Genomic DNA, 72,089 nt, shown 5'->3' with positions numbered 1-72,089 from the left:
TCAAAAAGAGAAATATGAACGTTAGTTTTCACTGAAATTATCAAATAAAGTCAACATCTCAGTCTTTACTGAGCTGTGTGGGGTTTGTTCAACTTTTAAAAGATGTTTGAATGGTGATATACACAGTGATAGATGTTAAGGACTAACGTTTATAATAAATACATCTGTATTGATTTTAAGATCTTTAGTTCATACAATCATACGTATTGGGATCATTTGTATTAATGTGGACCGGAGGGAGAGAGGGACGAGCATAAGTTTCACTTTCCTTTTTTATTTCAATTCCAACTTTGGTCATGAAGAATATGTTTCTCTGTTGTCCACGTTCATAAAGCAAAGCAGCAGCTTCAGAGCACGGTGCAGAGTCTCTAGATGAGTTTACAGTAGTCCCTCGTTCTTATTAAACATCCATGTTGTAGTCCGCTGTATAGAAAACTGTGGTTTCCATAGTTTCCCCACAGCAGCAGACGCACATTCAGGACGTCCGCTGGCGCATCATAAACACGTCGGATAGTGAAAGTGCATTCGGATTCTCTAAAGTACCGCAGTCTCTTCTCCTAAGTCCTTTTGAATTCTCCTATCCACTATCCCTTAACCCCGTGACGGTTCACTCAGAGGTCAAGGAATAGACGATAGGGTTAGAACTTAGGAGCTGATTTTTAAACTATCCGACTGCAGCCCTGGGCTTAGTTGCTTTGCACTTGTCTGCCACATGCCCAAACCAAAAGGCATTTAAAGCACCGCAGAGGTTTAGGGATGAATTCTCTTACTGGAAAGCTCATGCAAACGATCATTATCTTCTATTGAATTGTTTCTTCAAACTGAAGAAGAACAGACAAACTATCCACTATCTTACCCTGATACCTAGTAGGAAGACACTTAACTACAGACACTTTCCCCCCTTTAATTTCTTTCTTGAGCTCTTCTATGCCGATTTCTATGGGAACTCCACTGATAACTCCAAGTATTTTCCGATTTGCACCAGGAACATGGCATTTAATTCGAACTTCATTCAGGGTCTTCATTTTCAGTAACTTTTCCTGTTGTTTTGCATTCATCAATTCAATCAACATCCATCCTTTGCTCAGAAATCTTGCTTGCTTTATCGATCCAATTTCTTTGTGAATTGCTTTAGTCAGGGCCACTGGATGTAGCTTACCTGCGGATTGCTCACCAAACTCCACAATCACTTTCCACTCTTCATTCTCAATCTTTTTATTTACTCTCTTCAACTCATTCTGTGAATCAGACTCACTAAGACTGTCACTTGACATGTCTATCTTCTTTCTTGAATTATTTTTCCTTACTTCATTCCATCCTCCTTCTCCTTCAGATGCACTTTCCATACCCTCCTCTCCAGGACTCAAAGACGCCATTCCACCAGCTGCTCTCAATCTCGCTCTCACGTCCAAGCACTCGAATCCTGGTCCTGGTGAAGGTCCCTGTTTTTTGCACTTTTTAAATGAAGTTGTTGAGCAGAGACCCCCTATCCTGGTGGTGAGTTGCTGGGAGACTGGAGTAGATAAGCTGTGTCCTGATTAGATGATGAGGGACAGCTGAGTCGGACGGCCAGGTGAGAGCAATCAGGTTGCTGCCTGCAAGGGAAACCACACCCTCTCCACACACAGGGGAAGAAACAGGAACAGAGTTTGGACCGTGACATGCTCAGGCCCGGTTCTACGGGGGTGCATAAGGGTGCACTGCACCCTCAGTTGAGTCGTTATGCACCCTAATTTGAAAAATGAAAGGTGAAAGAAAGAAAAAAAGTGAAAAAAAATACATAAAAAAAGTGAAAGATATTACATAATAATAATAATAATAATAATAATAATAATAATAATAAAAATAATAGTAGTAATAATAATAATAATAATAATAATAATAATAAGAAGAATTTAGTTGAAATAAAATAAATTGTAATTGTGGTTAAATTACATTGTCTGCATTTATTTGGTCAATTTTAACGGTAAGTAACATTATTTTGTCAGGTGTGCGTGACCTGTGCCGCTGCGCGTTCGTCATCTGCAAGGTGCTTACACAGCAGTCAGTGATGGAACTCAGAAAATGGTTAAAACAACCAGCCCTTATCGCCAGCAGTAACACTACATCTACTGCAGGTAATAACAGTTCAGATCATGGGGACATTACGTTACCCGCGGCCACTGTCGTGGACACTAACGCCCAACTCGCTGGCTTTGCCCGCCTCGCCCACGGAGGCGGAGCAGCCGCAGCCGTCTACGTTGCCCCAAACACCGCCACCCCACAGCGGCCGGCAAGTGCCAGAGGACCTCGGCAAAACAGAGCCTGCCCAGGTATATTTAAAAAAGTACCCAACTCGCCTGTACAGTGGGGTGAGGCGCTCATTTTGCAGGTAATGGTTTCAAAACAGAGATTGGCTGGAATATTCATGTAAAAAAGATGCCATCTTCTGCTATGCATGTAGACATTTCGGTTCAAGTAAGTCAGATGCCTTCACCACAACTGGCTACAACAACTGGCGCCATGCTCTTATAGGCTACGTGATAAGGGACTGGGAAGGCATGAATCAAGCAAAGAGCACATAGATCCATCTCTTCATGTTGCTCTCAAAGTGCACGAGATTGATGCTTTTAACTTCAACATTTAAAAAAATTCTTCCCGGGGGAGCATGCCCCCGGACCGACCTAGAGGAGGTGAGGACCCTCCTAAAAGAGGTGAGGACCCCCCTAGAGGGTGTTAGGTCCACTCCCCACTTATAAAAATAGCACTTTACCACTGCACCCTCTCTAATCTCAGATGCACCCTGAGTCATTTTGTTCTGGAACCGGGCCTGATGCTCACCCTCCTTCAAATTTGAAAGACAAGTAATTATATCATGTATCAAAATTCAAAAGATTCAAAGGAACAGTTCAGCGCCCCACGACTTTACTGCAACAGTTACAAACTTGACTTTACATCAGAAAGAACAAACATTAAATAACTGACTAACTGCATCAGTTAGGGTTAAAAAAACGTGTATTCAGCTAAAACATATACATCGCTGCAGTAAGTTATTATCCAGTGGAAAGTCCTTACCTACAGGCCTAGTTAAATCAAAGTGGTTACTTTTTTTTGGCTGGGCAGTGTAGTTTTACACACCGTCTTCTTTGACTTTCTCAGGACTTAAAACTGTTTTTTGGGGGCAGACCCCTACAAAGAAAAAAATATATACACACATACAAGGTCATCATCTTAACAGTTTGTTATGCTCATCGAGTCATCCGTGAGCAGAGCATCAAGTTGACATGTCTCTTACAGCTGAATCCCATAATAATTTATAAAAAACGTTTTAAAACAAAAAGTAAAATATAGTTGCACATATCTGACTTAGTGACCAATTTATTTTAATACCCTCACACTCACGCAATTGTTTAATACTCAACATAATTCTACAAAGTAATCAGCTAACACAGAGACAATGGTCTTCCATAGTATTCAGTACGCACAAGAGCAGACAACAAACTAGATAATGCAATTCCTGAAGAAATTGCTAGTGGGAATGCTTTATGCTGAAAATCTGACGCTAAACTGCTATGCTGAAATGTAATGTGTAAGAAGAAAGTGAAGAATTTAGATTTAAATGATAAATGAACACAGGGGGCTTGAATGATGTGTGATGAGAGAAGAAAAGAAAGTAAAAAGGCTTGGAAAAGCAGCAGAATATTTGAACTGCAAACTTTTGAACTAACTTGATGGTGAATGATCTGTCGCCATGCCAACGTCATTTGATGATATCCCATAATACGCTTAGATGCGTTGATGGCTGCATCGTTACCAAACCTGTGAAGTTTTGGGGCGTTTGGAGCATTTGAACTGAAGTTGTGAGAAAACCGTGTTTCATGGTGAGCATTGTGTTGCCATGGCAACGGCATTTGAATAAATCTCAAAACTGTCCCGTATATGTCTTCACTGCTGGACTGTTAGCACACATGTGAAGTTTGAGCACTTTTTGAACATTTTCATAGGAGTTAGAGCGACATCATGTTTTATGGCGAGGGATGCGTTTCCATGGAAACGGCGTATGGTGGGATCTCAGATTTGTCGTAGAGCTGTTGAGGCATGGACCGGTGATATATAAGTGAAGATTGGGGGACATACTTTTTCATGACAAACGTAGGAAAACATCTCGAAAGTGATAAAAACTGTCTCCATTAAACTCCATTGCAAGTTCAGCCTCACCTTTCCCCACCAAAGTAGCCGCACACCTTTAGATAATCTAATCAAAAAGGCCACATTATTAACCCGAAAGTACACAAAAAGTACAATTCAGATGCTCACGTTCCTTGACATGCATCACGCTTTGAAATTTCACCGATATCTGTTACGGTTCTTCAACAAAACGTTCACATGTAACAGGTTTATCTCTCATTCAGAACAATGAAAATGAGTAGTATTAATGATGTTCCTTTCGTCAAAAAAGTGAGAGGTGGTGTGACAGGTCACACCTCTCCTTACTTATGCAAATGAGCTAAGTCCCGCCTCCCATGTCCCGCCTCCCATTCTTTGATGTTAGATTGGCGTGAAAGCCCCCCGGCGTGATTCTTTTGTTGTATCAATTAAGATAGTTAAGGTATTTGACCCCTGACCCCAAGAGTGGAGTAATTGCCCCGCAATTAGATTAGCCCCAGGCACCCCCTTTGTGTATAGGTATTTTATTGTATCAATTAAGATAGTTAAGGTATTTGACCCCTGACCCCGAGAGTGGAGTAATTGCCCCGCAATTAGATTAGCCCCAGGCACCCCTTTGTGTATAGGTCTTTTGTTGTATTGATTAAGGTATCTGACCCCTGACCCCGAGAGTGGAGTAATTGCCCCGCAATTAGATTAGCCCCAGGCTGTATAGGTCTTTTGATGTATTGAATAAGATAGTCTCTTTGACCCCTGCCCCTCAGAGCCCTTTGTTGTCTAATCTAATTAGCCTTTGATGCCTTCCCTTTGATGTGTAATTTCACACTGATGAAAACCTCTGTATAAATGACTAGGCTACGACCATATAGAGATATGCTCAAAACTAAATTTAAAAAAGACAGACAATTCAGCTTACCAAGTCAACCGTCTGAAGCGCCAGTCAAGAAACGAATGCAGCATCGGGGGATGGGTTCAGAGTATAGCCTCTTTCTGGTCATGTGTGTTGGAGGAGGGGCTCTGTAAGGAAGTCTGAAGGAAGGGGGATATACCCCCCCCCCAGTTTGTGTACTTTCAAATTATAACTCACTCGAGATGGTTTCTCCAAAATGACAGGTTTTGCATACATAAAAAGTGTATCTTACAGTTCCTTTAGTTGTAGGAGTGTGAACTAATGTATAATTACTTTTATTAACTATAGGTTTGCATCCATTAAAGTGTATCTTACAGTTCCTTTGTGAGTGAATTACACACAAATCTGCAGAGTGTCACTAATATATATATATATATTCTTTATTTAACAGGTAAAAAAACTCATTGAGATTAAAATCTCTTTTCCAAGAGTGACCTGGCCAAGAAGGGCAGCATGTACAAAGTTACAACATATAAAACACAGACATGAAAGGCAGACAAATACAGCTGTAAAACACAAATAAAATGGCACATTAGCCAGTCAATATGCGAAGTAAAACAAACTATTAAAATCATTCAAAAACTGGCAACATTTAAAACGATTTCAGGATATACGAGCACTCACATCGACCAAAACTAAAAAAGTGTTACGCAGTGACTGACATTCTGTTGGGAGTTCACACCCGAGCTGCTGTAGGGAGTTGAGTATGTTATGGCTCTCGGGGGTGGTGGGTTAAGAGACAGATTCTTAGTTTTTTGGACTGCCTCAGGGGGTTAACGAAATCTACTAAAACAAAGTACTTCATTATCTACTTTGTTCAGCTTTTATACACAAAAGTGCAGGGAAGGTAGGCAGATTTAGAACACTATATGTGCGATAGTGTTAGTGTTCCCTGCCCTTAATGGCAGCATTAGGAAGAGTTTTTATTTATTTTTGATACTTTTTCGTTAAAGTATGTTTTATTTTAATTTTACTTGATATAGTGTGTCCTTCCTTTTATTATTCTCTGCTTGGAGAAATGTTGTATATACATATCAATAAAATGCATTGTAAGAAAAACTGTTGTACTCATTACCTCATTGGGCTGTAACAGGAAACATGTCTGAGAAACGTGTTATGCATAGGGTGTATTATGGCGCATTTCCACTGCAGCGGGTAGCCCCGTTTAAGCGTCCTGGACCGTCCTCAAGCGGCCAGGCCAGTTTTTGGTTGCATTTCCATATAGCCTAGTACCGGCTAGCGGGTACTTTTTCTCTCTTTTTCCGGCCCCATAAAATCGTGGTTCTATCAGACCAGGCCAGGGCTGTGACGTCAACACTCGACTGCTGATTGGTCAGAGAGAATCGTCACAAGATCGCGCGCGAGATCATCCCTCGCGTCACATATATATCAAGAAGCAAGCTTGCAGCATTTTGTAAACGGAGGAGCTACAAAAATGGCAACGTCGAAGAAAAGCACACCGTGGTCGACCGAGGAGGTGACGACGTTCCTACATCTCATTGGGGATGATAAAATCCAGCGGGAGCTCGACGGAACAACGCGAAATGTGAAAGTGTTCCAGGATGTCTCTGCACAGATGTCCGAGCGCGGATTTTCGAGGACTTTCCTGCGATGTAGGGAAAACGGAACGGCTTTACTGGAGTCCCTGCAAGGTACGCTCACTTCTAACAAAGAAGTCTATTTTATCCTTACATTAATGTTCGACAACCCGTGCTTTTATGGAGCCCCAAAGAGCTACATAGCTAGCTAAGGCAGATAGCCTAGGCAGATAGCCTTAGCTAGAGCTATTGTTTGCTAACACCATATGTGCCATTGTTTACGTTCAGTTTTTCTTTTCTATAGTTGTTGTTGCTATTTAGTATTGTGCTGCAGTAGTTTGTGGAATTAACAAGTCATTTTGCTGTTCTAGATGATTACATTGGGACTCGTGAGGAGGAACATTCCCGAACAACGCGTGATGGCAGTGTTCCGTCCACTTCGTCATCGAATCCAGAACGGACCCCAGCCGAAGAATCGACACCAACTCAACCACCAACACCGAGTGCCATCACGACACCGCAGCGCGTGGTTCTAGGTAAGAAATACAAATGGCAAAACGACTGGAATTGTGTTTTTGTTTTTTTAAACCGTGGATCATCCATCGTCAGTAATTAAAATAAGCTATATCACTGTGTGGAAATGCTCTGTTACAAGTAAAGTCTTAGCTAGTAAGCAGCTAGTACAGTTGTGTGTGACATCCTATCATATACATATATTTATATTCATTATCAACAGGCTGGACATAATGTAATTCACTTTCACAATCATTGTAAACATCTAGGGCCAGAACTTTCTTTAGTTCACCTTACTGTTGTTCTGTTTATACATGTTATTCTTATATCCTTGTGTGACCTGTACCTGTCCTGTGTGTTTTCCTTATTGCTAATTATTATCTTGTTGTCACCCAGGCAAGAGGAAACGAGGAGGAGAGGATCGGGCCCAGCAGGAACGGCACCATGACTGGGCAGCCGACATGGCCCGTCTCCTCCCTGATACTTCAAAAAACCTTAATAGTTATTGTACATATTATATATTTTTTATCTAGTTAATTTTTAAATGCAACATTTGTACTTCCTTGTTTATTTATTTTCTTTAAAATGTTCATTTTATATTTACAATTCCATGTATATTTATGCTGGCTGCAATACAGTTTTACATTTTTTATTTGTATTGTTTAATGGCATGCCTTTTTGATACAACATTTGTATTTTTATACTGCCATCAATAAAGTACTTCTTTGACTTATCTTATCTCTTGTTGATAATGAATGGCACCCAACATAAAAAAATCATAAACATACATGAATTTATAAAGCAATAACAAACACCATCAGTTAGGAAAAAGCCCCTTACTTTTAAGAGATTTAAAGCAAGAAATTGGGTTTGCTAGCTTGAGGTCCTCCTCTAAAACATTATTACATGTTTATTTTGTCATGTATAGATAGATAGAATACATGATAAATACATAATACATGTAGAAATTGCTCAATTGTAATACCCTCGTTCTACTAGACTCAAACACATTCCTTATATATTTCAAAGACGAGAGAACAAAATAAACCAATAACCCATTCAAGCAAGCTTTTAACATGTCTAGAAGAAAGATTGAGGTTATATTTAATATATTATTTTATGTTGTGGATACTTTAGTCTCCATCCATGTTTACAATTGTCCACACTATTTTACACTTGCATTTATGAATATAGTTTTGCTGTGTTTTACACTTTAGTATTTATGTTTATAGTTAGCTTTGATATTTGCTTAATTGATTAGAAAGATTTTCTTTTCATGATCTGATATTTCCTCAAATGTTATTATGGGGCAGTACTTACTGGTGCTTGAATTTCAAATATTCAATTCAGATAATATGTGTTTAAAACATTTTACAAACACATGTATATTGAAAAAAAAAAGGATTTATTTATGTTCAATACAATGACTACAATACAATGCTTGCTGTGATCACTTTCCTTCTTGCTGTGATAACAAGCCACACACCAAGAAACAAGTAAACGATCGCTTCCACATCCTCCATTGTTGTGTGTGTTTTGTGAGTTGTGTCGCATTGAAGATGACGCCACTGCAGTTTTACCCAGCGTCGCTCCGACCAAAAAGCTGATCGCCCCGCCTACACTGCGTTGCTACCCCAGGTCCTAAACTGTAATGGAAATGCGCCACGGCCTCGGCCGGCCAGCGAGGCAGCCCGAGGCCTGAGCGAGGACGCTTAGGGACGCTTAAACGGGGCTACCCCGTTGCAGTGGAAATGCGCCATTACACTCCATCTAATCCAGGGAGTTTAGGAGGTGTGGATAAACTCCATAGAGCTATACAGAATGAAATGGGTAAACAAGTAAATGTAGAGAAAGTCAGAGAATATTTATCGGAGCAGGATGCATTTACTTTGCATAAGCCGGCACGGGTGCATTTTGTAAGAAACAGAGTTTTTGTACTCAGACCGCTACAACAATTTCAAGCAGATCTCTGCGATATGCAGTCGCTGTCCGAATATAATGATGGTTTTAATTATTTGTTAACAGTCGTAGACGTATTTTCGAAAAAAGCCTATGCTCAAGCATTAAAAAAGAAGTCGGGTATTGAGGTTACCAAGGCCTTTGATACAATTTTAACACACAGCGAGATTCCTAAAAAGATACAAACAGACGCGGGGAAAGAGTTCTTTAATAAAGTTTTTCAAAACTTGTTGAAGAAAAGAGGTATTGCACATTATGCAACAGCCAGTGACATGAAGGCATGTGTGGTAGAGAGATTTAACCGTACGCTGAAAACTAAAATGTGGAGGTATTTTACAGCTAAAAACACTCATAGATATATAGACGTCTTACCTGAACTAATTGAAAGTTACAATAATAGTGATCACCGAAGTATTAAAATGACGCCAATGCAGGTGACAAAGGAAAATGCGGCTCAAGTGTTTCGGAACCTGTATACCCCCTCTAGCCAACCTAAAAAAGCTGCTGCCAAAATGAGCTTTAAGGAGGGCGAACTTGTAAGGATATCCAAATTGAGAGGGGTATTTGATAAAAAATATGAGCAGAGTTATACTGACGAACTATCTACGGTGTCTGAAGGCTTACCTCGGCAGCCACCTGTTTACAAGCTCAAAGATTATGATGGAGAAGAGATCAAGGGGACTTTTTATGAGAAAGAGTTACAAAAAGTGGCAGATAGCCAATGACAAGGCTTTTCAAGTTGAGAACATTTTAAAAAGGCGTGTGGTGAGAGGGAAAAAACAAATGTTTGTATCTTGGCATAATTGGCCCGAAAAATTCAACAGCTGGGTTGATGCAGACGAAATCAAAAGATGTATAAAAGCAAATAGAATCAACGCTCAGTCCTTCATTACAGCCATGGCAAAATTATTTCAGGTGACTCTGGCTTTATTAGGAAAACAAACATATAATAAAAATGGGTTAGGGGTTAAATGTAATCATCGTGGAATTAATAGTCTAACTAAATACTTTTATCTGAATACATTTGTTCTTTTTAAGAGCACTTTTTGAAATTATTTATTAATTATTTCAGTGGAACAATTTTTTTGTTAACATCAACGCTTTCTTCTCTTTTTCTTGTGTTACTAAGATACTTTTAGACACGCTTTGGTGTATGCAACACTTGTTCAGATAAACAAGGTTTTTTCTTTTCTGATAAACTTACATATTTTAGTTATTTTATGTTACCAAGATACTTTGAGATACACCCTGATGTACGCAACACTTAACAAAGGGTATAATATGAAGTAGTTGGTAAGGAATGGGTTTTTCTTTAAGGGTGCAAAACTTTAGAACAGGGTAAAATATTCATTAATTTGTATTGAATTGAGTTTTCTTTTTTTGATTTTCAACATACTATATGACTTTTCCATATTTCTGACATACTATACTTTTTTGACTTTTTTCTGTAGAATCTTGACAAAACTATTACTTGTTCTTAAATGATGACCTATTGCTGGAGATGAGATGAAAAAGCTACAATGCTTAAAGAACTTTTTTCTAAAAACTCTCAATTCTATAATTGACTACCACCATTCAACGCAATAAGCCCCACCCTCCACTCAGCAAATCATCTAAAACGAAGGACCTCGCTAAGACGACCGTTGTAAACTAGCCATGGAGCAGAGAAAAGCCAAGACTCCCCCCGCGAGTTGCAGCCAGGAACAGACTACTGGACTACCATCATCACCACCAAGGGGGAAACCCGAATCTTGCAATACTACTGCTGCTGATTTTGCTCCTTGGGCCAAAACGTCTCTGTTTATGGACACAGTGAAAGCGGTGTTGGTTGATATTGTGGAGAGGGTGATACATCGGTACAGAGAAGAAATATGCAACGGGTGCCGAGTCAGTCACCCCGGCCAGAGGCAACACGATTTTCTGAATGACATGTCCGATTTTTACTTCAGAAACAATTACAACGCGTTAATGAAAAGACTCTGGCTCACCGACTTCATTACTGAGATCGACCAGACTCTTAATAATAAAGAAATTTTCACGGATGATTGGAGGATCCAAGGCGCTTCGGAGGCTTTTCTTCACAATCTCAAAAATTGCAGACGCCTCAAGGAGAGACTTGAAAAGATCCATGCCGAGTTGGATGGAGAAGAAGAAGACTAACAACCAGCAGTTGGATGGAGAAGCCAGGGACTTGTTCGATACATTCACTTTTTTCTTTAAGTAAAATAAAAATGGGAAACTACTATGCAAAACACTCTGTATATATTGATTATAATGTAGTCATTACCCTTTTAATAAGTGTGGTGATGGGGACGATTGAAAACAGAATGAGTAGTGACCCCTGTGTAAAACGAATGGCCGAAGGTTGTAAACTGGAAGACATTTTGGATATTGTTCGTTCTGGCAGTACTATTCCGGGTCATTGGGAAACGATTGTAAACGAAACATTTAAAGTGGTCCTGGAATCTTCATTTTCCGAAACATTCTGTAACATTATCTCAGAAATGAAACAAACATCAAAAGTGTATCATGTGCTCTCATGGTATGCTCTGTTTGTAGATGTAATGCATCTTTGCGTCGAAAACAGGATACACGTGAATATTTTGACTGAAGTGAACAAACTCCATCACGATATCTCCAGTAATATGGGGAATTCTAAGCTGGAGACTGTCCTGTGGATGCTACAATCAGTATAACTATTGATTTTGTGTGTGAAAAAAATTAAAAAAGTGTTTTTTTTACATCTACAAATTGTTGTCATCATTATAGCAAGGGGAGCGTGTCTGATACATGTGTATTACAGTCCTTCTTGTTGTGTTTTTCAGTGTTTTCTGTGTGTTTGTACACACAAAGCACACTTCATTATCTACTTTTCAGCTTTTAAATACAAAAGTGTATCTTTCGGTAACCTTCTTGAGAGAATTAAGCATAAATCTGTCAAAGATTCTTAATGAAATCTACTGACACAAAGTACTTCATTATCTACTTTTCAGCTTTTTATACATAAAGTGTATCTTTCAGTAACTTTACCAGAGAATTTAAGCATAAATCTGTCAAATGTTCAAAACAGCCTTGTTTCACTGAAATACCCTCAAAAGGACAAACTGCCATTAAGAGTCAGGATCCTAACGAAATCTCCTCAAACAGAGTATTTTCTACAGGTGAAGCCTCCCACTCAACGCAATATGTCCCACTCACTCAGCAAATCATATAAAACTAAGGACGACCGTTAAAAACTAGCCATGGATCTGAGAAAAACCAAGTCTGATGTAGCCTGCCCTTATTATCACCAGGAAAATGGATATGGGCTTAATGACTGGATGTTACAAAGTAGGGGAGAGGATGTCCCTGAAGAAGAGCTCTCCTCTATATCATATCCATGTAAGGTCTTTAGGACAAAAGAGGACCATGATAACATGACATATGAATAATATCTTTCTTTAAAAGATGGTATCTATAACCTTTATAGAAACAGTATATCTCATACCACTTGCCAAGATCGCAAACGACAATTAGCAGAAAAGAATAGAAAGAGTAAAGAAAAACGAAGAAAAAGAAAAAGCAACATGAAAAGGAGAAGAAAAATTAAAAGCAAACGCAGAATGCGAATGAAAAGAAAAGGGACCATAGGACGGAAAACTAAAAAGACAAAAAGAAGGAAGGTGAAAAGAAAAATGAAAGTGTGAAATTGCACATCAAAGGGGCAGGCATCAAAGGCTAATTAGATTAGACAACAAAGGGCTCTGAGGGGGAGGGGTCAAAGAGACTATCTTATTCAATACATCAAAAATACCTATACAACAGAGGGGGTGCCTGGGGCTAATCTAATTGCGGGGCAATTACTCCACTCTCGGGGTCAGGGGTCAGATACCTTAATCAATACAACAAAAGACCTATACACAAAGGGGTGCCTGGGGCTAATCTAATAGGCTACATGCACAGTCACTTCCTCATTCTACTCAGAGCGGCCGATTCATTTCCTGTTGATGAAAAATGACGACCTTCTACACCCGCTGCCTACAAGAGCTTCCGAAATTAAAAATATCGGATGTTCATCGGATTTGCCGGACGACTAAAGCCCCAGCCAGTAAACTCGATATAGGCTTCAAATTATATGCTGCGTCATATATACACAACTATGAAGGTAAGAAGGTAACAGGTACTAACCAGCTAGCTTATGCTCCGGGTTATGCTAACGTTAGCTGTCAAAAGCTAGGTAACGCCAGAGCCCTATAGTATAACTACTATTATTATTATTATTATTATTATTATTATTATTATACTATTACTATAGTAGACTACTATAGGGCTCTGGGTAACGCTATGTACTGTTTCTGGTGTTAATTCTTTAAAACATTAGCCATGTTGCTAACAAATACTATCGTTTAATAGCCTTATAGCCTAGCCAAGGTTGTCTTGTTGTTAGCCACACTACATAATGGTATCGGCTTTTGTAAAGCAATGTTGCCATAGATGTTTTGACGTGAGTATAGATCTAACGCTGTTGCTCTGTTTTTTTTCATTCAGTGTCCAATAAAGACAGGCTGACAGGGCAGGTCAGCGTGAGAGCCTTGTGCTACAGGTCAATGAGGAAGAGCGAGACAGCACACAGTTTGAGTGTAGGCAGGCAACATTGCCACTGTGTTCCCCCCTGTTTATTGAGTTTCAGTTCAGTTAAACATTAGTTTACCTTAAGGGAATCTCAACAGTGTCCTACTGCTTTATCACAGCTGATTGGTCAGATATTATTACATTGATTATGGATGTGTAAGTATGGGGGTTCAAATATATAGTCAAAACTGCTTTAATACAATTTTCAAGGCATCTTAGTTTCCAAAGAAAGTTCATTGTGGTATTGTAGGGTAAAAGGGTAACACTAAGCATTCAGGAATACATGCTTCTTCTAGGATAATGGGTCAGTAAAAATAACCAATAATTCTACTCATAACCTCCTGGCTCATTTACCACAAGTGAGGTTACTAATCACTAGTATTTCTTCTCTCTTTTTTAGATAACGCTTCGTGATTCATCACCAGTGGTGCTCACGCACAACCAGTGCTCCTGTGTTGCAGGAACTGTTTTGTGCAATCACACAGTAGCATTGCTGTTCCAAACAGCACATTACACTGAACTGAACATGTCAGTTGTGCCACCTGTGCATAGCTGTACTGAATCGGAACAGCAATGGCACAAGCCGCGAACAATGGTAATTTCAATGAGGTTCAAATACTTGTAATCTTTCACAGAGTTTTTGTTTTAAAGTGACTCAACGAACAGTACTTGTCTTTTCCTTAAGGGTGTGAAGCCAGGGCCCATCAACTCCATGGTCTTCACCAAGCCTGTACCAAATAGGATGGTGCAGACTGGAGTAAGGTCAGTTTAGCTGGAAAATTGTGTTTCCTGTGTTTTTTAAATTCATAATTCTGGTGCTGTATTCCTAACCTTTATTGTCACATTAATGTGCTATATTGTCTTTGCCATTCTTTGTAGGAGTGGATTCTACAGAGGCATGGTGGGGCCATTACCAGATCCCTGCCTGTTCAGAGTTACGGAGGCATACTCAGCGTTCAGCATTGAAGACAGACCGCTTGTGACCACAATGAACATGAGACCTGACAAGCCCCTTGTGGAAAGTGCCTTCGGGATTGTGCAGGAGGGCAGTGTTCTGTCCTATCAGATGCCTGCTTTGACGTCTCGGTACACCACACTTCACACTGACACACCACCAACACCGCACTTGCCCATAGAGGGGTATGTGATCTTGCCATGTGATTTACCGCTGGTGTGCTCAGAAGAGGAGCAACTGCATATTAACAGCTTATCTGTTGATTTAGAAATGTCTCACAAAATTGAGGAGGCTACCCGTGAGCAAAGCTCTAACTCAGAGTGGCATCTGCTCCGCAAACCCAGGGTTACTGCCTCTAGGTTGAGAGAGATTTGTCACGTCAGAGGTGAGAGCTCTGCTAACTCTCTTGCAGAGCGAATACTCAAAGGTACAAGGCAGACTGCAGAAATGAGGAGAGGTGCAGAGATGGAGCCCACAGTAGCAGCTGAATACAGTAGACTGGCAAACGTGAACTACTCCCCTTGTGGCCTTGTCATTCACCCCTCTACGCCCTGGCTTGGTGCCTCCCCTGATGGAGTTGTATTTGACCCAACAGAATATCCCCAATTTGGCCTTGTTGAATTCAAATGTCCCAATGTCCCAAATTATGTCGACTGCAAATATGTGCAGATGGAATGTGGCTCCCCTAAGCTCAAGAAAAGCCATGCCTATTACTGGCAAGTACAGGGTCAACTTCTTGTGTCTGGGATGCAGTGGTGTGACTTTGTAGTGTGGGCACAGGAGGACTACCTGGTGCAAAGAATATACACAGATCCAGAAGTGCAAAGAGCAATCAGAGAAAAGGTAGACTTTTTTTTTTTTTACACATACATGCCGAAGTACCTGTCATTACAAAAGTAGTGGGCACTGCAGCCATTGATAACTCTGTGAGCAGTTAGCTGCTAGACCCTGGCTCAGCCGCCATTGTTTTTAGGAGGCAATCCCTCAATCATGTGTTTTGAATGACAACAAAATGTGATTTTAATATTTTGTTTTTGATATATATTGTTTATATTGTATATTGTTTATATTGTTTGTTTGTTCACATTTCATATATGTAAATAAATATACAATTGTATTTAAAAAGACAATAAAGTGAAGTGATTTCTTTGTAATGAATAGTAAATCATTGCATTTGTAAGAAATCATCAACGCATTGTAATTTACTATTTACCATTTATTCAAACAAAACACTAGCATGTGTCAGGCAACACGGTGTGCTCACCCAGCTTAATCACAGCTACCTGCACAGGTGTCATCATCTTGTCTTATTTCACCCATTTCTTGACCAGTGCTTTGTTCTGATAGTTTGACAGCATACATGCTACTGCAAACAGTTGGTTGATGTTGTAGGCATGGGTCAGGAGGATGACGCCATCAAAAAGTTTGTTCTCTTTTATCCTCCTGATGACACGCTCCACATGAACCCTCAGTCTGGCAATGGCCTGTGTCTCCCTCACCTGATAGTCTGGCATTTGCTTCTGCTTCGACAGAAAAGGTGGGCAGTACACTTTGCATTTGCAGCAATCGCTGATCAGGAAGCCCTTATCTACCATCACTGCCATGTTTTCAGTCAACAACGCAGCTATTCCAGACTGTTTGAAAATCTCCTTGTCGCTGACAGAACCACCATACTGACTGGAAACAAATGTCACTGCGCCATGTGGGGCTATGCCAACCAGGGCTTTCATGGTGCAGTGAGATTTGTATGTAGAATACATTTCACTTTGGAGGAGGAGTGAGGATGGTGTTTGACACCTCAGCTCTGTGCAATCCAGGATCACCTGTGTGTCTGGGAAATCTTTGAATGCCTCTGGGAGGTGGGCTTGAACTTCTGCAGGTGTAAGCCAGATGCACTGTGACCCCAATAAAGTTGTAAGAAAACTTGTCCATGTTGCAATGATGCGGCTCACAGTGGACTGGTGTATGTTGAAGCGGTTTGCAAGGTCCCTTTCTTTCAAACCCACTGACAGGAAGCAGAGAAAAAGGAAGAACTCGTCAATTGGCTGAAGCAGCTGTCTCTGGAAGATAAAAACAAAAAAAGGGTACTATATTAATGTCATGAGAGTAGCACACCATGGGAAAAACATTAAGTTGTTTTAGTTCTCTGATGTATTCAAAAATGATTGAGTACTATAGCCTTTTAGCCTACACAAAAGCAATGAAATGTCAGAGAAACATTTTCCCTTCAGTTTGTGTTTAGAGTGTGTGTTAAAAGAAACGTAGCCTACCGTTGATGGACGTGCGTGTGTAACCACTTCTTCATTCCTCTTGGCAGCTGATATCGCTCTTGTGACACGAACCATTTTATAAATGGAAGGCTCAATCAAAAACCAGAAAGCCATCAGGTGGTTATAGCTCGGGAACCTGTACACAAAAGACACATGTCAGTCATTAATTGACTCGTTAACTGTACCACATGGGCTAATGCTTTCCTCTTGTTTGCTATAATACATTACAATTCAAATAGACTGATTAAGAAGGCACTTGTTGCAGGTATAGTAATATACAGCAGTAACATGTAACAACTACATTAAAGCAGCAGTAATAATCTAAAACATAAAGGGAACATTTTACACAGAATGACTACTTTTACTCTTCATTCTTAAGTGTGCAACTGGGAGAAACGCAGTGGATATTGACATGTACTTTTACTTTGGTAAGGTTTTGAAGATTTCCACTTGTAGTAAAGTATTATCAGTATGTTGTTAGTATTAGTATGTTTTACTCCACCACATTTAGTTAACCTTCATAGTTTCTAGTTACTTATAAAAGCACATGATTTATGATTCTACATGTTCAGTTCAGGAGTATTTTCAAACCATAGTATTTGTACTTATACTTCAGTTAAGTTGAGTAGCCTACTTATTCCAACACTGCATGCATATAGTCAGCAGTCAAACGGCAGGTAAACAGGATTCTTTATAAGCTAACCCATCTCAAAAACTTGGATAGAATTTAGCCAAAACATTACCTGGTATAGAATCGGATGTTGTCGTCGGAGCCAGCAAACCGCTGTAAGCTAAACTCTCGCTGGACTCTTAACTCCTGCAGTTCCTTCTGCAGATCCTCCACTGTTTTGGAGTTGTCTTCTGTAGCTTGAGAGGACATGTCCAGTGAAGCTGGTTCAGGGGCTGAGCAGTAATCATGGTCACGGACATCCATGTGCTCTTCCTGCTCCTCCCGAGAGACTGGTTCAGTGGGCCGCTCCCTTCTCTCCCAAACACTAGCCCGCGGTGTTTGAGCAGTGAAGTGATTCCACTCAAACAGAGTTGGTACAGCACCTTTCACAAGCCTCCTACGGCCATCAAGGGTTTTTGGCTCTATTAGTTGATCCGTAGCGAAGTGACGACTGCAGACCTTGGAGTGAGAGGAGATTGTGAAGTTATCGCGTCGTATTTTAACCAGCCACTGTCTTCGCAGCTCGAGTTCGGTCGGAAAGCCATGGAAACTTAGGACCCCGTTAAATTTAGCTGACGCCGTACAAAGTGGGACACAGCAGTGCTCGGAGTAGTTCTTTACTTGTCTTTGCAAATGCTCCGTTTTGAAAATCTTCCGTCGACTCATATTTAAACCATAGATTTAAACAGTAAAACATTTGTGGACGCTCAGCTACGCAGACCGGAAGCAAACCGGAAGCTCCCAAGCAGTATTACGGCTAAGGCGGAAGTACGTCTCAGACCCTAGTGCATGTAGCCTATTGTGGGGCAATTACTCCACTCTCAGGGTCAAGGGTCAAATACCTTAGCTATCTTAATTGATACAATAAAATACCTATACACAAAGGGGGTGCCTGGGGCTAATCTAATTGAGGGGCAATTACTCCACTCTTGGGGTCAAATACCTTAACTATCTTAATTGATACAATAAAAGGCCTATACACAAAGGGGGTGCCTGGGGCTAAGCTAATTAATCACTCCGGGGGGTCTTTCACGCCAATCTGACATCAAAGGGACTTAGCTCATTTGCATAAGTAGGGAGAGGTATGACCTGTCACACCACCTGTCACTTTTTTGACGAAAGGAACATCATTACTACTACTAAAATGCTTTCCTCTCACTAATCACCATGGAAACGCAAGATTTCTTTTCAGCACTGTAGCCATGCTGACAGAGAGCCACAGCTCGATTGAGCCTTCTATTCCCATAGCACTCAGTAGTAATGATTTTATGTGCTTTTTTAACGATAGAATTGTTACTCTTAGAAACAAAATTAATGACCTCTTACCTTTGACCAGTATAGTGTTATCAACAGCTCCCGGAAACGTAAGTTCTAATATTACACTAGATAGTAAACTAGAATGCTTTTCAGCCATTAACCTTGAACAATTAAATTGCTGTTGAAGGAAGTTTTTCCATTAATTAGCACTTCTTTATTAAATATTATGAATATGTCTTTATTATCAGGCTATGTTCCACAATCATTCAAAGTAGCAGTGATAAAACCTCTTCTTAAAAAGCACAACCTCGATCCAGAGTTTTTAGCCAACTATAGACCTATTTCTAATCTTCAGTTCCTCTCAAAAATTATTGAGAAAGCGGTCGCAAAACAGCTGTGTGATTACTTAAAAAACAATGATTTATTTGAAGATTTTCAGTCTGGCTTTAGAACACATCATAGCACAGAGACAGCTCTGGTTAAAGTCACAAATGACATTCTAATAGCCTCAGACAAGGGACTTGTCTCTATTCTTGTTTTGTTCGATCTCAGTGCTGCATTTGATACTATCGGCCATGATATCCTATTGCAAAGACTAGAGCACTTAGTTGGCATACAGGGAACTGCTTTAGGCTGGTTTAGGTCCTATCTATCTGAATGCTCTCAGTTTGCACGTGTTAACGATGAATCTTCCACGCAAACCAAAGTTAGCCATGGCCCCTGCGAGATGGAGTTCATGACTTTATGAGCTGTTCATGAGCACTCATGAAACATTCATGAACAACTCATTATATGTTCACTTGTCATGTTCATGAACCAAAATTCTTAAAATGCTCATGAACCATTTTAAAGAGCAGTTCATGAAATGTTTATGAACATTGTTCATTCATATAAAGTTCCTGTTTTGCTCATGACAGACTTTTATGAGCAATTTATGAACTTTTCATGATCCAGCCAATCACAACATTACAGTGTTGTAGTCAAGTCACCAATTCACGAGTCCAAGTCACCCTCGAGTCACCACTCTTCGAGTCTGAGTCCAAGTCCGAGTCACCAAGGGAGAGTCGTAGTCGAGTCCGAGTCCAAGTCCGAGTCACCCAAGGAGTGTCCAAGTCGAGTCCGAGTCCGAGTCATCATTACCTGTGTTCGAGTCCGAGTCCAAGTCCGAGTCACTTAAGAAGAGTCCAAGTCAAGTCCGAGTCACAAGTCTTCATGTATTAATCTTCGTGGATATATGTTTTGAAATGTAGCTGCTCCTCTACATTGCTGTTATCCTGTCTATTGAACTGCTGTGAAGCGACTTTGGCTACAATTCTTGTAATAGGTGCTATACAAATATAAAGCTTATTTCTAATATTAATATTATTATTATATATAAATACACTATATTTAAAATGAGTTACCTTTTAGAGAAGTGATTATATTTGTATGCCAATATTTTTCCTATGGTAAAGTTTTCGTTTTGCACTTTTATTTTGATAGTAATAAGATCGGGACTCTTATTTTGAAGGAACTTTTACGGGTTAAATCAGTTTAGATAAAGATTTAGCCCCAGAAAGCACATGGCTACTTAGCATGCAAAATGACGTCATTATGCATGTTCAGTAGCCATGTGCTTTCGTGTTATCGGCTGAATCTTTATTTATTTATTAGATCACGTTACTCTGATGATAGTGTTCAAGACAGCCTATATGTCTGAACTCGATCCTTAGAGTAATGCAGGGTGCGAACTGGAGGGGAGCAGGGGGAGCTATGGCTCCCCTAGTGGTGACATGAGCTCCCCTGGGAACATGGTTTGTGACATTTGGGGGGAGCTCTCTAAAATACTGATATGATGACCAAATAAATTCCATTTTGGGCATGTTTATTTTTTTTCAAAGGTGTAAAATAAGTGAAATAAAATTATATTTAGAGTTTATGATTCATGAAAAAAGTGTCGCCTGCTTGCACGCTGCCCGCAGCTCCACCCACTACCCACTCACTCGTTTAGTTAGCACTGCATGTTTACCAGGCATTGTTGCTGCTGCTGACATGTCGAAAAGAAAAAAACAACGTACCTTGGGCAATTTCTTTAAAAAGACGGCCAAACAACCTGATCAAGAAGACCAACCGAATGTAGCTGGTGGTAGCACATTGTGACTGCTGCTACAACAGAACCGAGAGAGGAGGGAGCTAACGTCAGTGCTAGTGCTAACTTGACAGCTAACGTTAACTTGGGGGCTGAAGAGACACAAGAAGACGAGCCGTTGTGTGTGTGGCGTCAATCAATCAATCAATCAATGTTTATTTATATAGCCCAATATCACAAATGTTACATTTGTCTCAGTGGTCTTCACAGTGTGTACAGAATATCAGTATGACAATACGACACCCTCTGTCCTTAGACCCTCACATCGTACAAGGAAAAACTTCCAAAGAAAACCCAGTTTAAAGGGAAAAATGGGAGAAACCTCAGGGAGAGCAACAGAGGAGGGATCCCTCTCCCAGGACGGACAGACGTGCAATAGATGCCGTGTGTAAATTGAAAAGATAATACATTTGCAACATAGGTAGTCCAAATGTTTGGAAATGCATGTGTGTATATAGGAAGATGAATCCACGAGGATATCCATCCAGGACCTATGATCCAGGACCACAGCCACGACTCAAGATCCAGCGCTCGCGATCCAGGACACAGGACCGCAGGATCATCCATGATTCCGGATCCCAGCGTATATAGACACCAAAAAGAAAGACATTTGGGGAAGCTGGGTTAATCGGAACATGAGTGTACACGGGTATAGACAGAGAGAAGGAAGAAGTAAGATGTCCCCCGACAAACTAAGCCTATATCAGCAAAACTAGGGGCTGAATCTAATCAGCCCTAACTATAAGCGTTATCAAAAAGGAAGGTCTTAAGCGCACTCTTAAAAACGGATAGGGTGTCTGCCGCCCGGACACAAACTGGAAGCTGATTCCACAAATGTGGAGCTTGATAAGAAAAGGCTCTGGCTCCCATTGTACTTTTAGAGATTCTAGGAACAACCAACAACCCTGCATTCTTGGAACGCAATGCCCTAGTAGGACAGTAGGGTATAATGAGTTCTTTAAGGTAAGATGGCGCCTGCCCATTAAGGGCTTTGTAGGCGAGAAGAAGAATTTTAAATTCTATCCTGTGTTCTATAGGGAGCCAGTGTAAGGCAGCCAGAACCGGAGTAATGTGGTCCCTTTTCCTAACTCTGGTTAGTACACGAGCCGCAGCATTTTGAATCAGCTGAAGCGACTTGATTGACTTCTTGGTACTCCCTGATAATAAAGAGTTACAATAATCCAGCCTAGAAGTAACAAATGCATGGACTAGTTTCTCTGCATCGTTTTGAGGCAAGATATGCCTGATCTTTGCAATGTTACGTAGATGGAAGTAGGCGGTCCTTGAAATTGATTTTATGTGGGCGTTAAAGGATAAATCCTGATCAAATATAACACCAAGATTCCTTACAGTCTCACTGGAGGTCGCGTCTCTCCAGGCAGTGAGAGGGTTGTGTTGTGCTATAGCTGTATTATTAATATTAATATTGTTCATGGTTGGTGCCGCTGGCTGCTCTTATCGCGTGTGTTCGGCTCTGTGTAGGCTACAGCCATAATAGGCCCTATAGCCCATGTGAAACAATGTAGCCTGTTTTTGAGTCATTTTAAATTTATTTAATTAAACAGTCAAACGTTACATTGGTGGTTCGTGAATTATTTATTATCAAGTTGATTGAAGTTTGCGTAGCCCATACATGCTCAGGAAATCTGTTGACATTTACATGATCCATCGGGACGTTTCATGTACATGTAGACCTGTGGCACTACCCCGTGTGCAACAGATTTTCTCTTTATAATAGGCCTATGTCTGTGCTGTTGCTATTAATGCACGGATCAGCATTTACCCCCCCCCCCCCCCCGTACATGAACAGTTCATGAACAGTTCATAGCCAGCCATTGAATTATATTCAGTGACTGGGTATGAACTGTTCATGAACGGTTCATGAAGTTGTTATGAACAGTTCTTGATATGTTCTTGGTTGAATATCCCTACACACTCACTGAAAACTCCATTTCATGAATTGTTCATGAACCTGCCTAAAACCATATTCCATGAATTGTTCATGAACCATTCCAGCACAGGAGTTTCAGGAGTAGTTCATGAACTGCCCTAGTGCCATTTAATGTTCATGTCACTTTCATGAACAGTTCATCAACTTTGTTATGAGCTGTTTATGAGCTGTTCATGAATATGGTTCACTAATATTTCATGAACTTTTCATGACAAGTTCATGAACAGTTCACTATCATCTCACTGGGGGGAGTGCCACAAGATTCAGTGCTCGGAGCTATTTTGTTCACATTATATATGCTTCCGTTAGGCAATATTATAAGAAATTATTCTGTACATTTTCATTGTTATGCGGATGATACTCAACTATATTTATCAATCAAGCCTGATGAAATTAATCATCTAAATAAAATTCAAGACTGCCTTAAGGACTTAAAAACGTGGATGACCTTACATTTTTTTATGTTAAAGTTATTGTACTTGGCCCGGAGAATCTACGAAACAAATGATCTAAAGATATACTAACTATGGATGGCATTAATTTGGCCTCCAGTGAGACTGTAAGGAATCTTGGTGTTATATTTGATCAGGATTTATGCTTTAACGCCCACATACAATCAATTTCAAGGACCGCCTACCTCCATCTACGTAACATTGCACAAATCTGGCATATCTTGCCTCAAAACGATGCAGAGAAACTAGTCCATGCATTTGTTACTACAAGGCTGGATTATTGTAACTCCTTATTATCAGGGTGTACCAAGAAGTCAGTCAAGTTGCTTCAGCTGATTCAAAATGCTGCAGGCTACGTGTACTAACCAGAGTTAGGAAAAGGGACGACATTACTCCTGTTCTGGCTGCCTTACACTGGCTCCCTATAGAACACAGGATAGAATTTAAAATTCTTCTTCTCGCCTACTGTTACGTGCCGTAGTGTGTGTGTGGTGGTGTGTGTGTGTGTTTTCTCTCTCTCCCTCTGATTTGTCCCCAGGTGCAGCCTCTTCCCAGGTGCAGCCTCTTCCCAGGTGCTCCTACTTTGCAATCAAGGATTCCATATAGGACCGGAAGAGGACGGCAGTGAGGGCCTTCTTTCTCTCCTTCTCGTCTGGCTGCATGTGTGCAGCCTGTCTCTGTGTACAAGCCAGCCTAGTTGTGTTGTTTATGGTACCATTGTGTGGTAATGTGGCTGGTGAGCCGCCTTACGTATTGACGGATTAAAAACCTCACTTAAACTCCTTCAGCCTTCCGTTTCCTCTCCTTTTTCTCTCGTCCGGCTGTCTGGTGTGTCGCTACTTCCCTTGGTATCCCTAGCTCTACAAGGGAACGTAACATGGGGGCTCGTCCAATCTTTGAGACAAAGAGTGAGTATTTGGTTGTTGGTTAGTGTTATTGTGTTTGGTGGTGAGCAGTAGTGTATATAGGTGTAGAATTGGCTGTGATATTATTTACTGTTGAACAGCTTCCTCAGTTTAGACAGGGGAGTGTCTAGCTGGACTGAATCAGTCCTTCCTTCGGATACTCATTTTTTATTTTGCCTTTTTTATTTTCAGGGTAATCCTGGGTGGGGATTTATTCCCTGTTGGGGGCAGGCGATTCAGGGTTTCGGCCGCTGATGTTTGCCTTTAAAGTCACCTCGAGCCCGGCACGCTCCAGAAGATAGTTAGGTAAAGGTTGGTAGGCAGGATCTGGGGAAGTTTGTAAATAAATATATAATAATATTTGTAAGTAGCCGTTGCTAAAGATGGCTTTTGTGTTGGAGCAGTTTGTGGCCAGTCCTACTGTGGGTCAGCTAGACGGGGGCAGGAAGGTTGATTTGCGGTTTGTTGCTGACCATTATCATGTTTCTGTTTCCTCGGCTCTGGTAAAAAGTGAACTCAAGGCTACTTTGATAGCTGGACTAGTTGAACAGGGGGTTTTGAGGCGGCCTGTTTTAGTGGAATCTCCTGGCACGGTGGTTCAGAGTGCTACGAAACAGGCAAACATTGTCACCACACCTCAGTTTGACTCGTTTCGGCAGGATCCTCACCTACGGGGTCTAAAGTAGATGCCAGGGTAAAAGTACGTATGGCTCGTCTCCAGTGTGAGAGGGAGGAGCGTGAGCGTGAGCGAGAGTTTCAGCTCAGGAGGGAGCTGGAGTTCAGGAAGTTGGAGGCAGACACTGCTGTCCGGATGCGTCAGCTAGAGCTCCAAGCAGCTGTGGTGGGTGATTCTGCAGTTACACCTTCTGGTCCTGCTGCCTCCTTTGATGTGAGCAGGCATATTAATTTGGTCCCTGTGTTTCGGGAATCAGAGGTGGAAGTCTATTTTGGTGCCTTTGAGCGCATTGCTGCGGCCCTGCACTGGCCAGAAGACGTGTGGGCTATTCTATTACAGTGCAAGCTAGTCGGCAAGGCTCAAGCGGCTTGCTCTTCTCTTTCTGTCGAGGATAGTTTGGAGTATGACAAGGTGAAAGGTGCTATTCTCAGGGCATATGAGCTTGTGCCTGAGGCCTACAGGCAGCGTTTTCGCGGCATAAAGAAAGCTGCTGGCCAAACATACGTGGACTTCGCGAGGGAGAAGAAAGTCCTCTTTGACAGGTGGTGTAGAGCGTGTAAAGCGGATGACATCGCTTCAGTATGTGAGCTGATGCTGGTAGAGGAGTTCAAAAACTGTGTACCGGAGCGTACGGTAGTCTACCTCAATGAGCAGGCGCCATCTTACCTTAAAGAACTCATTATACCCTACTGTCCTATTAGGGCATTGCGTTCCAAGAATGCAGGGTTGTTGGTTATTCCTAGAGTCTCTAAAAGTACAATGGGAGCCAGAGCCTTTTCTTATCAAGCTCCACATTTGTGGATTCAGCTTCCAGTTTGTGTTCGGGCGGCAGACACCCTATCCGTTTTTAAGAGTGTGCTTAAGACCTTCCTTTTTGATAAAGCTTATAGTTAGGGCTGATTAGATTCAGCCCCTAGATTTGCAGATATAGGCTTAGTTTGTCGGGGGACATCTTACTTCTTCCTTCTCTCTGTCTATACCTGTGTACTCTCATGTTCCGATTAACCCAGCCTCCCCAAATTTCTTTCTTTTTGGTGTCTATATACACCGGGATCCGGAGACATGGATGATCCTGCGGTCCTGAGTCCTGGATCGCGAGCCCTGGATCTTGAGTCGTGGCTGTGGTCCTGGATCATAGGTCCTGGATGGATATCCTCGTGGATTCATCTTCCTATTATACACACATGCATTTCCAAACATTTGGACTACCTATGTTGCAAATGTATTATCTTTTCAATTTACACACGGCATCTATTGCACGTCTGTCCGTCCTGGGAGAGGGATCCCTCCTCTGTTGCTCTCCCTGAGGTTTCTCCCATTTTTCCCTTTAAACTGTGGGTTTTCTCCGGAAGTTTTTCCTTGTACGATGTGAGGGTCTAAGGACAGAGGGTGTCGTATTGTCATACTGATATTCTGTACACACTGTGAAGACCACTGAGACAAATGTAACATTTGTGATATTTGGCTATATAAATAAACATTGATTGATTGATTGATTAAAACCTTTGATCTCTGGACACGTTGTTAGTTCAAATATAAACACCTGTGTCACGGAACACGATGATGTCATAACTCCAATTGACATAATTAGAGCAGCAGACTAATGACGTGGCCACTGGAGTTCAGACTGTCTCAGCCTATTATTTTCCGTCTGATGGAGACTTCATACTGACTTCAACATGTTCCACATATTTTAGACATTATTGGTGACGTATGCTTTTAGTTCCAAAGTTTTCAGTTCAAATAATCTGCTGCTTGTTCCAATGGACAAATCCGCGGAGCCGTTACGTTATGTCCACAGAGCCGTTACGTTTGGACCAATCCGCGGACTTCCTCACACACACACATACTCGACAGGACGTTGCGAGGCTCGCTGCTGCGAGGAGCGGGACAGTGTGAGCTGGCTCACTGGTATGGGGTCGGCAAGACAGCGAGACACCGCGGAACTCAGCCTGAGCACACATACATACATACTCCCAGCCAGGCTGCGTGTGTGTGTTTCGGGCTGGGTTTTGCTGTGTCTTACTGTCTCGCAGACGGCCACTGGGCTCACAGGGAGGGGGGGGGGGGCGGGAGCTCCAACAAGCCGTTTAGGACAGAGAGTGAATACACATAGCTACTATACAGAGATGCTGTATGAGAAACCAATGTGAGTTTGGAAAATTGCACAATATAAATCTATTTTAGAATACCTGAACAATGGAATTATGATCAGTAGAAATGGGACCTTTAAAACTAAAAGAGCTTTACAAAAAAGTAACACAATTAAAGATGTTTGGAGTTTTATTTGAGTTATTAATTTAAATGTGTTGTCCAAGAGATGCTGATTTGAAACCGTTGTTACATACAGTTACGGCATTTCCTGTTTCTGCCGAAGAGAGGGGAATTTGTCCAAAAGCTTGCCGCTGTATTTACACCCTCCATCTGACAGGAAGGAGCCTTGTTGAGCTGCAAGGAGTGGCGTAGAGAACACTCCACGGAGTTCACTACGTCACGGAGGGGGAGTGTGTAGGGGTAGGGTGTAGGGCGTGGTTTGGGATTGGGCCAAAATGTTCTTGCCAAATATTTACTAATCTCTAAACTGGATAGCTGATTAACAGATTTAGCTGTTCTCAGTTATTTTTAACTTCACCCCACTGCTTTGGCCATGCTTCAGTATTTTTGTTTCAGCTTATTTTTTAATGAAAGATATTTCTATACTCCTCCCCACTCAGTCAGCCATTCTGCTTCCTTCAATGCCCGAAATGTTGGGATTCCCTTCAAACTGGATTACACACACAGGCCTGCTCAATCACCTCATCAGGCAGTAATGTGTTCCACCTGTGTGTGGTTATATATGCTGAGTAGGACCCTCCCTCATCCTCAACAACTTCATTTAAAAAGTGCAAAAACCAGGGACCTTCACCAGTTTCCCAACTCTTGCCATGGGTTGTTTAGCTGGATTGGGGTTTGTAGTTTTTTTTTTATGTATATATTTTAAATTAAGGTTTATTTTCTTTTATACATTTAAAACATATTCAATCTTTTGCAGGTGGTTCATTCTCCTTGTAGCAGTTGTTAACATTGAGGCACAAAATAAGCCCCCAATAAGTACGTTTTTGTCATTTTGTGATATTTTTCAACACTTGTGTGCTGCTATCTAATATAAATGTGTAATCCCAGAGATAAACTCTAAATGCCTTGGAAACTTGCTGCGTGTGGATCTCAGTCGACTTGGAGGAAGTTTTTTTGAAGTGTCCGCTGTCATAAGTAAGCTGACATTTCAAGTATATTGCTTTTTCTTAACTTAATCTAACTTTTAATTCAAACTGTTCTTGTTCGTTTCCTCAGATAACTCTTCAATCATCCTCACGCCAAGTTTATCTTCTCAGTGTGGCTTCACCATCAAGAAATACCACCTGGGAAACGCTGTGATTTATGCCTCCGTCCAAAACTGTTTTGCTCAAAATGTGGTAAAAACAACAATGCTAGTTTGTGACGCAGCACCAAATGTTTCTTTTGACGTGGCAATTCATTTTGAGACTTGTTTCCATGTGTTTTTAGGACGATAAAGCATTCACAACAAAACTAGGTCTGCGGCTACAATCTGACAATGTGGTTGAAGATGAGTTTTACCTGGTGGAAGAAACTTGCTACTACTCTTCCTGGGCCTCCCGGGAAATTATCTGTAAACCCAACTACATGGAGGCAAGTGAACGCAGCATGGCATGTTCCCGTCCATATGATTAGTGGCTTGATGCCTCGTATGAGTGTCAAGGCCGGTACATTTCATGTCACTGCAAAGATTGATTATCACTTATGGAGTGGCCTCATTTCTAGGTGTCTGTGAAAAAAGCAGCTCCAAATGATTATAACCTGCCTGCATACCCCTACTCGGATCCCCGAAAAGCTGCTGAGGTAAGATTGGCTAATTTTGCCTTTTTTTTCTTATTCTAGAAACATCTTGTATGTAATGGCTTGATATTTGCCTCACAGCAGCCCATGGACGCAGGCTTCAAAATCACCACAGTGGTGTTCTTCACTCCTGAGGAGAGGGTCATGCAGGTGGACGAAGCCCAGAGAAATGGTTATGGGATCTCAAGCACTCCTACCAGGCTGGTTCTGCGAAGCCCAAATCCTTCACATGAAACATACACCAAGGATGTAAGTGGACTGCAGTTCACTGAGATTCAAACAACTCTCACTTGATATCTTTCCCCTCGGGCAGAATTGTTAAATCACTTGCAGCCCATTAGGTACTTGCTTACACTTACAGCCATAGATACAATAATGTAATCGGATGGATTACTTTGTCTGGAATCTCGTTGGCACTCTTAAATCAGTGAGTTCTTATTTATAACCCCCCATATTTTTAGGAGGGACATTATGTTACCACAGTATGCATTTACATCCACATGTTGTGTAATCTCCCCCTACAGGTAGCAGGTGTGCCGATGACTGTGCTCAACACCTCAATTATATTTGAGAAGACGAAGCTGACGACTCAACTTTATGCAGGAGCCGCTTGTCCTCAAGCTCAGGGTAATGTAAAGAGACTCACTGATGTCATGTCTTCTAGTGTTTTTCACTGGGAATTTGGGGCACTTTTTACTGTCAGGAATTTAAAAAACATATCTGCCACTATATTATTTCTGATTCCAGGATTTTTTAAATATTAAACTTTTGTAAAAATGGAGTCAAAAATATCTTCCCCACCAGAATTTGAATCCAGGAAGAAGTTTTTTAATTTATTTTAAGGATGTGTGGCTGTACAAGTGCTACATTCATAATTTGAATTCTCCTTTTTCAGATTGTTTGAATAAAATACGAAGGATTAACCATTTGTTCAGTCAAAATATTTTGAGAATTTCACTATTTCCAAAACGTTAGCCCTTTTCCTTAAATCTTTCCATGTTAGACCTTTCTTTAAGTGCTGTATTTATTTGGTGTACAGGTGGGGTTTTCTTTACTGAAACCTCAATCCGCTGGTTCCTGCCAAGGCACATTGACCCTCTGATTTACTCGAAACACTTCAGACTGTTGGAGGTGAACATGGGCGTCGATGGGAGGAAGCTCGAAGCTACAGAGTTATCGGCCAGAAACTATTCCCTGACTCTCGATGACCTTTACGTCATTGTTGAAATTCCTATTGGGGCTGCTGGTTGCCAGATCAAGGTTAGATAAAACAATTTAGTCCATAAATTGACGAGGACGTTTTAGTCATGCAGCTATGCAAAAATAAAAAATCAGAAATATTACAAAAGGGCAAAATGTAGATGTTTATATTTTCTTGGATCTAAAGAATTTCTCACAAGAGTGGAGAAATCGACATAGTTAAATGGTAAATTAAAGTCATTTTAGACTTTAGAGACAGTTTAACAAGCATTCACACTTTGTTGTTTCATGGAAGATAACACTACTGAAATCCTGTTGGTATGTACAAAACAAATGTAAACAGATCGTGTGAGTATGTTTGTCTGTTGCAACATCTAGTGCTTCATTGCCAGACAAATTTCCCTTTTTTATTTTAATCTGTAGATGATAATGTTATTCAGGAAAGGCCTTACTCAGGATGTTTGTTTATGCAGAGTCATGCCCAGGATGGTCAGTACTTCACTTCTTATATGATTGAGCTGATGCTCGAGTTGCTCTGGACTGAAGACGACACTAATGAGGACACGAGATACAAAGTCTTCCTCCCCGTCGAGACCCCCCTGCAGCTTCAACCTCCACAAGTCATTGACGGTGAGTCATATTATCTTGGTACTCATGCTACTTTTTTTACATAAATTGCAACCTGCCTTAATTTCTTCATTTTTGACCTACAGCCACTGTTCCCAAGGAGATGATGTTTAAGGCGTTGATTGGGCCGGTGGGCTATGATGTAATGCTAAAGAACATCAGCTCCCCCTCTGAGGTTTTGTCCTTGGCTGACTGCATTGCCAGAGGCTTTAAAGTCTTTGACCAAATGTCCCCTAACGGCTGCTCCAAGGTCTATACTGTTGAAGTGCCCTTCACGGACCGTGTCGTAGGACAAAGGGTGAGCCTTACACTCAACGTGGGAAATGAAATGCATTTTTATTTTTTTGTTAGCTAATAACTATCTGTTTCTCCCAACAGAAAGAAATGGGGGTTACAATTTACAATCTTCATCTGACCTTTGGCTTCCTGGTCCTACCAAAGCATGCTCCATTTACTGCCACTGCTTATCTGAGAGCTAAACTTGAAGACATAGGTCTGTACCCAAGAGGAATTCCTCCGTCTGCAGCTCCTCCCTCTGCAGCTCCTCCCTCTGCAGCTCCTCCCTCTGTAGCTCCTCCCTCTATCTCAGGCAGCTGTGATGATAAGAATTTCTATGTCCTCGTGAAATACGGGACCAAAGGATTCAACTTTCAGACCATAATGGGAAAACGAATGCTGACCGGGAGCCTGGCTCAGCAGTACGGCTTAATGGACAACGACACACATTTCAGTTTGATTGTACCATTTTCTGCAGCTGATGCTACGGTCGAGGTATGACTCTTAACCAAAGTTTTAAATTTGCAGGGATTTGTCAAGATAGTCCTCTTTAAATCATAATGTATTGTTTCTGAAAATTCTCAGGCTGTTGAGCTGTCATCCATCAAGATCAGACTGGATGTGACTCTGAGATATCCGAAGACCAACACAACTATCCAAGACTTCTCCTTGGCTTGCAACTTCATCACAAAGCTAATTGGTTTGTTAAAGAGAATACGTTTTCTTGTGTAGGCTTGAATCTCCAATGCATACAAATGTCTGATCGTCTTTTTCAGAGTGTTTCCCTAATGGGACCATCACGGCTATAGCTATAACCCTGGAGTCTGTTCTCAGTCTGAACCCCAGACGGCTCACCCTCAGAAACCCAGCCTGTGGCCCCACATACAGCAACGACCAGTACGCTTATTTTGTCTTCACTGCAAACTCCTGTGGGACGACCAGAAAGGTAAAGCATGCTGCTGAACAGCTTGCTGATCGCGGTAGGTTTAAAACTGAGAAATGACTTATTTCCATTGTTGTCTTGTCTAGTTTTTGCCCAATATGATGCTGTATGAGAATGAAATCTCCATCACAGATGAACTTGAATTGAGAAAGCTGTCACAGTCGAAGGAGCCGGAGTTTGAGTGAGTATCTCGAGACTTTGAATCACCAAGCTGAAGGTTGGATGATTAATTTATTATCAAAGCGGTTGCTTGAAAAATGACATGGAAGATTAATTAACAAAGTGCTTCCGGTTTTCAAAATGTCAGCTTTTTAATGCTTTCTGTTTGTCTTAACAAGATCAACTTCAGGTCATTGGGTTTTAGACTTTTGGTCAGAAAAGAAACATTCTCAGCTTGGACATTATTAAAAAAAAAACTAAATCTGGGTTTTGCAGCTGTAAACATTCATGTTCACCATTATGTAAACTGACAGTCTGACGCCAAAAACAAATGCAGAGACTTTATAAGCTAACCATTTGGCAAAACTTAGAACTTTAAAGACTCTTAAATGGTATTTTCCTTATCGGAAGTCAACTGGTACGCCATAAATCCTTCCATGGTGCAATCCCAGATGTTACCGGTGCCAATGGGTAACAATTTAACAGTTCCAAGTGTTCCCACTTAAGAGTTTTCTTCTTTCAGGCTTAAGGTGTTCTGTTACTATGACATCAACACAAACCAGGCTATTGGCTTCAACACCCGACCTCGCAGGAGTGAACCGTACGCTGACGATGCACGAGGCGAGATGCAGGTTGAAATGAGAGTTGCTCTGGGTAAAGAAAGTTCTTCAGGCCTTGCGTGGTTTGTTTTTGTCTTGCATGCTTGCTGAGGATTAGATTTATTTTGTGAAGTCTTTGGAAACCCTCCAAAAGCTAGAAACTGGGGGAAATAAGAGTTATTTCTATCATGTCAACATGTTGAGAACTGTATGCAAAGAGACAGGATAACCCTTTCTATCAAAATGCAGGATTTGGGGTGACTTGGCTGTTGACTGCGCACATGAAAGCTGTCTTACCTAAGACAGTCCTTGCCCTTGGCACATCTAACAATACTACATAGTTGCTTTAAGTAATTGGAATGTTTTTTTTCATAAAGTTAATCTTTAAACCAATTAACTGAGTTGGCACCTGGGATGTTGACAATGTACATCCAAGTTAAGCTCTTCTGCATTATGCACCTTAATGTTCTTTACAGGCAGTTTCTATTCCTGTCTGAATCCTTAATAATTTGGGTCAACATGTTCTGCTTCACTTCAGACAACTCCTACAGTGTGTTTCAGCGCGTTGAGGACAATCCCATCACAAAGTATCTACAACAGCCGCTGTATTTCGAGGTGGAACTGATGGGATCTTACAACCCTAAAGTATCTCTTAAGCTGGCGCACTGCTGGGCGACGCTGGAGGAGGACAAGATGTCCCTACCTCAATGGGACCTCATAGTTAACGGGTAACTTGTATATATTTCTTTCTTTTTTCTTGTCCCAATGAAATGTTTGTCAAACCGAACAAAAGGGATGGTTTAAAATCATAGGGTGCTCATTTTGTAGACTTTAGGACATCTTTACCCAAATAAAATAACTTTTTTTTTCTCCATCAGTTGTGCAAACTCAAGGGACCCGCACCCAGTGATATTCCACTCTGTTTTGTCTAAGGGCAGAGTTCATTATCCTTCCAACTTCAAGCGGTTTGAGGTCCCGATGTTTGCCTTCGCCGAAGACAAGGATAACTTGAACCGCCAGGTGCTATCAGTCATAAGAATAAATATTCTTTTTATTTTTGGATGCTTCAGAGTTTGGAAAACAAAAGTATGCCGTCTATAACAAATCCTTAAATCTGTTCATATCTTGTAGGTCTTTGTTCACTGTGAGGTGGTCATCTGTGATGTTAGAAATCCAGTGGATGCAGCTTGTAATGTACAGTGTTCAGACCAGGACAACACGATGAAGGGTATGCTCTCATACATGCTGATTTCATTATCCAGTAATGTACGATAAGGTTTACACGTGTTGGCTCAAATTATAAAATGGGACAATGGCTTTTGAATAAAGTGGCTAAGATATTTATTTTTCTCCCACAGGTCAAAAACGTGCCATTTCAGATGACCCCGGTTTCAAACACGTGACTTCAGGACCCATCATTATAATGAGCTCCTAAACTAAATCCTAATAAAATATTGTATTAGTTATTGAAGTTTTTCTTTTCATCTATAGTTGTGTTTTCTACGGTTATGGGTAGGTCCAAAATGATTCTCTGCTCCAAACCACATGTATTTACTGTACAGCAGCTGTGTGGTCTGCAAAGGCTACAATCCCAAAGTTTCCTTTTAGAGGGAGTTTCTTTTACACACACCCCCCTCCCCCCCATTGGACTCCTATTTACTTCAGAAACGGTGACATCACTGTGTCACACTTGCGCTTCTATTGGGTAGCACTGCAACACATTGAAGTGACATCTGGTATGGAGTCAGATTTGGGTCAATATTCTAGCGCGCAAAACCAGCTACTCACGAGCGGAAAATGTATTTTTACATGCGAGCGAGCGGCTATGCGAGAGAGAGAGACATCCCTCTTGTATGACTTGTGCCAAAGAATAGATAACTGAGCGGAGCACTGACGTGTCAACGTACGCCAACGCCTCCATTAATTTTGAATGGGTTGACGTAGAATACAGGCGACGTCACGGCGACGTATAATGCTGCGCTCAAAGTACGCGCTCACGTGGTGGCGGCGTAGCTTAGAAAGTGCTATCTTAGATGTGCGTGTGAATAACGTACGTCTCGCCTCCGTCAGCATTGTATAGTATCTGGTATGGGGATTAATAAGAGTTGTGTCTAGCAGCTCTCTCTGCTCGGGAACAGCTGATTGCTGCACGGCGATCAGCTGTCCCTCCCTCCCTCAAGGTGTGTTTGGGTGTGTCTGTGTCTCATTCACTGTCCCTCAGGTTGTAGCATGTTTCGATTGCCAGTTTGTGGCTTGTATGTCTTGTGAACGCAACGCTGGCATATGATGTGGCCTGCTGACATGGCCTCTAATAAACACACAGGACTAAAATAATACGTGTGTAATTCAGCCCAGATGCGGTGACTGGAGGCCAAATCCTTTAATGTGGCATATATTTGTGAAGTTGCACCGGTATGAGGCGCAGTGATAACCACGCACCTGTCAGACTAGCGAATGGACACTTTTCAATTTCAGGAGAATATTGAAGATGTGATTGGTTGTTCCAATCTCCGTTTCTCACGAGACCAGTGCGCTGCGGTTTACATTAGTGTGTACTGGACGGTCTGGACCTACTGAAACGGACGGCAAGGTTAATTATTGTGGAAGGATGGACCCCCATCCTGCAACGAAATGTGCTAAAATCACTGATTTATTCAGAACCCCTGTATGGTATTCAACTAACATTCAACGAGGTCCAGTTAGAGAAAATCTCCCCATGCAAAGGTCCAGAACATCAAAATGTCTAACTTGCTTCATGAATTAGTGATATATATTGAAGTAGCCTGCAGCTTTATCAATGTTTGCATGTAGTCAACAACTGACTGCCAATCAAATAAAGAAAGTACAATTAATAAACAATACTTATTGTCCATTAACATTGAACTCTACAGATATACAGTACATACTGTGGATATGTGTAATGTTCCTCTAGGGCTGCATTTAAAAAATAAAATAGCTTTTGAAAATATGTGCATCTTAAAAGTGCTTAATTTTAGATAAATAAAATAAAGTGTAGCAGCAGCTTGAGTTTTCCTTTTTCTTTGTTAACCGTTTCACACCCGACTTAACAGTTTCAGATGATTACAATATCAGTCTTTACACATAACAATTGAACAGTTTTAAAGTTTCTCTTTCTTTCCCTCTTATATTGCACCTCACTCGCTTTTTTTAAATTCAGTGCGAGAATTGAGCTCGAGCTCCTGCCAGGAGTTTAGATCTGGGCTGAAATGGTGTCAGGGCCGTTCTCATACACATGCAGGTGCTCAATGGTTACAGTGATACAAACACAGGTATGGTGAAAAAAGAGAGAACTATTCGAAGCAGAAAAAAAACAGCGTAATACACCATCTGACAAAGGCCTGTGCTATAATGCTACAATTAACTGGCTGTTCTTATAATATACTCAGATCAATAGGAGACAGAGATGTTAAGTTATACATCAAGGGTTTTGATTATTATTTACAGCAGGGGTGGGGAACTTTTTTCCTTTCAAGTTTTACAACATCCTCCGAGGGTCGTACAAATGATTTAACTCAACCTCTGCTTAAAAAAACTAAAATCACAGCCCATTAATTTCACCTTTCTTTCATGCTGTGCAAAGAAAAAGCAACCTCTTAATCCAAATATCTCACCATGACTCACGTATGCATGCATGTGCACGGTTGTGGCATGACCACCAAAACAATGATATGGACACAAGATGTGTGCAAATGTATTTAGTATCCTATCCATTTGAACATGATTTAAGTGGGGGGGGGGGGACCTAACCTCCTATAGGGAGGTCCGGGGGCATTTGTTTTTTAAATATTGAAGTTAAAAGCATCAATCTGGTGCACTTTGAGAGCAAAATTAAGAGATATGGATACATCTCAACACCCATATGAAACAGAACATAGTAAGCAGATTTTTCTTTTTGGATATTTTACAAATCACTCCCCTTTTAAACTCTATTCTTGTTATTTTTAAACAACTGTTTTGTTACTGTCATATAGTATTTTATACCTGTTTTTCATTTAGTCACTCATTAATAACTATAATGATCATATCAAGGTGTGCCTTAACCTCACTGAGCTGAGGTTATTTGAGCCTCTCAGGAGAGAGCTCTCTAGTTCCACCTGGTTGTAAAAAAGCTCTTTAAATTCGTTAGCATAGCTAGCTAACCAGATGCTAATAACAAGAGATCGCCACTGTGCTTACAACTAAAGACACAGCCACGAAAACACTGCGGCATGCCATGTGTACTGCTCCTTATGGGTACTGCAATATTTGAAGGGCTGAAGCGGCGTTCCGGTGCTCTCTGTCGGCACTCCTTTCAGACGAGACATATACCACGTGAAGACCATGGTGAAGACACGTTATGCTCGTGTTGTGTTCAAGGAACCTGGCCAGGAAAAACAGGTACTCGCTTGTTTAATTATTTTTGCGGTCTAGATTTCTTCTTCTTTTTTGAAGTGTGAAGTTGTCCGTCAGTCGGACGGATTCCCAACATTATGGCAAGGCAAGGCAAGGCAATTTTATTTACACTTTTCAGCACGTGGCGATTCAAAGTGCTCTACAGATTAAAAGCAAAAGACATTTAAGAACAATACATTATTAAAAAGGCATTTAAAAACAGGCATAATAAGCAAAGGTAATGAAATTAAATAAATAAATAAACACAGCAGGTACAGAATACATGACTAAAAAGGCATAGGCTACTGTGGTGTGAGTATGGGCAGTTCAATTAAAAGCAGCGGAAAATATGTGCGTTTTTAGTTTTGAAGCTAGGAAGTTTTTTCGGTGGACGTGCATGATTTAGGCAGTTCCAAATTGTTGGGGCATAATAACTAAAAGCTGCTTTTCCATGTTTAGTGGTTATTCTCAGAACAGAGAGCAGACCCGACCCAGAAGACCTGAGACTCCTGGATGCTTCATAGTGATGGAGGAGGTCGTATATACCTCGGTCCTAAGCCATTTAGTGATTTACCTGTCCTCTGATACAGGGCCCATAGCTGCTAAGGGGTCCAATATAACTGCTGAACCTTCAGGTTGTAACCAAGTAGAAGCACCATCATCAGGTGGCAATCGTGCAGTTTCTTTGGGAGGTAGTGTGACTGCACGCACACCCTCACCAATATCCCTCAGCCTTCTGCCCAGCTCTACCCTGGCTCTCCTTCTCAGTGCAGAATTAGACACGGGTGTTTTGCATCTGTTCATTTTTTTTAACAACAATTAATTATACCAACTAAATAAGTTGACTCTCTTTCACATTTTCTCTCTCACTTACTCACGCACTCTCTCCCCTCACTCTCTCTCTCTCTCTCTCTCTCTCTCTCTCTCTCTCTCTCTCTCTCTCTCTCTCTCCTCTCTTCTCTCTCTCTCTCTCTCTCTCTCTCTCTCTCTCTCTCTCTCTCTCTCTCTCTCTCTGTATTTATTAATATTACTATTTATTTATGAATTTAAATATATTTTTTATTTATCTTTGTATTTATGTATTTATTGTTGCAATGTTGAATCTTAAGTGTGTAAGAAGTTATACCTTAATGTGAACAGTAGACATCATGTGTGCAGCATCTGGAAAAGAAATACAAGTGATGGTTTAATTAAAAAACACATTTAAGCACATTTTTTAAACTAAAATTAAATTAAAGCCACACATTTTTGGTCAATGTTGGAAAGTTTGCTAAATTTAGTGCCACATTCAAGTTTTGATGCACAAACAATATTAAGAAATGCTGAATCCATAGGATACGTAAAAATGGTCAGTTGAACAAATGCCCTTTCTCGATTACCCAACACCCACATGCACAAGCACACCCTCCAAATGTTCAGTCTGTTATTCATATAGCACATTACAAGGACACACATGACAGAAAATCTTAAAGCTGAAGTAAATCGATGACTCCATGACACAGAAAAGGCGGCTTCACAGGGCAGGACAGATTTAACTTTGGTGAACGAGCAACACACGAATCAAGAAGCGCTATAAGTGCCTTAACATTTCTGGGTAATGGTTCACATTTATCATAATTAATTAATTAAATTAATTTTAAGTAAGATTTACTAACGTAATGTTGTGAATCATTCAGGCTAACTTATGCCCACCAAGATCAGTAAAAAGCAAATACTTGAAATATAAAATATACAAATTGAAATGTAAGATTTAATACGCATGTGGGGATGGAAACATACTCGCATAAGTCATTTATATCAACGTCTAAGTTTACTACAAGTTAAACTTATTTTTGTGTGTTACCAAGTTTAATGCCGAATTGAGTCTTCAGCAAACCACTCTCCTGCCATCTGAGCCCGCCTTTAAAAGCACAATGCCTCCACTCACATTAACGTCACTATTCGAATACAAGTTCAATATTAAAGTTATTCATTAATCCTGCTTTTTTTTTTACTTGACATACTGTTCCACCGTTAAATTAATATTAACTCTTCAAGGCTGGAACTTGCTCGGCTATCCTATCCACTTGCTAACGCTAACATTAGCTTATCTAAACTATGATCAACTAACAGAGTTTGACAAAAAAGTTCAGCATTTTGAGTCACTTGTGTATCAATCGACGCATACATAGGCCTACACATATAATACATATATATACCAACCACAAATACAAAATTAGAACAAAAATGTTGGATATACTTACTTGAGTTGATCATTCTTGAGTGAATTTGCCGCCTGCGAATGTTGGCTGTGAAAGCTCAGAGTAGGCTACTTGGATTATGGATAGTGGGCATTAGCGTAATGAAAAAATATGAATCTATCGTTTAATATTTAATTCAATCGTACAATGCCACATTACTGTAGGAGACTATTTTTGTGTTAAGTTTTTAGTTTTCAATGTTATATTTTATTTTAATGTTTCAATTCAATAATCAAAGAAATATATGAAGACGTTACACCCCCATATTATTTTTGATTTGTTCCATTCCAATGATTTCTGGCGCTTGCGGCTCAAATACGTATTAAGGATCTGGGCCAAATCTGTAAACCAGTAAAAATACTGCACTGCTTGCAAATGGAATGTTTAGGCTGAAAGCTCTATCTGGTGCGGATCTGGCCCACAGTCAAAAAACATGTGTGATCTACAAACGGATCTAAAGGCTTTCGTGCGGATCTGGCCCAAAGGTAATTGCTATCTGGGTACTTAAGGGTATACTCAATTAAATAGCTTTATTAGCATGACCTCAGTTATATATAGTATTGCCAAAGCTCTGTATAGTTGCAACATCTATACAAAATATAAATATACAATACTCCCCCTTGTGGCCAAAGGAAGACACAACTCTTGTCTTCAGATGTATGCTTGAGTGCAGCAAAATGTAGCACAGTGACTATTTTGTCAACATCATAAAACAATACATATTTTAGTAAACGGGACATTACAATCTCTGCACATTATATATTTGCCTCTACCATGGTGCCAAAATGAAACGAAATAAAATAAACAATATATAGGGGTTGCTTCTTCTTTGATAATTACAAATATATATTCTTGTCTGTGCTTGTTTTTGTGTTCAGGGCATACAAGGGGTGTAACATTATTTTAATACCAAAACTATATTGAAATAGAGTCTCGCTTGAACAGCAACTGCGTAGCAAAAAGACAAAATGCAAAATATGACACACAAGACAAACCACATACAGTCTGTTAAGTAAAATTCAAGCAATGCATACAATCATTACAATTTGAGACAGTCAAGCAAATCAGTTTCATCAAAATCAGTTTCATTAATAACAAGTACAGACCAGTTGAAAGTGAGATGATAATGCATGTTTAAACATATCCAATGATGCAAAAGATCTAATGGCAGCAGGTAAAGTATTCCAGTCTGTTGGGGCTTTGAACATGAACGCTCTTCTGCCAATCAATTTTTTTGCGGAGGGGACAGAGAAATACATCTGAACAGAATGTCTAACTTGATGATTTGGTGAGTAAGGTACAAAATACTGCTTTAAATAAGGGTAGTAGTAGTAGCCCTATAATATTTCAATAGTGTTGTGTCCCGTCAAGTATGTTAGTTTGTTATGTATTTGTCACGTTCATGTTTGTTTTGTTTGTTTCACTTCCTGTTTTATTTTGTACTCCTTGGTTGCGTTCCAATAGTCCATTTAGCTTAGGAACCTTCCTAACCGAGCGAAATGATCCGGAAGTACGTCAGTGGCAGCCATGATAAGTGCCGTTCCAATTCTCCAAATGAAAGGAAAGGAGATTTCAAACTTCCTTTATAACCTCCTTTAGAACCACTGGACCTCTGGACCTCCCCAACCGAAAGGAGAGGAGAAAATGCTAGTAGGGGTTAGTTGGAGTCCGTCAGGACCGAGGGTCGGAGCAGCTCATAGTAGTTGCTTTAGAGAATTGTACACCCGGAAGTAAGTATTCTCTCCGCTTTGCTTGACAAACCCTGTGATTAGTCCTCAAGCTGTGATTGGATGTTTGAGTGACAGTGCGCCGAGGGTTACGCAGAACGTCAAACAGCACTTTGAAATGGGATGGAACCACGGCAGACTATCCAAAACTGGATTTGAATTGGTCCACCACCCCTCTCCCCCACCCATAGACTGTATATATAAATGGACGTAGGGTCCGTGACGTCACCCATAGGATTCTGCAGAGTTGCCGTGAAGCCCTTAGTAGGCGGAGTCGGCCACTAACGGCTCGACAGTCACGTCAGAGTCTAACTCCCGCCTTCTCCCGCCTGCTCCAAATAAGGGCAAAGAGGCGGTGCTGAGGCGGAGCCGAGGCGGGACAGGGCGGGACCTGCTGTCACCGAGCGTGAGGTTCCAGACCTAGCTCAGACTAAGAAGCTAAGCTAACATGCTCTCAGTATTAAGCTAACAACCTATGCTAACAACACAGTCTATGCTAACAACCCAGCTTGCGGTCACTGCTCGTCGTTCCCGGAATATTCTGAAGGTAAGATACCCTGTAACTTTACAAAACTTGTCCTTTTGATTTAAATGTTCTTGAACCTACACTATACAATTGTTTTTTAAGTGCTTCACCGTTTTTCAAATATAAATGTCATTTGTAACTAAACTTTGTAAACTAGCAGAGATATGGCCAGTGTTGCGTGAATTAAATGTAATTAATGAAATATGACTGTAGAAAAAGAAAGGTGCTTTTATATTGATTAAACCATTTTTATTTATTTCAGAATTAAGAAAAAAGAAGATGGCAACCTCCTCCACGCCAAACTGCACAACCTGTAAATTGATGGTCCTGGCTTACTTTACATGACTTCAGATGGTTGACATTACACACAAACATACTATACATATATGTATATACATGTGTGCACAATTGTAGATAAACAGCACACAGTATATAAATATATATAAACTGTGTGCTGTTAATCGGTTTTTTGAGGTTTTGCTCTCTTGTTACTTTTAACCATACAGGTGTGATTTCATAGTTATTTTGTATGTTATTGTCAAAGGAACAAAATGAGCAACCCTTTATACTTAATTTGATATTCCTCATTATCTGAAGCATTTGTTACTCTCATTTATTTTCCTCCCATAGTGACTGTATGGATAATCGGAGACAGCTATGTCTGGCGTGGAGCCCAGAGAGCTACAGAGACCATCAGCAGCAACCTTGGCCTCGACCTGAGGGTGTGCTGGTTCGGTTGGGGTGGACTGCGCTGGAGAGGTGTCCTCCCTTTCTTTTCCTACTCCCTGCGAGGAAGAGCAGTCCCGGATGTCCTCCTCATTCACTGTGGCGGCAATGACTTGGGGGATGTGCCCAGTGTTCAGTTGCTGAACCAGATGAAGGAGGACCTGCACCAGCTTTACCATCGGCACCCTGGCATGAAGATCATGCTCTCCCAGAGGCGCCGGTGGAGGGCTGGTGCAAATTCTGTCAAAATTAACAAGGCCCGGAAGTTTGTTAACAGTGTTATGGCTACTTTTGTTCATAGCCTACATGGTGCCATTGTTGACCACTCCAACATTAGACATGACAGTCCTGGGCTGTTTTTGCGAGATGGAGTTCATTGCACCCCTAGGGGAAATGATATTTTTTAGGGCCGGGACCTTAACGCGTTAATTACGATTAATTAATTACACAAAAATTAACGCGTTAAAAAAATTAACGCATTTTAATCGCACTTTAATCGCACTTATTTTTGCACAGCGGAACGTTTCTCACTGGATGAGTTTCAAGCGTACCGATTATACTGGAGCACCAACTAACGTTCATGACTTCAGCATGGGACTTCAAACAACAACAAACCACGGTGATCAATAGTCAAACATGAACGAACAAGCTGATGAGACCGCTTTGGTCGGCCCCGTGGATGGGACATTTTGTTTTAAAAAACGGACGGATGGAAGCGTCGATAAGAGCACGGCTGTGTGCAAATTATGCAAAAAAGAATGTGCATATCACCGCAGCACATCAAGCCTAAAGTATCACCTAAATGCAAAGCATGTAGCAGCTAGCGTGGACGTTAGCCCGACTCCGAGTGCAAGGAACCACACCCTGACCCAACCCACACTCAACCAGATGACTGGTTTCAGGGCCAGGATAAGTAAGTCCACGTCTGAGAAAATAACCAGCTCACTGGATTGTCACTGGGCTCGACATTAAGGACTGCCCGATGGCCCGGGGCCATCTAGCATTTAGCTCGGGCAATGAAGCCTCACCTGCTGGTTGCCCGATCGGGCAACCTATTATGCCAGTATCACCCCTGCGAGATGGAGTTCATGACTTTATGAGCTGTTCATGAGCACTCATGAAACATTCATGAACAACTCATTATATGTTCACTTGTCATGTTCATGAACCAAAATTCTTAAAATGCTCATGAACCATTTTAAAGAGCAGTTCATGAAATGTTTATGAACATTGTTCATTCATATAAAGTTCCTGTTTTGCTCATGACAGAATTTTATGAGCAATTTATGAACTGTTCATGATCCAGCCAATCACAACATTATAATTAAAACCCCAAAAAGTTTGCATGAGCATTTCATGAACTTTTCATGACTATGAGCATTTCATGCATTTTGGATGATTGTGGCAAGTTCAGAATATTTTGGAATATTCATGAGGATTTTATGAACTTTTGATGATCAGTGTGATGTTTTTAAAGACCTCTTGAATATTCATCTACTATTTGAACATTTCTTTCTTTTTTAAAACTTTTAATCTTAAAACAAAACAATAGTGAATTTAAAACTGAACATTATCTGTATTTATTTTGGTGACATTCATATCATTTTATGGTTTATCTGTACTGTTTGAGAAGCAGTACGAGTAAGTAGCGCCAAGGTGGAACCTTTGGCAGGTGAGCGGTGACATCTGGGTTACCTTAGGGGGGGACACTTCCGCCCCCTCCTCAGAAGCAATCCAGACGATCAACCGGATCCTGTGTATACTTATTGCTGCTCCACTTTTCTGTTTTCTACAGGTCAGTACATAATGAAAATGATCGATGTTAACTTGTGTGAATTAGATATGATGTTGGAGATGTTTAGGAGAGTGTGTCAGAAGGTTTTGAGCATGTTTGACATAGTAACGGTATTTTAAAAATACTAAACTGTCGGCAACAATAGATGCCATTTTCGCGGGCTTCAGCCGCACCTGGGTAAATGTGACCTGAGCGAAGGCTCGCAGGCAGGTTAGCTGCTCCGCACGGGTAATATGTTTTGTTTACCTGAGTGCAGTCTTGCAGGCACATTGCCTTGTTTTTTGTTTATTAACATTGACAGTGTATTTTTGTGATCTCCATAATATGTTATATTTGGTAAAGATAGATATATTGATAGAAAGTATTATTTGATAGCGTTATGTGTTTATAGATAACAACCTGTCCTTCACTGCAAACATAGCTGCTACAACCCGCTGCTGCAGATACACGCTTTACAACATCAGGAGGATGCGTCCCCAGCTGACCCAGAAAACGACGCAGGTTCTGGTCCAGGCTCTCATCATCTCACGCCTAAACTACTGCAACTCCCTCCTGGCTGGTCTACCTGCATGTGCCATCCGACCTGCAGCTCATTCAGAATGCAGCGGCTCGTCTGGTCTTCAACCTTCCTAAATTCTCCCACACCACGCCGCTCCTCCGCTCCCTCCACTGGCTTCCGGTAACTGCTAGAATCCACTTCAAGACAATGGTACTTGCGTACCATGCTGCGAATGGATCTGGCCCTTCCTACATCCAGGACATGGTTAATCGTACACCCCAGCACGTGCACTCCGCTCTGCATCAACCAAACGGCTCGCTGCACCCGCACTGCGAAGGGGACCCAAGTTCCCATCAGCAAAAACACGTGGGTTTGCTATCCTGGCTCTAAAATGGTGGAATGAGCTCCCATTGACATCAGGACAGCAGATAGCTTACACACCTTCCGGCGCAGACTGAAAACTCATCTCTTTCGACTCCACTTCGAGCAATAGAACTATTAACAAAGCACTTATGGACTGGCTTACCTAAAGCCAGTTGAGGAGCACTTGAAATGTTTTTGCTCTATGAAACTTGATGTACTTATATGATTCTGTTTTCTTCAAGTTTGTATTTTGTTGGTCGAACGCACTTATTGTAAGTCGCTTTGGATAAAAGCGTCAGCTAAATGCAATGTAATGTAATAATTTATATTGACTATGTTGAATTTCTCCTTGAGATACAGTAATTGACTGTGACAGACAGATAACTTAAATGGAGAAATGTGATGTTTGTAAAGTTCAGCTATTTGAATGTAACTGTGTACTTTGAATTTTGAATAAGAAGCATTCCAGACGATCAACCGGATCCTGTGTATAATTATTGCTGCTGCACTTTTCTGTTTTCTACAGAAATCATTTATTGTTGCTGTGGTACCCAAGCTTTTGGGACCCGTAACAAAAAATGTTGTGCAGCTGAGTGTCAAGAACTGCTTCAAATAGTGATAGGATTAATTGTAGTGCTCCACCTGTATACATGTATGTTTGTTTGTTTGTTAATTTGAGTAAAGTTCCATTGTGATTGACATAATTGTTGTTTTCTATGGTTGCCAATTGACCAACAGTCAGTGGTTCATGAACAGTTCATGTACATGAACAGTTCATGAACAGTTCATAGCCAGCCATTGAATTATATTCAGTGACTGGGTATGAACGGTTCATGAAGTTGTTATGAACAGTTCTTGATATGTTCATGAACAGTTCTTGATATGTTCTTGGTTGAATATCCCTACACACTCACTGAAAACTCCATTTCATGAATTGTTCATGAACCTGCCTAAAACCATATTCCATGAATTGTTCATGAACCATTCCAGCACAGGAGTTTCATGAGTAGTTCATGAACTGCCCTAGTGCCATTTAATGTTCATGTCACTTTCATGAACAGTTCATCAACTTTGTTATGAGCTGTTTATGAGCTGTTCATGAATATGGTTCACTAATATTTCATGAACTTTTCATGACAAGTTCATGAACAGTTCACTATCATCTCACTGGGGCATGCAGCTCGCGGATCCAGTAATGAGTGACCCGACAGTAAAACTAAACATATCTACAGTATAACTAGTTTAGGTAGTTTGAGAGGTAATTAAAATAGCTACGTGTGATATTCTAACCTGAAGTGTGTGTTACTTTTGTTCCGCTCACCGCTGCATGCGATCATGCAGAGCTGCGTGTCGAGTCTCGACTCGTCAGCAGCAGCTGATCTCTCTCTCCCGTCAGATTAGACTTCACTCGCGTTTATGTCCATATCGATCAGATGCAGCTAGTTCTAGCTAATGATAGACTACCTGCTTATTAAAAGACAACTACACAATAAGTGTCGCTATGCAACTGGATGAGGCCACAAAGTATAGCACAGCATTATGCATTTGTTTACATGCCCACCGGAGCCCCGAGGCATTACCAACAGATCAACGCACAATCAACCCACACAGGACATCTCTTTCTCCACATTAAGTGTTAGACATTAGAGTTGACTATTCTTGTCTGTCACATACTCTTCTTGTCTGTCACATAAGTGGCGCAACTGAAGCGGTATTGCTCTAAAGGGAAATTATTTTGACCGAAGATATTTAGATTTGCCGGCTAACGGGAACTCTGACGTGTGCTTCGCGGATGCGCTCGGCTCCTCTCGACTGCTGCTCGGGTCTGCTCGGTCAGCTTCCGGATGAGGAGGCATTCGTTCGACCAACTTACAGTAGTTAACATTACAAACATTTTTAACAGGGGCCATAATAGTGTAAATAATGTTTGTTTTGGCAGTTATAACTGAATGTAATGTTTTCTACTTTTTTCCATCTGGGAAGGCATTTGCCTTCATCAGATAGAAAGTGTTTTGACCAACAACTTAAGTGTTTCTTATAGCTATGCAGGAAGCGAGCAAACACAAACAAGAACAAACAAACAAGTGAAATGAAGAATACAATTGAAATTGTACAATATAATATTGTGGTGGTTCATCTTATAATTCAGTCTAGAGAATGCACCAGACAGCATCTAAGACCTGCAAAAATTAAAAAATGTCTAGGGGGAGGCCCCCCAAACCCTTCGTGCCATTTCGTCCGCATGCATTTTTCAGGGCAATCTCTATTGGGCTCAGGGCCATCTGTAAATTAGCTTAGATGGCCCTGTGCTTAAAAATGCGATTTAAAAAAATGCGATTAAAATGCGATTAATTTCGATTAATTAATTACAAAGCCTCTAATTAATTAGATTAATTTTTTTAATCGAGTCCCGGCTCTAATATTTTTTTTAAGTCACTAGCCAATTGCCTGAAAGACCACCTCCAAAGACTGTGAACTGCTAAAATGTCAGTATCACTGTCTTTGGATTTGGCCTTTAGAGTATGTATTCTAAGGCCCTTGCTAAGCCCAGACTGTCATGGCTAATGTTGAGTTAGATATTACATCTGTAGCCATAGCACTGTTAACATGGCTGCTCTTCCTCTTCCCCACATCCCACCCCCCCCTCTTCCCCCAATGGACTATGTAGCTCTCCAGGCCCATGCTGGGCATGGCTGTCTGTCAAACCTTTTATTTTGTATTTGTTATGATGTTTTTTGTTATTTTATTTGTTAAAATAATTCTGTATTTATGTAAATATTGAAAATAAATTACATTCATATTTTCACTTCTTTTGTCTACTGCTTACTGAAAATGTTAGCTATCACATCCAAATGGGACTATCAAATGAAAGGATAAGCTTACCATACAATACAGAAAACATTACACATTAAGGCTCAAATCTTTTCCCAAGTCGGAGCAGTCTGAAAAGAGTCCCAAGTTTAAAAACACAAAATCTTGACAATGAATACTACGCTGTAATTTATCAGTGACAATGCAAACAACAAGAATGTCTCCCCTAATCCCATGTATTTTGGCATCAATGTCATAAGCATACCATAGAATGTAATTATGAAGTGCAATACCCACAATCCCTACATGGTCGTAACGTCACAGAAGATAATACCTTTTAGAGAGTTTTGAAATTGTTCAGTATGCAGATAAATATTTGTTTTACAATAGAAACATTTTTCTCCATAAATGTTCCCACATGTTGTGAGCATCAACTTTAAATATTTTGTCAACAAATAAAAAACATCTTAATTTCCTTTACGACAACATTTTGTTTATAACACCACTACATTAACAATAAGCATAGGAAAATGATAAATGTCAACATTTAAGATTGTGCTTTTACTCTTTATTTAATCAGATCTATTTCACATTGAAAATGTGATAAATACACAAGCCACATTGAAAGTTACATCTTGCATTTTATGAAAAGTAAAGGTTTCGAATCATTTTATGACAAATAAATTAAAGATGTGCAACAACTGTATCAGTAATTAAAATGATATAACTACATATAGCTACAGGGTTGGGAGGGCTACTTGCCAAAAACACAACCAGTAACTTCATGTGAGTATCAACATGACAGTGAGGCATGTACGTGTCCATCAACGTGACCACGCCCTAATTAATGCAAAAACTTTAAGACCTAATATAAATAAAAGGGTAGTGTTAGAAAACAATTCACTCACAGATCCATAATCATGAAGGTGGAATCTAACTATATCGATAATAAAAATGTATGGAGCCAGGGGTAGAAACATGTTTTTTTCTGCTGTAAAGTTGGGCATTTTAACATGGGGGTCTATGGAAATTGCTCCTTTCTGCAGCCATCGCCTATCGGCCAATATATGAACTGCAGTGTGTGGCACTTCCGTATTGGCTTCCCGGCTGTTCCCCAGAGTTTGCCGCTTGCCCCCACCCCGTCCCCAGAACTACACATGCTGGCTATTGTGTGTTTCGCAACATGTTCTATGGCACGTCTCTACTGGGAATTGTAGTTTTAAAAGACGTTTTCGCATTTCCCATAATAAGAAGTTGCCAGTATTAAACTGTTGGACATTTTTTCTTTACAGCAGCATGTGTAACAGTTGTAAATATGCAGTGGTGTTTATTGGTAAATCATTTAGTATAATCCCACAAATTCTGTGTTTTATATTTAATAATTCTGTGTTCTTTATTTATTGAATGTTTAATACCTGACAAGGTCGGAGATAAACAACTTGGGTCGCAGGTTCCTCAACAGTGCATTACAAGACATCTATCAATATGTGTATACCTCGTATTCTGCACATTTCTTATACTATCTACATACATCTTATAAGAGTATAATGTGTATAATATCAGTTAAAATAAGTGCTTAAACATACAGTAGTTAACATTGCATTAAAGCAATATACTAGTACTTTGTCAGGCTTAATATTTATCTGTAGATACCCCCAAAGCTTTTGTTTACATTACATGATATTACATTACATTGCATTTAGCTGACGCTTTTATCCAAAGCGACTTACAATAAGTGCGTTCGACCAACAAAATACGAACTTGAAGAAAACAGAATCATATGTGACCCGCTCTATCGAAATCAGTCGGAAGTCGCAACGGCTCATTTCAGAATAAACGTGGATTTACGTAAAAAACTATTTTTTCAGGGTTCGGGTGTTTTGTTTGATTTTAAACAAACCAAGTCTTGGCTTTCAGAATATGAAACTTTTATTTCCAAAATCACACGATAAGTACATTTTTGAAGCTTGTGAAGGGACGAAGACAGGCACCTCTCACTCGCACTCTGCTCTTCCAGCAGCGCCGCCCCCCTCCCTCCGGCTGACATTATGAACGTAAGAGTAAAGTAATCATAGATAACACGGCAGGATCCTTTACAGTTTGTTTTCATCTGATTTAAATTAAACAGAGTCTTGGCTTTCAGAATATTAAACTTGTTTCGGCAAATTCAGATGATAAATATAACTTTGAAGCTTGTAACGGCATAATTACAAGCGGGGAACGGAGTAATTTAACGCCACAGCAGGCACAACAACAGCCGGTGTTTCTCGTGAGGGTTTTCCCCGGGAAACAAACACAATACACACAAACGCAAAAATACACAAACACACACACGCGCACACGTATACACACACACACTCGCGAGCTTCCCCTCCAAACGAAAATATCTTCCCTCCGTAGTATTTTGATCATTTGCTCCACTAATAATCAATCAGATCGATGGATTCCAGAGAAGAGGAAACTTTAAAGGCCTTTTTCTCAAAATGAGGACTCTGTGACAGTCATTATATAATGTGACATATTTCGCTTAATATTTGGAGTACAAAAACAATCCTGATATCATTAGAAAGCTAGGAATCTCCTCTTTCCAACCGTGTATACAACTCAAAATGTGTCTTCGGGTCAATGCGACTGATTTCGATGGAGCAGGTCACATATAAGTACATCAGGTTTCATAGAGCAAAAACATTTCAAGTGCTACTTAACTGGCTTTAGGTAAGCCAGTCCTTTATTAGTATATAAGTGCTTTGTTAATAGTTATATTGCTCGAAGTGGAGTCGAAAGAGATGAGTTTTCAGTCTGCGCTGGAAGGTGTGTAAGCTATATGAAGCTTAGCGCAAGTTCAGACAGGAAGACCTAACACTCCGTATTGCTCGTCATGGCAATACTTGCTCCCTGCATCTAAATGACAGGGAGCGCCACTCCTCAGCTAACCTATCACGCCCCTCCATTTACAAGCCTAATGATCGCACCTGTTAATCCCTCTATGTATGCTCTCCCCTGTTCTATCAGCTGTCTTCCAGGTGTCAACGCGCAACCAGCAGCAGAGCTTCGTCCCAGCTCCAGGCATTATTCATCAGCTCTGCAGTCCGGCGGATTAAGCTACAGGCGGCGTTCCCCAGTCGGCTAGCGGTTGCAGCCGGCCGCCCCGCAAACCCGGACGCGGGAGGAAAAGACAAGGAAATCGGGCTCCACGGAAGTTCCTCCGGCTTAATGGAAACGGGCTACTTTACCCGTCTCGACGTGGAGAATGCTCGTTGCCAAAAGTGCAATAAGAGTTTAACTTTTGTCTAAACATTTATCAAAGTGCAGCACATTCAGACAGAGGAATGCACCGTTTTCGACTGTCTAGCAGCTCTGTTGCCCCATCCACGAGTAACGTTTCCACGTCAGGTGTCATGTATGCTGGCAGCAACACACAGAGTTCACTAAATTATACAAACATGTGTTAATGATTAGAGGTAACTGAGTATTTTATTTTGTTGGGCTAGAGTCTTTCCCATGCTGTTTTCCGGGAATAATAGTCAAAGCCGTCAGGTGCAGCATAGGCAAGACGAGAAGATTTGTCATAACTTTAACGAAAACGTCTGCTACCACCCATATCGTACATTCCTCCACATCTGCAGTCCTGCAAGGACGCTCATCCGAGGTCTGTATGCCCCACGCGCAACCGCAGCTTTGCCAGTACCTCGCGCCAGGAACCACATGGAAAATAATCTTTCAAACCCCCCCCACCCGCATTAACGCCACACATTAGCAGCGGCCGTATCTACTCACTCAGACACTCAATGAGTCTTCGTTTTATTCACGGATGCTGCCCATCCGTGGGGTTTTTGGGGAGTTTCTTCAGGGAGAAAGAGAAGTTCACGTAAGATGATAGAAGACAGTCTAATCACCCAATCAAGTGCATCTATGTCTCACCGTGGCGTAATTAAACTGCTAATTAAGCTAGTCCCATATCATGGGTCATGTTTCAGTATTTACCTAAGCATACATCATTTTATGCTGCGCATATTGTCTCATTTCTATTGGTTAATGCTCACATGGCTTACGATAAGCCAGGGTATAACATTCATGTATCATTGTACTCAAGCTAACAGCTGCATTACATTGTCTACATCTCCCTCTTCCCCCGGACATCGACTCGTGCCGGCAATCCTAGATCTCTCAGTTTACCTATGGTAAACATGCATATAACTGGTGGTGGTGTCTTAATAGCATTTCAGGGCTTCGTCCAGGATAGGTGCAGCAACCCTGCCGCAATCAAGGTAATTATTCCTCATCCCTACAACAACCAGACGGCCATCCAAGATCTCTCTTTCCTGGTATCTATACATTTAGTGGTAGTGTTCATCTGTGCATGTTTAACCCTGCATCGCAGGTCATCGACCATCGTGTCGGCAAGGTTTAGTGGTAGTGTTCACGTAAGCCCGGCGCTGATTCCGGCCGTCGACTTCCGAGTCAGCATCCTATGATGTACAGTAAGCCCGGCAGCGATTCCGGCCGTTGTTTAGTGGTAGTACGTAAGCCCGGCCTGATTCCGGCCGGTGGCTCTCGGGTCAAGCATCTTATGATGTACAGTAAGCCCAGCAGAGAACAGTAAGCCCGGCAGCGATTCCGGCCGTTGTTTAGTGGTAGTGTTCTCGTAAGTCCGGCGCTGATTCCGGGCGTCGACCTTCGGGTCAGCATCTTATGATGTACAGTAAGCCCGGCAGTGATTCCGGCCGATTGTTTAATCCACATGTTAATCTCTCATTTCATCCATAGATCACCGCAGTCAGCCCACAAGACGTTCCGGAACCTCTGCCCAGGAGCCAGCGCTCAAACCGTCAGGATTCCTCCCCTGCATCTCCTCTCTCTCTCTTAAATACAAGCCCCCTAGAAAGGCACCTCGAATCAGCAGGTTTATGAGGAAGGGCTTAGCGCGTCCACCCTCAAAACATATGATTCGCTTGGAGAACGTTTGCGACGTTTTGCTTTTCCGTTGGCATCACACTTAAAACTGTTCTCATCTCCACCGTGTGTGCCTTCATGTGCTACTGCGCCACTGATCGCCACCTCAAACCCCAATACATCCGGGGCCTCTTAGCAGGAGTTCAGTTTAACGTTCGCGTTCCGATCCCGGCTTTCCCAGCCTGTTCGCAAACCAGTCAGTCAAACTCATCCTCAAAGGTCTCATTAAAACTTTTCCCCCGTCTTAGACCGGAGACGCCCTATTACACTCTCCACTTTACGCCTCATGCTCTCCAAACTTAGAAGTGGGTTATTCTCCTCTTATATCGATGCACTACTCGATGCTCTATTTCTCTTAGCTTTTTATGCCTTTCTCAGACCAGGTGAATTTACCACAGCTTCCCTTACTATCTTAATTGATACAATAAAAGACCTATACACAAAGGGGGTGCCTGGGGCTAATCTAATTGAGGGGCAATTACTCCACTCTTGGGGTCAGGGGTCAAATACCTTAACTATCTTAATTGCAACAATAAAATAATCACTCCGGGGGGTCTTTCACGCCAATCTGACATCAAAGGGACTTAGCTCATTTGCATAAGTAGGGAGAGGTGTGAGCTGTCACACCACCTGTCACTTTTTTGACGAAAGGAACATCATTACTACTACTGCCAACACACTAGATGAAAACCATGGCTGACATGCTTTTTACCTCTAGGGAGATTCTAGTTGTGGTTAAAATGTTCATCTGACTAAACCCACGTTCACACTCAGCTGTGGAGATGACCAGAGTGTTCACTGCTTGAAGGAGGGGTTTCAGCTCTTCTGGTGCTGGTGGTATCACTTCAACAGTTTTGAGTCTTACCAGCTAGCTAACACGAGAGAAAAACGTAGCTAAATTCCAAACTAAGTTGTTATTGCTGCTTAGGTCCATAGATTCCACCTTTGGTGACTAAAGTAATGAGTAATGACTGACTTGACTTACCTGAAATGTTATTTTTAGTATTTTTAAATATGAAGTCCTTCAGATCGCGTTGTCCTCCTGGTCGCTTGGCCATTGTGATGACCGTTACCTGCGCTTCTGGCATCGATCAAACGATGGCACTCTCTAGGGCACTCTCATAGTATAGCGTCAGTGACTTGGTAAAAATGTCATTGCGTGTGCGTGCTCCCTCGCCCACAGTATTTTTACTCAAAGCGCAAAATTAATGTTGAAATAGCAGTAATACCAGTGCCACGTTCATTGATAAAATTACATAAGGGATGGAAAGGGGGAATGGCAGTTTTAGAAGGGGGATGATTTTGACCGTTTTTATTTCAGGGGGGATGCCATCCCGCCTCAACTCGAGTACTGCTAGTCCAGACATCGCCAAAAATTTAACAAAGAGTACCTGGACTGTAAGGAGATACACTTTGTATACAGTTGTTCTGCACATTTGAAGTTCTAGTTTTTAAACTCAGAGTGAACATTTGCAAGTATTTGAGGGTTGTCTTGCTCCATTGGCTGTGAATTCTGTTAAGGTTTGTTGTGTTTCCTAAAATGACTACATGCAACAACAAAAACGCCCAATCATGTTTTAGTGCGTCTCAAGTAGGCGGGGCAATAATAACTTCAGAACGTCTTTCATTTAGCGCCTAAATCAACTTATCATTTTTAGTTTATTATATAGGATATCATTGCTACATATATTGATGCTTCTCTGCATTTTCTTGAAATTATGAGGGTACTGGTTGACACAGAACCTGCTTTTATTAATATGTCCCTTAAAATTGACCACAGAAGATGCAATACATTGATAAAAGCGACTATATAAATAAATGTGGCTTTTTTTTAAAAATGAGTTTATTTTTTTCACAATACACGAGTCGTTACTGTCATCCATCAATATAAAAGGCAGTACAGTACATTCATTGATAAAACTGTTCCCCTGGTCCCAAACAAAACAATGAACACAATTACATAAGGTGCAAATGACAAAATGTAAACACTTGTAGAACATATTCAAAGGTTAGACAGAATAATTGCCCCAGAGGAGATCTGCCTTTGGCGTGTTGAGTCGGTGCTTCTTCGCTCTGCAAAACAAGTAAATATTACCAACTGCACATCCAGATCGACTACATTTGGTCAGACTCGGTCACTTACCCTTTTTTACACCTGCAGGTCTTGAGTAGCTCTGACCTGGAGGATGCACACACTGGCCTCTGCAGGAAGCATCTGCCTGGCTGCTTGTGTCACAAATCACTGCATCACAGTGGACATAGATCTGTGGACAGACAGGATGATTTATTACACATGGCTACATGCAGCAGTGGCCAAAAGACTCCAGATTTGGATTTACAAGTCTTACCTGGTCTTTCAGAACCTCATCATCTTTAGTGAAAGTGAACATCTTTACAGAGAAGCGCTTGATGTGGGACGGGACTAAAACTCTGGAGTCACTCACAACGGGATGGAAAATTGTTGCATAGCGGTCATTGCGATTCTCACAGCTAGTAAAGGAATTCGAAAGTTAATAAAGCAGCAGTTAAACAAATGAAATGAGTAGTTAGTAGTTAGTAGTTAGTTTTGCACAACATTACCTGTCCACAATGATGTCCCAGCTTGGCAGAGATGTCCTATCTTCATAAAGGGTTGCCCAACAGTTCTCAGCAATGAGTTCCAAGTGTGGGTCGGTAGAATGCATCAGCTCCACCTCAAAATACAGAGGCTGCTGCAGATATTTCACCACTGGATAATCCTCTGCTTGGTAGAAGAGCTCGTAGGATGGATCTGCAGGAGAAGAGTCCCGTTAGAGACAGGAGGCCTGGACATTTACAGTTTGTCATTTCAAACCTTTATTTAATCAGATTGGTCCCTTAAGATCATAGATCTCTTTTTCAACGGAGACCTGCAAACAGTGTTTTGTATGCATGAACAAGATGTTGTAAAATTCCACCATGCCTTGTGAAAGCCTCATCTGCACCATCAGCTGCCCGGTGCCGATCTCTGCAGCGGGCTCATAGGTTCTTGGTTTAGCGCTGAAGGAAACAGTCTGAGTCTCATTGACCACATAGAAGCAGGAAATGGTTTGCCTATTAGGGGAAAAAAAAATATATAAATGCATACATTGAAGGTGTTCATCTCCAATTATACAGAATCAAATATTTTACCTGTAATCAGGATCAACTGGTGATGTGTTGGCTGCTCCTTTGGCGTTGTTGTAAGACAGGCGGATCTCATTTTCATACATCATGTAGTTGTCAAAGAACTATTTAACAACAAAAACGCATTAACATTTGACAAAAAACCCTTTTGATATTTAAATGCGATTCACACTCACCGTTCTGGTGGTTCCACAGGTATCCACACTGAAGGAGAAATATGCAACGCGATCGTCGCTGAACTGTGGTGTGCAGGACTGGTCCTTTAGCGTCAGCTGACTTGGCTTCAGATTACGAGTCGATTCAACCTTCACAGCAACAGCGGTCATTGTGCCATTGGGGTGGCACTCTGGAGGAAGAAGCAGGCAATGTGTAAAGCAACACAAATCCATCAATTAAAGCAGCAAATATACTTGCATGTTCCATATTACCTGTTGCTTTCAAGGGGAAGTAGCAAGCCAGATAGAGATCAGCAAGCACCCAGTCGTTTGCACGATCCAACAGAAGCAGGTCAATTCTGGATTTGACTGATTCTGCAGTGAGCAGCTGTGGAAAAGAAAGTAAAGTTAGCCAATGCAGAAGATCTATGGTGGGATTTTGTAGTTTTGACATACCTCGAAAACAGCGTCCTTGGCAGTGTATGGCAGAATGAGGCTGAGGTCTGTGCCGTTCTCATAGAAATTGTAGTCTTCAGCCATCTCAGCCGTCAGCTCTCGAGGTCCAACGATAGCCTTGAAATTAGAGCCGTGACTCCCGAATTTCACGCTGATGTAAAACTGGTTCTGGTCACAGGTGCCAGCCATGATGGGTAGCACTAGAGCAGCAACTAGTGCTGCGTACCGGTACGCCGAACCGGTACTGGACTTGTAAAAAGTTTCGGTTCAAGTCCGGAACGTCAGGAACCGGTACTTGGACTCGCAAAAAAACTAGCACTTACGTATTATCTGGTGTCTGTGGTTATTTAAACATTCCCTGATAAACGTTATTCAGTGTCCATAAATGAGTGCTAATCCCAGTGTGCTCAGTGTACAACATCACATGTCATTTCACCTTCGATTCACGGTTTGAAGACGTAGCATTTCGCCCCATGCTAATGCTAACCGGAAGTGAAGAATTTTCAGAATAAAAGTATTAAGTAAATAGTGTGAACTTCCGGATTTTCAGAATAAAACTGATTTAAATTAAATAGTGTATTTAATTCAAAATTACGCCATATCAACATTGATTTTAATTTCTAACAGTATGTATGTACATCACTATGTATGTAGTATGTACTGTATAATGTAAACATGTAGAGTTGTAGAAAAGACATGGTGTACAGACAGTACAGTACACTCTGACTGTACAGTCACTACAGTGTAGCCTATACTGTATAGTAGGTGTGTAACAGTGTAATGTGTATAGTCTACTCTACACTCTACCTTTCAGCAACGTTTTAGGGATTTAGGCTCAGTCAGCTCAGGGACTGTTTGGTTACTTTAGTTTGGTAAATGAAATAAATGTTTGAACGTTGTAGTAGTTCACTGTAGTTGCTGTCATAAGTCATTTGTAGACTAAGTGGAAAAAAGTGTTTTTTTTACATTTGTACTTTTTAGAGAAATGTAGACACAAGTTGGAAGGGAGCACAATAAACCTGACGAGTTTGAATTTGAGTTGTTTATGAGTTAATTTAACAGACTTTCTTTGTCTCTGAAACCATGTGTTGGTAATTATGATTAGGAGAGGCGCGAACAGAGGCTCCTCCCGGATCCTCTGGTAGAATTGCCTGTGTTTTCTGTGTATTGGTTAGTGAGATGAAGGGGTTTCTCAGAGCATGTTGTGGAAATGCCTTGAGCTCACTCCGTCCGTAACTCTCAATTAAAGTCAGTGTTTGATATAAAGCGGACTCCAGCCTCCATTTCTTCCATCAACATTGCTGAAAAAGAAGTCTCTCTCACATATTGGCGTCACGACAGGACACCATCAGATTTTCGGAGGCTGGTAAGTTCAATTCTATTTTAAGATTGTCTTACCAGCGTTTGAGATCAACGGTGTATCAAAATTACCTGAGAGAACTGAGCTGCTGCATTTTTTTTGGGTTTCTCTACTCATTTACATCTGGAGGCTAATTATAACCTCGGGAATTCGGTGTCAAGGGGGACGTTGTCCTAGCCAACTTCCCCGTGTTTGTTGCTGGGACATGTGTCTACGAGCAATCACGGCCTATGTGAAAACTATGAGAATATTTGGGGCTAATAAATAACCTAGGAATATCGAATTTCATCGATTTCCTCTGTGTGTGATTCTTGGAATTAAATCACCAGGCAATTACACACAACAAATATTCGGAGAAACTTTTAAGGGATGCACCAGTAAAGTGGATTTTCTGAATTGGAAGCAATGTCGCAAGATTTGTATTTAAACGAATCGCCGAATTTAGGAGTTTTCAGAGGATAAATTGCCTAAATCAACAGCATTTCTGCTGAGGTGCCGATTCTCCGCCCCTGTGGAGAGCAGCGCGCAGAAAAAGGAGCATGCAGCATTATTTCCGCGACTATTGCCATTTTTGAACTAAAGAAAGTGGTCAATGTGTGGTATGAGAATGTTGTATGAATTGCTGAATTTGGCTGTGTTTGCTGATACATGAGAATTATGAGTAAAGAAGGCTCTCATAATTAAAACCCCCTCTGAAAGTCTCCCTAATTCGGATTAAAATAGGCTGGAGTGGTTTTTGTCAGGCTGAGTTGTTGAGAGTTTTTATGTTTGTTTGTCTAATTGCAGTGTTTGATTTATTGTACTAACCGTTAAACATGGGTAATACTGTCTCCGCAAACGGGTCCGTTGGTAAGCGGGAGAAGGATTCACACACCAAGACACTTACAAAGAATCCTATTACAGACAGCCACTACACGCACATTTTTTCCCCTAATATGCCGTCAGGAATTGTCGGAAGAAGCTTGGATTGGACTAAAGTTATGCCGTTCACATCGTTACTTTGTGAGCACTCACAACAGAGTAGTCAAAAAGGACAGATTCTGTTTGATTGGCCGTTAACGGGTACTTTTGATATGACGGTATTGTGGCAGGCGTTCAAATTAATTGAACAGGAGGCGAATTGCTCCTGGGATGTAACGTACATGAAGGACTGCGTTAAAGCTTGGATGACTATTGCAGAAAAAAGAGGTTATGATGAGCGAAAAAATGAAAAGTCAATTGGCACCGAGCGAGGCTCCATTGAACTCAAAGCTTTGATTGATCGAGTTTCTAAATGCGCAGCTACTTGTCATTTGCTTAGCCTAGAGGCTGCTTTTGATGTTAAATCAAAAAACATGTCCAGAATTAAAGAAAGACACGGAAAGGACGTCACAGCCATTGCGAAATCAGTCATGTACGATTGGCTGAAAAGACAAGGCAAATCTCCCAGCACAGCTCAGCTAATTTCCATTTTAACAGACACGGGGCTGCTGGAGGAGAAGCAGGCTGTGTCTCTCTGCACACAAATGATTCCCGCGATAGGACTCTCAAATTCCGGGGCAAGAAACTCCGAGGAGGATTTATTAATGTCAGCTGCAGCTATCATGAATACAAATAGTTTGACATATCAGGCAGGACAGTATAGAGAAAGGGAGCAGCAGGAACACAGTGCAGCGGACAGTGAAGAGGAAATGCCAGAGAGCAGCCCATTACACACGCCGGCCTCTGGCTCCGCAACGAAAATGTTACACACTCCAAACACGCCATACGGCACCAGTTTTAAGAACTATGTCCCTCATAGAATTATCACAAGACTGCAAACATCTCAGGATAATAATTCTGCTGGAGCTGTGACAGCACCGAAAATACTGATAGGAGAGATTCCAGTTTATAAGCCTTGGACACCCGCTGAGGTGATGGATGTCACTAATCACGCTCCAAGTCCGACTAAAAGCCCAGATGAGTATCTGTCGTGGTTGACTAATGTCTGCTCAGTTTATAACTGTTTGGTTCATGATGTTAAACAGCTGATAATCCTAACATATAAAACAGATTGGCCGACGTGTAAAGAGGAATTCAAATTCCCTGCCTGTACGGCTGCGGGTGACTGGCCTCCGACACAGACGCGTGATATGTGGATCGAAACGGTAGCTGCTATTGCAGTCAAAGCATGCGCCAAAACTCACACAGATTTTTCACTGGTGACGGCTTGCGTACAGAACCCAACAGAAATAGTCCCAGACTTTCTCCAGCGCTTTATGACAGCCTGGGATAATAATGCGGGCATTAAAAGAGAGGGCAATGATTTGTTCGCCATACAGACTTTGTTGCATAATTTAATCCCTGAACCAGCTCAGGCGTATATAATGGCTACCCCAGATTGGCAAACTAAAACATGGAAATTAACCCTCGCAGTAATACGCGCGTTGCACAAAAATCAGATATTTTTGACCCCCAGAATTGCGCAAAACTTGCCTCAAAATACACAGGCTTTTCAGAGTGCGGATAACTCCCAGCAGTTTCAGGGACAACACCGCACACAGTAGTATCAAAATCAGGGGACATCACACAATTACCAAGACAAGAGACAGCAGCAGAATAAAAATCCCAGAAAGGTAATGCCGTGTCACGTCTGTGGCGCAACAGATCACTGGGCAGGACAATGCGGACGACGCTGGCAAGCACAGCAGGACACACAACCTTTGCCTGCTCTTCCCCAGCCCCCTCGCCAACACCCTGCATTACTTCCCCCCCCTCCCCTGAACAGTCAATATGACAGACAGGCTCAACAGGGGCAAAACGGTCAGCAAAGTCAATTTAATAGACGATAGAGAGGCCAGGATGAAGAAATACGGTCAGATTCACAGCATTTCCCCATTCAAGCAGCAACAATTCGCCTTTCCAATAGCCCGCGTGAAGATCCGATTATGCCCGTTGATTTCAGTGGTAAAGCGGTAGACATTTTGATTGACAGCGGAGCAACATTATCAACAGTGCGTACGAAAGAAAAAGTGTGTGAAGCAACCAATAATTTTGTCACAACAATGGGAGTTTCTGGCATTCCTATGTCAGAGCCCATTTCAGAGAAAACTAATATTTCAATTGAAGGATCACATGTGCAACACTCTTTCATTATTTCAGATGGAAGTCCTATTAATCTAATGGGCAGAGATTTGCTTTGTAAATTACAAGCAACAATACATTGCACTCCAGACGGATTGTTTTTGACTATTCCTGACAGCAAAGTCTATCAAGCTGTCCAATTCATTCAATCATCTCAGGACAACCTTTATTGTTGGTCATTTCCAGATTTCAACATGATTTCTGTTTTCTCAACAACAGGAATTCAGAAAATTGCTAGCATTTCCCCTGTGTGTGCTTCTTTAATGTCCCTTATGCGGCCTGTATTGAATTGTCACTGCACAGCTGCTTTTAACCCATCAGATGAATATGCACTATCAGTAAGAGGTTTTTGCAGCAGCTCAGATCAATTAGAATGTGAAAACTTTATGTTTTTAGGACCCCAGGGGTGCGCATTGCCCCTAAGGCTCACAACCAAACAAGAGGCTCTTTATGCTGCAGACACGATTCCTCACCTCGCAATAGGGGTCACTTCAGGAAGTGACCCTGAGGAAGTGGGGGTCATGGCAGCCCACTGCCATGCTCTGCTGAGGGCTATAAAGGCTTCTCACACACACACACACACACACACACACACACACACACACACACACACACACGATCTGATTGACCTAGGAGAGGAGCATTACATGCTGCGTCTCTCTGAGCAACCTTCTCTCCCTCAAAGCACATTTCTTCATTTACAGCCACCTGCACTCACACAATATGGACCACCTTCAGATTTTTCTGAGGTTCCTGCCACATTATGGGCTAAACACAAGAATCATGTGGGGTTTGTTTGTTCAGCCCCTCCACACTTAAGTCACACTTAAAGCCAATGCTAGATTGCCAGCTATCAGACTGTACAATTTACCCCATAGAGCCATTTTGGGAATTGAAGGAGTCATCAAATCTCTGCTCGATCAGGGCGTATTAAGATATACAAGTAGTCCTTGTAACACGCCCATATTGCCAATTCCCAAGCACAATCGCCCTGATGAGTGGCGTTTTGTCCAAGATTTGCAAGCTATTAACGCTATTGTCATTCCGACAGCTCCCATAGTGCCTGACACTAATTCAATTCTTGCATCATTACCATCAGATTCAAAATGTTACACAGTAATTGATTTGTGTTCAGCATTTTTCTCTGTTCCTCTGCATCCAGACAGCCAGTATCTGTTTGCATTTACTTTTAAAGGTAAACAAATCACATACACGCGCCTCCCACAGGGGTACGTTGAGTCGCCTACTGTGTACGCAGCAGCGGTTAAGAGAGATCTGGACACTTTGGTCCTTACAGGAGGTAGTACCTTGCTTCAGTACGCAGATGACCTGTTGTTAGCTTCTCCCAACATGGACGCATGTCGCATCGACTCCATTCTGCTCATGAAAATACTTTCTGAATGCGGACACAGAGCATCCCTGGCTAAGTTGCAGTACTGCCAGACTGAGGTCACATACCTGGGTCACATTCTGAGGGATGGACACCGACTCCTCTCGCCAGCAAGGATTTGCCTTTTGAACAAAGTGGCACCACCCCGCACAAAGAAAGACATGCTGTCTTTTTTGGGCATGGCTAACTATTGCAGACACTGGATATACGGGTACGCTGCGATGGACTCTGTCTTGCGTGCTGCCACTCTGCAGGCTGCTCCTAACATTGTTCAATGGTCTGAGGACATGCACACAGCTTTTCAGGACTTAAAGCGAGCCCTGACATCAGCTCCTGCCCTGGGGCTCCCTGATTACCATCAGCCGTTTCACCTGCACGTCCATGAGAAGGGGGGCTTCGCGACGGGCATCTTGGTACAGAAGCATGGCTCTAATTTCCGGCCTGTTGCATACTACTCATCTCGACTCTCCCCTGTGGTACTTGGTATGCCTTCATGTCTGCGAGCAGTAGCCGCAGTTGCAATTGTTATCAAACAATCCTCTCCCATTGTACTGGCCAGTGACTGTGTAGTACATGTCCCACATGCAGTTTTACATATTCTGAACACCTCTGCTACTCAGCATATGACAGCAGCAAGGCGCTCTGGTTATGAAGCAATAATTCTTTCAAGCCCACACATCACTCTTAAACGCTCTCCCCCTCTAAACCCAGCTACGCTGGTACCGATTCCAGATTTTGAAATCACACATGACTGTGTCACAACGCTATCATGCTCCCTACACAACTAGCAGTGGTTAAGTGCGCTGCTCACACAAATTCTGATGATCCTATTTCACGTGGAAATGCGTTAGCCGACACCGCGGCTAAACAAGCAGCAGTTTCCTCTTCTTCCATGGTGCTCCAATGCCCCTTGACACAACCCGCAGAACCCATTTATTTGCCTTCCTTTAATGATGTCGCGGACATGCAAGCCCGCGCTGATGTTAGGGAGAAAGATTTATGGCTAAGACGAGGTTGTACACTTGACGCTGAGTCCAGCTTGTGGCTCCACCCAGACGGACGGATGGTCTGTCCACGTTCGTTCCTCCATGTTTTGGCACATGTTGCACATGGCAAATCACATGTAGGAAAAGGAGGGATGAATGGGATTATAAAGTCCCAATGGTTTGCTCCAGGCATTACACTAGCTACACAGACCCTGGTAGACAGATGCATGATATGCCAGCAGACAAGACAAAGAAGTGGTCAAATTCAGCATGAACACTTACCGCCCCCCTCGGGGCCCTTTGTAAATATGCAAATTGACTTTTCACATATGCCACCATGCCAAGGATTCAAACATCTTTTGGTAATAGTGTGCCAGTTCTCCAAATGGGTAGAGGCCTACCCTACCAGAAAAGAAGACGCTAGAACAGTTGTAAAGTGTCTTCTCAAAGATGTTATTCCTAGATTTGGTGTGCCCACAGGAATTAACAGTGACAGAGGTCCAGCATTCATTTCTAAGATAACCCAGAATCTAGCTACAGTGTTAGGGTTCAAATGGCAATTGCATGTTCCCTATCACCCACAGAGCTCAGGCCAGGTTGAGAGAATGAACTTGACTATAAAGGAGAAACTCACTAAAACAATGTTGACCACAGGACTAAAATGGGTAGACGCGCTGCCGCTAGTTCTGTGCTCCATCAGAAGCTCACCAAATGCAACGACAGGGCTTAGCCCACATGAGGTATTGATGGGAAGGGTAATGTTCGCAGGATCTAGCCCCCCAGTAACACCCCACAAACTCACTCTTTTGTGGACAGAGGATTACATGACTAACTATGTCAAATATCTAACTGACATGTTGAGAAAGTTTCACAGGCAGGTGGCTGACAGGCTCCCCCAGCCGGGAGAGGAGCCCACCCACCCGTTTCAGATTGGTGATAATGTACTAATCAAATCTCTTGAAAAAGATGCTCTGTCTCCCAGGTGGAAAGGTCCTTTCCAGGTGTTAATAGTGACCAGAACAGCACTGAGAGTACAAGGGAGACCGGAGTGGATTCACGCTACAAGATGTCGTCTCTCCCCTCTACCGGATGCTGGCGTGTGAAGGCAGTCATCATCATCGTCATGCTGGGTCTTCTGCACCTGGCCAAGGTCACCCTGCTAGATGGAGCTGTGGAAATCCCAACGACAGGTGGCGAGGGATCTCGCCCGTCTGAGGAAGAAAATAAGGTGCTCTTATCTACAAGCGCAGACGACTTGACCACTCAGGGCCCAGACCCTGAGGGCAAAACGACACCAACGGGCAAATCAGTGCCTAGCGACAAGGACAGGTTGTATCCAATCACCACACAGACATTCAGTATGGTGCGAGAGACACAACGAGAAAGAAAAGGAGGAAGAATCAGGAGGATTGTCTCCCTCCCTGATCACAAATCAAAGACTGTTTCTTTTAACTGTCCAGCTTCAATATGTGATTCATCTAACTGTATTATTGTATTTTATGTGTCCTCAGTTTACTCAACATGGGAGATATATCCAATGGACCGGTACCGTGCGGACGGAGTGGCGTCTGAGGGGGTGAGAATGGCACTCGACACCATTGAAGACATGCCCCCAGAACTGTGGTGTAGCACTAGAGAGCAGTATAAGGCAATGATAAAGGATGAAGTAACATGTAGAGTGAGGAAACCAGATTACCAGGTTCCCAATCCAGGTGCTACTGCATGCAACCTGTCTGGACCAGATAGAAAAACAAATGTTCCATCCACTCCACGTAAACACTCAGGAGGTGATGTAGATTCTTCAAAAAAGGCCTTAATCACTCCTTTTAAACAAACTAAAACTAATTCTGCAGTAAGCTTAATGTTAGACTACGCACATGAACGTAATATTAGCAACTGTTGGCTATGCCAAAATATGCCAGAATCCATGCATTCTCCTATGTTTAGCCCAATTCCTTTTGCAAGAGCGGACTATAAATTAATCAGTTGGAATGACATTTACTCTAGGATTAGCGATGAGGCTGAGGACTGCTATACTCCTTCATACCCAACAGACTCTGATAAACCGTTACAGTACAAGGGTCTGGTCTCTCTCATTGTTGAGACAGTAAATACAAATTATCTGCCGAACGGTTTCAAACGAGTGATGTTTTTAAAACTAATATATGTGAAGAAATACATTAACCTAGCTTTTGAATACATATTCCAGTTAGCTCTGGTACAAACTAATTGTTCGGTTAATTCCACAAGTCCAACGTGCACAAAACAACCACACCTGGCATCTTTGCTGGTTGAATCTTTGGTAACAGTTGTGCCCTGGTTTGGCTCCAGAACAGTGAACTCCGTTGAGGTTAAAATACATGATTGCACGAAACCAATACCCTTAGGCAATCCCCCTACACGTGACTGTTCAGTATATGTTACCCCAATTGTAGTACACGAATGGAAGAATGTGTCCATCTGTTTCCAGAACGAAGCAGGATCTCACACCTCTCCGGATGTGGGACACAGCGACTGTAATACCATAGTGAGGGTAAAATTAGCCAGAATTCCCCTCCCACAGAGAGTTTACTTAGTTTGTGGGGACCGGGTTTATGGCTGCGTACCATATGACGTTTTTTATGGCACCTGTTATCTAGCCTACCTAATTCCTTTAATCCGTAAAGTAGAGGCAAATGAGATTGCAGCGATACTTCCCTCTCTACACAGGAACAGCAGGTCCATTACAAAAGGACAACAGGTAGCGAGCCTACTTTTGCCCTGGTACGGCATTTATGTTAGTCAGCAGGAGATCATGGCATTATCCAAAGTAGTGGAACATCATCTAAATGTATCAAGTATCGCGATGTTAGCGGAACATAAAGAATTGCAGGAAGTTAGGACGGTAGCACTACAGAATCGCATGGCGCTGGACCTCCTCTTAGCTGCCCAGGGGGGCGCATGTAAAGTAATTGGTGCGGAGTGCTGTTCCTTTGTCTCTGACGCCACACCTGAAGTTACGGATATGGTCCAGGACACAGCTAATGGGATAAAAGAATTGCATGAAACTCATGGGTTTACATTTGGGGATTTAAGCGGAACTCTTAGGTCCTGGGGAGCGGGGTTGGTTACATTTGTTGTTACTGTTGCAGTGTTTATCTTGGTTGTGCTAATCCTAGTGACCTGTTTGATCACTGTAATTAAATTAGCCATACGCAGGGTTGCCAAGACTGCCCTCCAGGCCCCACAGAGGCTAGTGGGGTACTCTACTGTAGATGACACAATGTTGATGTACGACGCCGAGCTTCCAGACCCATGGGTCTCCGTGGCCGTTCCTGTACCTTGGGTACCTCCTTTCAGTGATTGATAAATTGATTAAAGTCGACACTCAGAATAAAGAATAAATGTTTTTGACTTTTCCTTTCTCAGGTTGTTAAGAATAAATGTTTTGACTTTTCCTTTCTCAGGTTGTTAAGAATAAATGTTTTTGACTTTTCCTTACTCAGGTTGTTTTCAATAAAATGTCTGACTTCTCCTTTTCAGATTTTTGAACAAATGTATTCGAATAAAATGTATGTAGTAAAGTGCCTTACTCTTGAATAAGTGTATTGAAGTAAACATAAAGTAATGCTAAAAATTGAGAACACTGTACCTTTACAGATTACAGATTGATCGATTCATCACTGTGAATTTATACCTTAACTGTGAATTTTAACTGAATCCCTATTGATTCTGATTTATACCTCAATTGGATTTCTTATAATCCTACATTCTAATTGTGTTTTAATAAGTAATTGCCTTGAAGTACATCTTTAAAGATGTAAGCTGAATTTGAATTTGTGTTTGATGAATGAGATTAATTGAGGGATAAATGATAAAAGATCTTGTTTTTTGAAACATATATTTTACTATTATATTTTTGTATTGCATGTGTGTTATTATTGTGCTTCTTGACAAAATAAATCAAACACTGAAGAAAGATGATTTTTCTATTATGGTTGTCTGTATCAACCATTGTGATTGGCTGTTCCAATCTTATTCTGTTTTTGATGTAATTAATGTAATGAGAAATCCACCCAACTCTGAGGACGTTTTATTTGATTCAAGTAGTGACTGAAATATTCTTAGACTAATGTTAATTGGTTATCAATAAATTGATAAAAGCGTGGATCTGTCAGAGAATATTCTGATTAGTGTCTGTGCAAGAGAGCATTTTGGTCTTTCACATGGGTCTGCTATAACTTAGAGCAAGGCATAGGTTAAAGGTCCCGCTTTCCTGTTGGGGGGAGTGTGACCAACTGCGCAGATCACTTTAACAGACTTTCTTTGTCTCTGAAACCATGCGTTGGTAATTATGATTAGGAGAGGCGCGAACAGAGGCTCCTCCCGGATCCTCTGGTAGAATTGCCTGTGTTTTCTGTGTATTGGTTAGTGAGATGAAGGGGTTTCTCAGAGCATGTTGTGGAAATGCCTTGAGCTCACTCCGGCCGTAACTCTCAATTAAAGTCAATGTTTGATATAAAGCGGACTCCAGCCTCCATTTCTTCCATCAACATTGCTGAAAAAGAAGTCTCTCTCACAGGTAGTGTAGTGTCTTCTGCCATCCTTTACTCTGAAAAAATATTTGTTTCTCCGAATCGAAGGGGAAAAATACAAAAGCATTGCACACAATTTAAACCAACCAATGTTGTGTAATTAACAAGGATAATCTGGTGTTTTTTAGTCGATGAGTAGTGCAGATATCACTGTAAAATCAATCGACAGTAAGGGGAATACTTACTTCCGGGTGTACAATTCTCCGTTATCCAATGAGAGTGGACGCTCACATGCCTTTAAAGGAATGGTCCACTCATTAGATAATTAATCAAAACCTACATACCCTGAAGAAATCAGCGATATTCCCCGGTAAATAATGATTTTATAGCTCTTTTTTATCAAGACCTGTATATTCCGTCTGGCCGCCGCCATGTTTGCCATTTTCAGTAGTCACGTGATGGTCGTGACGTCATCCATGCGTTCACTTTGTCAACACACGGAAACATGGCTGAATATTTGAGTTTGGACTCGTCAGCAGAGGAAGACGTTTTGATGTTTTATCAGTATGACAATACGACACCCTCTGTCCTAAGACCCTCACATCGTACAAGGAAAAACTTCCGAAGAAAACCCCCAGTTTAAAGGGAACATGGGAGAAACCTCAGGGAGAGCAACAGAGGAGGGATCCCTCTCCCAGGACGGACAGACGTGCAATAGATGCCGTGTGTAAATTGAAAAGATAATACATTTGCAACATAGGTAGTCCAAATGTTTGGAAATGCATGTGTGTATAATGGGAAGATGATATAAGATACTATATGTATGCATGTAGTACCACCCTTGCTAGCGATTCCCTCTCTAGTTTAGCATACTCAGCTTCGTTGTCCCTGGCCATAGAATCACGATTTTATGGGGCCGGAAAAAACTGGGGTAAAATACACACTAGCCGGTCCTACGCTATATGGAAAGGCCACCAAAAACTGTCCTGGCCTGGACGTTAAAACGGGACTAGCCGCTGCAATGGAAATGCGCTATAACATACCTTATTCTTACTCCGAGCACTACTTCTGCTCCTCCGTCGCTTCACACTTGCAGGGGGCGATTTCTCTACTGGCCGAACTGGTGTCCTGGTCGGTGATGACACCAGAAAGACCGATGGTACTGCATCTCCATTGAGTAATGGTTGTTCTTTACATCCCATGTTATGTTTGATCATACTCTCAGAGTAGTCGTCCGGAAATGTGAAATGTTCGCTGCATACATGAGCCTGTAAATCTCTCGGTTTGGGCCGGCCACATTTCGCTAGCCACTGCCTCCGAATGTACTTCTTATGCTTACCTTTTGGCAACAGATGGAACCGAGCATTCCGTGGATTGTTCCTATCCGAATTATGGCAATATTTCGCGATACAGTGAGGCATATTTGAAGAGAGAAACTACAGTAAATAACATGGAGATCAACGTGTCTTCGAAAACCAAACGCATGGATTACGTCACGTCCGGGAAATGGCGGCGCCCACAGTGTTGATGTTATTTCGGTATATAATCAGTTTAAAATCACTGATAATGTCATCGGATTAAAAAAAAAAAAAGAGAGACTGGCAGAGACTGGTCTGTTTTATCGGATGATAATTTAAAAAAAATGAGTGTCATGAGCATACCATTCCTTTAAGGGCAGTCGACACAAACGAATGCCGTGCTTCCATGAGCGTCCATAGAAGCATATGGACATCCCGGAAAGCTGAAAATGGACGCTAAGGGCACCCCCCTTGTATTGGAAATGGACTCAAAGCCCCCCCACCTTGCGTTGGAAAAAGCCGACACAGGGGACTTGACATAACGTCAACATAGGCCGACCTGGGAGTGAGGATGTGTTGGCCTACTCCACTCTCCCCCATATCATAGAAGTTTCCAAAGATGTTCATAATCATGCTTTTTGGTCTCAATTTTTCTGGCTCTTGCTTTCGGATTGTTTGCTTAGCAATGGCTTTGAAGCCAAGTCTTGACATATACCTCTGGTCTGAACTTGTTCAGTGGAGGGCCAACACACTAGATGAAAACCATGGCTGACATGCTTTTTACCTCTAGGTAGATTCTAGTTGTCGTTAAAATGTTCATCTGACTAAACCCACGTTCACACTCAGCTGTGGAGATGACCAGAGTGTTCACTGCTTGAAGGAGGGGTTTCAGCTCTTCTGGTGCTGGTCGTATCATTTCATCAACAGTTTTGAGTCTTACCAGCTCGCTAACACGAGAGAAAAACGTAGCTAAACTCCAAACTAAGTTGTTATTGCTGCTTATGTCCATAGATTCCACCTTTGGTGACTAAAGTAATGATGACTAAGATTACTGACTTGAATTACCTGAAATGTTATTTTTAAATATGAAGTCCTTCAGATCGCGTTGTCCTCCGGGTCGCTTGGCCATTGTGATGACCGTTACCTGCGCTTCTGGCATTGATCAAACGGGCGCATCACGGTGCCCTCTAGGGCACTCTCATAGTGTAGCGTCAGTGACTTGGTAAAAATGTCATTGCGTGTGTGCGTGCTCCCTCGCCCACAGTATTTTACTCAAAATGCGCAAAATTAATGTTGAAATAGCAGTAATACCAGTGCCACGTTCATTGATAAAATTACATAAGGGATGGAAAGGGGGAATGGCAGTTTTAGAAGGGGGATGATTTTGACCGTTTTTATTTCAGGGGGGATGCCATCCCGCCTCAACTCGAGTACTGCTAGTACAGACATCGCCAACAATTGAACAAAGAGTACCTGGACTGTAAGTAGGAGATAAACTTTGTATACAGTTTTTCTGCACATTTGAAGTTCTAGTTTTTAAACTCAGAGTGAGCATTTGCAAGTATTTGAGGGTTGTCTTGCTCCATTGGCTGTGAATTCTGTTAAGGTTTGTTGTGTTCCCGAAAGGCGGAAGTGACCACATGCAGAAAAAAACGCCCAATCATGTTTTAGTGCGTCTCATGTAGGCGGGGCAATAATAACTTCAGAACGTCTTTCATTTGTTTGTTCAACTTGTTCAACATTTGTTTCATTGTTAAATCAACATATCATTTTTAGTTGTTTATTATATAGGATATCATTGCTACCGGGGTGGTGGTTCCCCTTTTTAAAAAGGGGGATCAGAGGGTGTGTGCCAATTACAGAGGCATCACACTACTCAGCCTCCCCGGGGAAAGTTTACTCCAAGGTACTCGAAAGGAGGGTCAGGCCGATTGTCGAACCTCAGATTGAGGAGGAACAATGCGGATTCCCTCCTGGTCGTGGAACGACGGATCAGCTTTTTACTCTCGCAAGGATCCTGGAGGGGGCCTGGGAGTACGCTTATCCGGTCTACATGTGTTTTGTAGACTTGGAGAAGGCGTATGACCGAGTTCCCAGGGAGTTACTGTGGGAGGTGCTGCGGGAGTATGGGGTGAGGGGGTCTCTACTCAGGGCCATCCAATCTCTGTACTCCCAAAGCGAGAGCTGTGTCCGGGTCCTCGGCAGTAAGTCGGACCCATTTCCGGTGAGGGTTGGCCTCCGCCAGGGCTGCGCTTTGTCACCAATCCTGTTTGTAATATACATGGATCGGATTTCGAGGCGTAGTCGTGAGGGAGGGGGTCTGCAGTTCGGTGGACTAAGGATTGCACCACTGCTTTTTGCAGATGATGTGGTTCTAATGGCTTCATCGGTCTGCGACCTTCAGCACTCACTGGATCGGTTCGCAACCGAGTGTGAAACGGCTGGGATGAGGATCAGCACCCATGGCCATGGTTCTCAGCAGGAAATCGATGGACTGTCCACTCCAAGTAGGGAATGAGTCCTTACCTCAAGTGAAGGAGTTCAAGTATCTCGGGGTCTTGTTCTCGAGTGAGGGAACAATGGAGCGTGAGATGGGCCGGAGAATCGGAGCGGTACTGCAGTCGCTTTACCGCACCGTTGTGACGAGAAGGGAGCTGAGCCAGAAGGCAAAGCTCTCTGTCTACCGGGCCATTTTCGTTCCTACCCTCACCTATGGTCATGAAGGATGGGTCATGACCGAAAGAACGAGATCGCGGATACAAGCGGCCGAGATGGGTTTTCTCCGCCGGGTGGCTGGTGTCTCCCTTAGGGATAAGGTGAGAAGTTCGGTCATCAGGGAGGGACTCGGAGTTGAGCCGCTCCTCCTTCGCATCGAAAGGAGCCAGTTGAGGTGGTTCGGGCACCTAGTTAGGATGCCACCTGGGCAACACACTCTCACTCCCCAAGCGTCCAATAGTGACGTTTGGTCAGTGTCCGTGGCGTCCAATTGTGACGCTCCTAGGCTCCATCAGCG

General features: G+C 41.8%; 3 protein-coding genes across 5 annotated transcripts; 2 read left to right on the top strand and 1 right to left on the bottom strand.

Annotated features, from left to right (window-relative positions):
- Positions 1 to 13,181: 13,181 nt before the first annotated feature.
- On the top strand, positions 13,182 to 15,479 carry LOC117439657 (uncharacterized). The gene is made up of 5 exons (XM_071201922.1): positions 13,182 to 13,210; positions 14,078 to 14,272; positions 14,363 to 14,439; positions 14,557 to 15,352; positions 15,402 to 15,479. The coding sequence occupies exons 1-5, from the start codon at positions 13,205 to 13,207 to the stop codon at positions 15,477 to 15,479; spliced, it is 1,152 nt and encodes a 383-aa protein (XP_071058023.1). The 5' UTR covers positions 13,182 to 13,204.
- A 12,341-nt stretch (positions 15,480 to 27,820) lies between these two features.
- On the top strand, positions 27,821 to 34,087 carry LOC117440076 (uncharacterized). 3 transcript variants are annotated; one of them, XM_034076305.1, is made up of 20 exons: positions 27,821 to 27,888; positions 27,973 to 28,031; positions 28,104 to 28,190; positions 28,272 to 28,393; positions 28,485 to 28,628; positions 28,761 to 28,838; positions 28,920 to 29,084; positions 29,360 to 29,462; positions 29,875 to 30,095; positions 30,509 to 30,665; positions 30,749 to 30,960; positions 31,041 to 31,433; positions 31,524 to 31,638; positions 31,715 to 31,884; positions 31,968 to 32,062; positions 32,564 to 32,694; positions 33,178 to 33,367; positions 33,518 to 33,659; positions 33,771 to 33,867; positions 33,998 to 34,087. In XM_034076305.1, the coding sequence occupies exons 1-20, from the start codon at positions 27,866 to 27,868 to the stop codon at positions 34,072 to 34,074; spliced, it is 2,781 nt and encodes a 926-aa protein (XP_033932196.1). In that variant the 5' UTR covers positions 27,821 to 27,865; the 3' UTR covers positions 34,075 to 34,087. The 3 variants fall into 3 exon arrangements, with proteins under 3 accessions (XP_033932196.1, XP_033932195.1, XP_071058048.1); XM_034076304.1 differs by having other exon boundaries at positions 28,917 to 29,084; XM_071201947.1 differs by lacking the exon at positions 28,761 to 28,838 and having other exon boundaries at positions 28,878 to 29,084.
- A 20,431-nt stretch (positions 34,088 to 54,518) lies between these two features.
- LOC117439656 (zona pellucida sperm-binding protein 2-like) lies at positions 54,519 to 56,615 on the bottom strand. The gene is made up of 9 exons (XM_034075638.2): positions 56,427 to 56,615; positions 56,244 to 56,358; positions 55,992 to 56,161; positions 55,822 to 55,919; positions 55,613 to 55,743; positions 55,252 to 55,441; positions 55,020 to 55,161; positions 54,815 to 54,935; positions 54,519 to 54,744 (listed from the first exon to the last, which is right to left on the bottom strand). Exons 1-9 carry the CDS (start codon positions 56,613 to 56,615, stop codon positions 54,674 to 54,676), a joined length of 1,227 nt encoding a protein of 408 aa, XP_033931529.1. The 3' UTR covers positions 54,519 to 54,673.
- Between the last annotated feature and the right edge of the window lie 15,474 nt (positions 56,616 to 72,089).

This window comes from Pseudochaenichthys georgianus, chromosome 24 (genome assembly GCF_902827115.2).
Source record: "Pseudochaenichthys georgianus chromosome 24, fPseGeo1.2, whole genome shotgun sequence".
Taxonomy (NCBI): domain Eukaryota; kingdom Metazoa; phylum Chordata; class Actinopteri; order Perciformes; family Channichthyidae; genus Pseudochaenichthys; species Pseudochaenichthys georgianus.
The sequence above is the reverse complement of the archived record's forward strand: the minus strand, read 5'-3'. Positions and strand labels throughout refer to the sequence as shown.

Excerpts from the sequence above, each read along its gene's own strand:
- LOC117439656 (XM_034075638.2), bottom strand. The coding sequence starts at position 56,615 with ATGGCTGGCACCTGTGACCAGAACCAGTTTTACATCAGCGTGAAATTC. Across the intron at positions 56,359-56,426 it reads CCAAGGACGCTGTTTTCGAG|CTGCTCACTGCAGAATCAGT; the intron begins GTATGTCAAAAC and ends TCTTTTCCACAG. Across the intron at positions 55,920-55,991 it reads CCTGTGGAACCACCAGAACG|TTCTTTGACAACTACATGAT; the intron begins GTGAGTGTGAAT and ends GTTGTTAAATAG.
- LOC117440076 (XM_034076304.1), top strand. The coding sequence starts at position 27,866 with ATGGGTTGTTTAGCTGGATTGGG. Across the intron at positions 28,629-28,760 it reads GTAAACCCAACTACATGGAG|GTGTCTGTGAAAAAAGCAGC; the intron begins GCAAGTGAACGC and ends CCTCATTTCTAG. Across the intron at positions 31,639-31,714 it reads CTTCATCACAAAGCTAATTG|AGTGTTTCCCTAATGGGACC; the intron begins GTTTGTTAAAGA and ends CGTCTTTTTCAG.
- LOC117439657 (XM_071201922.1), top strand. Across the intron at positions 14,440-14,556 it reads ATGGTGCAGACTGGAGTAAG|GAGTGGATTCTACAGAGGCA; the intron begins GTCAGTTTAGCT and ends CATTCTTTGTAG. Across the intron at positions 15,353-15,401 it reads GCCATGCCTATTACTGGCAA|TGTGGGCACAGGAGGACTAC; the intron begins GTACAGGGTCAA and ends GTGACTTTGTAG.